Source organism: Arachis stenosperma, chromosome 7 (assembly GCF_014773155.1).
Source record: "Arachis stenosperma cultivar V10309 chromosome 7, arast.V10309.gnm1.PFL2, whole genome shotgun sequence".
Classification (NCBI taxonomy): Eukaryota; Viridiplantae; Streptophyta; class Magnoliopsida; order Fabales; family Fabaceae; genus Arachis; species Arachis stenosperma.
The window spans coordinates 21,298,983-21,371,071 of NC_080383.1; the positions used below are offsets into that span (position 1 = coordinate 21,298,983).

Sequence of the window (72,089 nt, forward strand, 5' to 3'; positions counted from 1 at the left end):
GAAAGGAAGATGTTGCATGCGCCTAAGACCATCAAGCTAATGATGGCAAGAAAACATACCAAAAGAAAGATGAGCTGTGGCTAAGATACTCACCAAATGTGGTTAGATTTGGTGAGGTAATCTTGAGCCTTTCATGCTCAAAAAGGAACGTTGAAGATTCGGCCAAGAGGGAGATTCTTGAAGCATGGCTTGTCTTTGGTTCTGCTCAACCACCACAGGGAGTAGCTAGAGTGGCGAAGTGATGGTTGAAGGCAGAGATTGAAGCAGATGAAGTCATTATCATCATGAGGCATCAAGGGCCAGAAATCCATCTTGGAGAGCAAGCCAAGGATGGAGAGCCCGGATTGATGAAGGGTGATGATCAAGAAAGGACTAGAGGTAATTGCATGTTGGTTAATGCATGGTTATCTCTTCTCTCTCTCTGTGTGGCCGAACCGGTTCTGTGTTTGTTGAAGGAGGAAGAAAGTTGGTTCGGTTTTGGCTTCAAGTGTGGAGGCTTTCCTCTTCTTTAAAAAGGGGGAACAACCACTGTTTGAAGCAAGGAGTAAGATTTGAGAGTGCAAGGCACAGAGTTCTCAGAGCTACCTAAGCTAGCAGTTCTTCTGCTCCTTCAATGTTTTCTGTTTTGTATTTTTCTGTTTAATTTTGTCATGTCTTGAGTCTCATGGTAAAAGGCAAACAGTGAGGTTTGTAAGAAAAAGCCATAGAGCGGAAAAAGGCAGAGAGTGCAAAATTAAAAGAAAAGCCATTGATGTCTTAGAGTTCCTTTGTACATCTTTGTTGTGTATCATGATTCTGTGGGAATCCCCTTGTAAGTTGGGTTAGCACTTTACAAGTTGTAATCAGATTGATTATAGTGAAATTCCATCATGGTTGTGATGGAGACTGGATGTAGGCTGCACTGCACTTAGCAGCCGAACCAGGATACATCTTGGAGCAATCTTCTTCTCTTTCTACTTCATTTCTGTTTTCAACAACACAGGAGCAAAAGCCTGAATTATCTCGTGCCAAGTGACGAGACAAAACAAAAAGTCTCGTGGCAAGGGACGAGACAAAACCGAGTTGCTCGTGTCCAGTGACGAGCAAAAACAGAAAAGTCTCTTCTGAAGGTCAGCAAGTGTTAAGCATTTAAAAAGGGGGCTAAGATTCAACCCCCCTTCTCTTAGCCACTGAAACCATCAATGCCTATATTAAAATGAGCCATTAAATTAATTATTAATATAATATATATTAAAATATAAAATATATATTAAAAATAATTAAATAATATATATATATTTATTCACATATATAATGATTATTTTGATAAATAATTTTAGTATATAAATAATATTTTTGTAACGAAATATAATTAAATAATATTTTATTTAGTGTTAATTGGCATTTTGTTAGAATTGTCTATCTTAAGAGTGTTTACAAGTATGGATAGCTCGATTACTCAGCTAGTATTTATTTTATTTAACATTTATTAATTGATGTAATAATTAATAAATATTAAATAAAATAAATTCTAATTTTTTTTCTCTTTCTAACATTATTAGATTTGAATATTGATTCTAATATCATAAAATTCGAACCAATCCAATCACCTAATTAGGTTAATTTAATTTAAAAAGAAAATAAAATATAATATATATTAGAGTATGATAAATTATGATATTTATTTAAATATAAATTTACTATGTATTGCTCTTTATTTTTTTTACTATTAAATGTTATTTAAAAAAAAACCTTTTCTTTACCTTTTTTAACTTTTTAAATTTTATTTTGAATCAAATACTCGATTATCTGAATCGATCCAAATTAGTTTAATTGGTTCGGACACACTCATAAAAAACTTTAAATTTGAACCAATTAAAATTTCATCCGTTAAGTTCTCTTTTTTTATTCAAATTCAATCCAATCTAATCTATAAACACCTCGTCTATTTGTTTTATATATATATATATATATATATATATATATATATATATATATATATATATATATATATATATATATATATATATATATATATTCACATAAATATTTTGGTACCTATTTATCATTTTCTTGTTATATATGTATTACTCTAGAGATTTTGAATATGAGATAATCTTCTATAATATTATATATATATATATATATATATATATATGAACCAGTGAAAATAAATAAATGATATGCGTTTTGTGTTGCAATGTAACAATGGTTACAGTATGAAAATTGCTTTTCACACTTAAATTATTTGAACAAGTACTCATACGTAGCTCACATCGAATATATCTATAAAAAAATACCCTGTCAAACTTTTCAACATTTTAATCATAATTAATGTTTGTGTTTGAACATGACTAATAATTAACCAATAATCTAATAAACTCTGGTCAAACTTGGCTAAATCCTAATAGAACTTGATTTCAATCCTAAGTTTAAAAAGAAATTTGAGAAAAGGAAAACGGTAAAACAGATCATAGATACTGGTTTGGAGATTCCAGATTCCATCATATTCAAAGAATTAGTCAGTTGCCAAATTTGAATAACCGGAATGCATTTATATTGATGACAACATAAATCTTCCTTTAATTTGTGATAGGTGGGTTTAGAGCCTTATTAATAATTAATTTTTATGTTGTACCATACTGTATGTGTACGGAAATTCTTAGTTATCACATCAAGAAACTTTAGGAATAAGGTTGAGCTTTATCTATTATATATTCTACTATTATATATTATTAATTTTATAACTAAAATATATTAAATATTATTTTTTATTATAATTAAAATTAATTTTTTTAAATTAAAATTTTTTTTATTTATTTTATCTTTTTTATATGTTATTTTAATCACTAATTATAAATTTGACAATTAAAATATATAACGTATATAACCTTTTCTAGTTATAATTAAAATTAAGTTAAAATTAAAATTAAAATATAATTATATTATATATTACTAATTTAATAACCAAAATATATTATATCACATTCTTTCATAAAAATTAAGATAAAATATTTTTTTTTATCAAAATTAATAAACTCTCTTTTCTATCTTCTTATTTATCTCTCTTCCATTCTCTATTTCTCTTTACTCTTTTCACTCTATATATAACTTATAATTTATATTTTATATTTTATATTACTAATTTGACAAACCAAAATATATAATAAAATATTTTTTTATTATAATTAAAATAAATTTTTTCTCCAAAATTTACAAACTCTTTCTTTCCTTCTTCTTTATCTTTTTTCTCTTATTCTCTATCTCTCTCTATATATATTTCTATTCTACAAAAAATAAAATTCATAAAATGATATAATTTAAATAAAATTATAAAAAATATATTAAATTTATAATTAATCCATAATACTAATTACATAATATATTATTATTATTATTATATGCATATTTTTTTAATTTTTTATTTAATTTCAAATTTTTACCGCTTATCTTTTTAATTTATATTTTTACTTCTCTTTTTTCAAATATTTAATATATATAATTTAGAGATAATATAATGTTGTGGTTAATAATTAGAATCAAAATTCAATTATTTCAAAAAAATTAATTTTAAGTTAATTTTATAACTCAATATAAATTTTATTATACTAATATCTAATTATATTTTTATATATAGAAAAAATGTTATTTTTAAATAACAAACATAAAAGTTAATTATTTTTATTTGTGCAACAGAGTTAACATCTAATAAATATTAAAATTAATTATTAATAAAAAATTAAACTCTTTTACATAAAAATAATAACTAAAAAAATTTACTATTTAATTTTGTTTATCTACTAAAATCTTAGTTCTTTAGCTAACAGGAACTTTTATCCCTTATGATTTTTTTAAAAATAGTTTAATTTTATAAATTTTTTTATTATAATTTATAATATTAAGACAAAAATCAACATAATTTTAAAAAATTTATATTTTTATAATATTATTACGGATAATAGTTTAAGACTAAAAAAATAAAATATAAAAGTCATGCGGTGAATATGTCATGAAATGGTTTTAATAGCATGGTTTGTGCGTATATGAAAACATATAATTTAGTGATAGTAAAAAGTATTTTTAAAAAGAACAAAAAACTCTTTTTGTTGGAACAAAAATCCTTTTTAGTAAGATAAAAAAAACTTTGCAAATTGCAAGAAAATTTTAATAAATTTAAACATTTTAATAGGAAGGGTAATCTTTTTGTGAGAAAGAGTTTTTAAAATTATGCTTTTTTTATTGAAATATTTTTTTTCTCCACTAAAATACTTTGGTCCATATTAGAGTATTTATATATTATAACTTATGATTTAAATAAAAAAATTATATTAATTTTTTTGAGTTATATTATATTAAAATTAGTACAACTGAATTATATGTCATTGTAAATCAGAAGTTTAAAACAATTATGATGCGGAGAATATTAAAATTTTTTATGGACATTCATTGAAGAGTCAGAGAGTTCTTTAATCTAATGAATTCTAATTGTAAGGTCATCACCAGTAAATATTAGCTTTAAATCTTCTGAATTTCAAAAAAGAATTCAAGGAGATATATGTGGACCAATTTATCCATCATGTAGATCCTTTAGATATTTTATGGTCTTAATAGATGCATCATTGAGATGGTCACATATGTGCTTATTATCCTCTCGCAACCTCGCGTTTGCGAGATTACTTACTCAAATTATTCAATTAAAAGTATATTTGCCAAAAAATTCAACCAAAGCAATACATCTTGATAATGCTTTTGAATTCACTTCTCATCTTTTGATGTTTATTGTATGGCTAAGAAAATAAATATTGAATGTCCAGTAGCTCATGTGTTCTCTCTATAATGAAGTATCTTGAGATACAAACAAGAGGTGTGTTTAAAGCTTAATTTGCAGATTGCCATTTTGATGAATCAATGTTTCCAACGTCAAGAGAAGAGAATAAATTACTTGAGAAAGAATTTAATTAAAATGCATCATGCATCTAGACCCAAGATTAGGACAATGTGAACTAGAAGTTCAAAAGATTATACATTTGTAAAGAATAACAAATAAATTGTCTGATGTATTTTCTAATACAAATAAGATAACCAAATCCTATACATACCAGCTGAAAATACCTCAATTCGAATTAATATTCCAGTTGGACAAATGGTTAATGAAACAAGTACACGTCAGAAGCGTGGTAGACCAATTGGTTTCAAAAATAAAAATCTTTGAAAAAGAAGAGAGGTATTTGATATTACCAAGACAAATGATACTCCTATTGAAAAAGATAAAGACATAGAAAGGACACCAGCAAGTATCCGAAATTCTGATATAGTTTTGATGCCAAAAGACGTTCAGGTGTCTGAAAATGATGAGATCTCGATAAATTATGTCTTTATAAGAGAAAAATGAAACCGAAATAAAATAACTGTCAATGAAATATTCGTATATAATGTGACATTATACATCATACATGAAAGTGGAGATCAATTTCGTCCTAAAGAAGAAAATAAAGATACTATTGGTCCTGAAATACCATGTCTCAGTGCTATTGGAGCACTAATGTATCTTGCTAATAAGACACGACCTCACATATCATTTGCTATGAATTTACTAGTAAGGTATAGTTCCTCTCCAACCACAAGACATTGGAATAGAATCAAACAAATTTTTCGATATCTTCATGGAACAGTTGATATAGAACTGTTTTATTCATATGAATCAAAGTCACAATTAGTTGACTATGCAGATGTAGGATATTTATCTGATCCACATAAAGGAAAATCTGAAATAAGATACCTATTCACATATGGTAATACAGCTATATCATGGAGGTTCATAAAACAGACAATAGCAGCAACATCCTCTCGTCATGCTGAAATACTAGCAATACATAAAGTAAGTCGCGGGTGTTTTTGACTTAAGAAATTTAATCCAATATAAAATAATACAACATAAAATAATAACACCAACTATTCTGTTTGAAAATAATACAATATACATTACTCAATTTAAAGGTGCATACATCAAATGTGATAGAACACAACATATTTCTCTTAAATTCTTATTCACTCATGATTTTCAAAATCAAAGGACAATTGATGTCCAACAGATTAGCTCAACCAATAATTTGGTAAATTTATTTACAAAGTTACTTCCAAAATCCTCCTTTAAAAAATTGGTACATCAGATTGGGAAGCACCAATTTCGAGATATTAAATAATATCGATAAGAGGGGGAGGCTGCACTCTTTTTTTCTTGGTCGGATTTTTCGTCTCTATTAAATTTTTCTTGACAAATTTTTTTAATGAGACAGTTTTCATCACAAAAGATATTGTACTATTTTTTTTTCACTAAAATTTTTTCATTAATTTTTTTAGTAAAATTTTAATAAAGCATATTCCTAATAAACATTTAAGGAAAAGTATTGCAATGTGGATGTCCATCAATTAAAAATCCATAACTTATTCATTCAATCAATACCATATGATAGGTTCAAACTTTTAATGGTGAACGGTGCAAAATTTTTAAAATTGGACTGAACATTAATGCAGCTAGAAAAAGAGGAGGTTTTTACATGTATAAATTGAGCAACATAACATGAGACACAGAACAAAAAAATATAATAAAAGTCACATACACTTTTACTTACATAAATAATATATGTCCATAGAAGAGTAAATACAATATTAAAAGATTTGTGTATTATCTCAGTTATCTAATAATAATTATATTAGAAAATACTAATACTAAAATTTTTTATTTATACTTCTCTATTTTATATTTATTTTTTTTCTTTAATTATTTATTTTATGATAGAATCAATCTATTAGGTCTTATTTTTCTTCTTAAAATTTTACCTAAAAGTAATTTCAAATAGCAAAAATATATAATAAAGATTTCTATACCAATTTTTACAAATTTATAAAAGATCTTTAATGTGTACCAAGTATGGTTCTGAAAGCTGATTAAACTGGTCGATTTGATTGGATTAATCGAAAATTGGTCATCTGTCCAGTTTAATTGATGTAAAGAACCGTCGAACAAAAAACTCGCTTAAGAACTAGTCGAAACGACGGTTAACTGGTAAACTGTTAGAATAAGTGAATTTTTTTCGGTTCAGTGGTACATATATGTTAAAAAAAATCAAAACCCCTCAGCCCTCTCTCTCTTTCTCTCTCTCTCTCTCTCTCTCTCTCTCTCTCTCTCTTTGTAAACCCAAACCCTAACGACGGTAGGAACCCAGTCCCATCCCATCGCCGAACTCTTCTCTTTCGATAAACGGTGTTGTCACCGCCGACAGAGACAGACTTGGGTGCCGTCATCGCTCGTAGAAGGCCTGCTCACTTATCCTTGATCTTCTTCTCCTTGACGTCGAGTGCTTGCTCGAAATCGTTGGCGTTGCCGCCGCGAAGGGCTTCTCCATCGTCGTCTCTGCTCGATTTGTTGGTGCCCACCTCTCTCTCTCTCTCTCTCTCTCTCTCTCTCACTGCGACATCTTTTTCTGCTCGGCTGTGGAGTATTCGGCGCGTCATCACCTTCCTTTCGCCCTTGCTGCTGTTGGTTATTTTTTTAATTTTATTTATTCTCATTTTTGAGTTGATGTTCATTAATTTTTCTAATTATGAGTTGTTGATAGTGTTATGGTGCAGTGCTTCACTACATTATTAATGCTGTAATTTTTTCTGAATTATTTATGTTTATTCTGAGTTGTTTATGCTAGTTTTTCTAATTCTGAGTTATTAATTTTAGTTGCTGATTTTTTCTTATTTTAAATTGTTGATGGTGCTATTGTAAAATTATTTTTCATCATATCTTATCGTTCAGTAATACAAATTATATTTTTTTGTATATTTTTTGTTTAAATTTATACACTTCTTTAAATTTTGAAGTATACTAGAAAAAAATGTTTCTATTTTTTTGCATTAAAATTTCAAGCAAGTCTCTTTGTACCGATTTGTCAAAGTTTTTTATTTCAATAACTCTTGATTTATATAATTTATGATTATAAATATTTAATTTATTTATTGTTATTCTTTGTTTTTGTACTGATTTTTTCAATTGATATGGTTTAAAAATTTGTAAGAGAACGAAAAGGAGAACATCACCAGCAATGGTATTCAATAATATGATATTGCTACTTTAGAACATTAATTCTTATTGCTAATTTTTTTGATTTTATTGTTATTTTTTTATTTTTATAATTTTTATGAAATTATAATTACTGCTGATGATTGAACATTATTTTTTTGTCATTTAAGTGCATTTTAATTTTTATTAGTTATAAAAATTGATGTTTAAAATTATTTGTAAATTTTTTATCATAAATTATGAATAATTTATAATGTAAAATTATAAAATTTTAAATTTTATCAATTTAAAAATTATTAAATTTTTAATAATTTTATTTTATATTTAATTACACTGATTGAACTCCAATTTAACTATTAAATTAATTATTTTACTAATTTAGTAATCGATTTGGTTTTCACAATTTTATTACTCACAACTTTGTTACTAAGAACTTTAAAAAAAATCTTCTAACGTAAAAATGTTAATAAAATAATAAAATAATATTTTAATTACTTTTAAATTTATAATATTTATTATTTGTAAATTTTACTATTTTAATTTTAAAAATAATTAATATTTTTTTTAAAATGACAATATAATTTTAAAGGGACGGATCCAAAAAACTTTAAAGTACCTCAACATGAAATTTCTCCATTACATTAATTACCAATAAGACTAACTCAAACTCAACGGACACGTGGTTACGTTCCAAAAAGACAAAAGGGACACATGGATCAAGAGCCAAACCACCTAAACATTTCGACCAAATCTACGATAGTTAAATATCTCCTAATAAACGTCACCAAAAAAATAAAAAAATAAAAAATATCTTAAGAATTATTTTTAATTCATTGCCAACAACATTGATCTAAGAATGATATATTCTCTATACTCTATAGAAAATTAGAAATGTTCCCCGTTCATAAGAATGAGTGATTGTCTTACTACTAAATAAGGCAATCAGTTCCTAAAACAAAAACAGTAATTCACTTCTGACTTTATTTTATATACAACTTTTTCTTTTGTCACGCGCAAGTAGTAAAAATTTATATCCTAATTCACTTTGTCTTGGTATGTTTTTATAACCTCACATATTAACTTTTTCATTAATTTACATATGTGGGTACATTTAATTTCGATCCCAACTTATTCTGATCCAAACTCTTAATAGAAATCCATGCATCCCGATCAAAATCTATCTCACTAGATTGAATAATTATTACCTCAATTATCATATGGGCTCTATGTTTTTTATGCTTTTTTTCCATATACAACTCATATTCTCTTTTTAGATGCTTTTGGCTTTCTCAGATTGAGAGAATATAACTAGTTATTAATTTTACTTTGTTTTATTTATTTTGTTTTTTTGTTAGGGTCTTTGACCCCCTTACTCTACAAAAAAAAAAATGATGACAATTTTTTAAACCATTTAAATATCATTTTTAGAGGACATTTAACGGCTGTATACAAATATCTATTTAAGAATAGAATATTTATAGCAAATTCATCATGAATGAATTAAAGTGAATATTTATGACGGTTTATAAATGTAACTAAACCACAACAAAAAATTTATCATTTCATAATTAATAATTCAAAAATATTAAAATATCAAACTTCCATTACTCAAAACCAACAAATTACACAAATATAGGTGAGAAATGTGTTACTACAAGATAAATTTCTAAGACTATTTGCAGATTCAAATTAGAAGAATAGTACTATATATAATTGTGGGATGTGGATCGATTCATTATAGATGTGGACTCTCCAATGACGAAAGAATTTTTTTGAGAGAAAGAGCATAAATAAAAGAGCTAAATAACATTTTAGATAGTGTATTCTTATGTGCAGGTAATAGAGACAATGTCATATGAAAATTTAGCTCGGATGAAAGATATAATGTAAAATTATTCACCAATATAGCCGAAGAAAAGTTATATGAAAAGCCAACTATGAAGCATATTTTTTATGATCTATGAAGATGGATGATCCCACCTAGAATTAAAATGCTCGTGTGGTTTGTAATAACAGATGGTCGAATATAAATGACAAATTAATAAAGAAGGAATCATAAGCCAAGGTGAAGGGACATATTTTTTATGTGAGAAGACGCAGGAGTCGGTCAAGCACCTTTTTTTTCATTGCTTTTTCTGCTCCAATTTGTGGTTATGGCCTTGAATGCGGGTCGTGTGTGTTGGGTAGAAGTAAATAATGTTAAAACTTGGTTTGAGGGTTGGATCAATTGTGATGCGTGCAATATGTCCAAAAAAAAAGGATTATATTATTTTTTTGCTATTTTGTGGACTGTTTGGAATTATAGGAATAGTAAAATTTTTGAGAATAAAGATGTCGTATGGAGAAGTGAGTGAAAAAAATTAAAAATAATAGTAAACTAATGGTATGAGGCAAAACAAGTGAGAAGTTGTGTATACAAGAGAGAGGTACAATTCGAATAAGACAGAAAATGGATGTGGTGGAATTGAAGTTTGTATAAACCGGATAGAAATATATTTTGTGTTGGAGGATATTTACAAGAACCAAATGGAGAAATACACTGTTATACAGGTAATTGCTGAATGGTGAGTCAATGAGAGATGCATTACTAGTTGGGTCGCAAATGTCCTTACAATTTGTTCTTGAAGAAGTAGGAGTAAAAGAAGAAGATTTAAAAATGATGGTTGATAATAAATATATTGTAGTGGCTACATGCTTACATGAAAATATGAACACAAATTGGGAGCTGAAATTTTTAAAAAATAAGACATGCAGCATAAAACATGGATTCTAGAACACAAAAGTGGAGTTCAAAGAAAAAAGTGAATACAAGTAAAAAAATAAAAAAAAAGTGGGAATCAAAGACAATACTTGAAGACTATAGATGGATAAAATGAGTATATTGACTTCTTATGCAATACAGGTGATAGAAGAACACAACAGATAGAAAAGATTCAATTCAATGTATTACATTTGAGGAATGATCTAGTTCTATGTGTATTGTGTACTTCTTTATTAGTTTTGTTTATGATTTAATCTTTACTTTGTGGTTGATTTTGGTCTTTAATGGCAATGTCAAAAGAGATTATGTAACACCCTACCACAAAGAGTCTTATGCTTAAGTCATAAAGTTGAGGTGGCAAGGTATTACGACCTCTAAAAGTAATATATATATATAATAATAATAATAATGAAAAAGATACTCAACTAGGAGTCTTGAAAAACGGGTAAAACAAATTTGCAAAATGAAAAGCGCAACGCTCGAGAAATCGAACTTCTTGCGGGTTAAGAAGCCTAAAAGGAAGTGATAAAGATAAATAAGAGAGAAAGGAAAGCCAAGGAAACAACATAACTAGTGATGAGCGGATAATTTGTACGTTTTTTGGCATTGTTTTTAGTATGTTTTTAGTATCTTTTAGTTAGTTTTTAGTATATTTTCATTAGTTTTTAGTTAAAATTCACTTTTCTGGACTTTACTATGAGTTTGTGTGTTTTTCTGTGATTTCAGGTATTTTCTGACTGAAATTGAAGGTTCTGAGCAAAAATCTGATTCAGAGACTGAAAAGGACTGCAGATGCTGTTGGATTCTGACCTCCCTGCACTCGAAGTGGATTTTCTGGAGCTACAGATACCCAATTGGCGCGCTCTCAATGGCGTTGGAAAGTAGACATCCTGGGCTTTCCAGCAATATATGATAGTCCATACTTTACCCAAGATTTGATGGCCCAAACCGGCGTAGCAATTCGGCCTCAGAAATTCCAGCGTTTAACGCTGGAACTGGCATAAAACTTGGAGTTAAACGCCCAAACTGGCATGAAAGCTGGCGTTTAACTCCAGAAAAGGTCTCTACACATGAAAGTTTCAATGCTCAGCCCAAGCACACACCAAGTGGGCCCGGAAGTGGATTTTTCTGTCATTTACTCATTTCTGTAAAACCTTAGGTTACTAGTTTACTATTAATAGGATCTTTTGACATTGTATCAGTACCTCATGACACTTTACACGTTTCTTTGTGTACCTTCCACAGCATGAGTCTCTAAACCCCATGGTTGGGGGTGAGGAGCTCTGCTGTGTCTTGATGGATTAATGCAATTACTACTGTTTCTTATTCAATCATGCTTGCTTCCATTCTAAGATATCACTTGCTCTTAACCCGGATGAATGTGATGATCCGTGACACTCATCATCATTCTCAACTATGAACGTGTGCCTGACAACCACCTCCGTTCTATTTTAGATTAAGTAGATATCTCTTGGATTCCTTAACCAGAATCTTCGTGGTATAAGCTAGAACTGATGGCGGCATTCAAGAGAATCCGGAAGGTCTAAACCTTGTCTGTGGTATTCTGAGTAGGATTCAATGATTGAATGACTGTGACGTGCTTCAAACTCCTAGCAGGCGGGGCGTTAGTGACAGACGCAAAAGAATCACTGGATTCTATTCCGGCCTGACCGAGAACCGACAGATGATTAGCCATGCTGTGACAGAGCATAGGAACATTTTCACTGAGAGGATGGGAGGTAGCCACTGACAACGGTGAAACCCTACATACAGCTTGCCATGGAAGGAGCCTTGCGTGTTTGATGAAGAAGACAGTAGGAAAGCAGAGATTCAGAAGATGGAGCATCTCCAAAGCCTCAACCTATTCTCCATTACTGCATAACAAGTACTTAATTCATGTTCTTTTGTTTTTCACAATCCATCCTGATAATTTCTGATATCCTGACTAAGATTTACAAGATAACCATAGCTTGCTTCAAGCCGACAATCTCCGTGGGATCGACCCTTGCTCACGCAAGGTATTACTTGGACGACCCAGTGCACTTGCTGGTTAGTTGTGCGGGATTGCAAAAGTGTTATTGCAATTTCGTGCACCAAGTTTTTGGCGCCGTTGCCGGGGATTGTTCGAGTTTGGACAACTGACGGCTTATCTTGTTGCTTAGATTAGGACTGTTTTATTTTTGTTGGTTTAGAGTCTTTTAGTTGAGTCTAATTTCATATTTTAAGTTTGGTGTCAATTGCATGCTTTTGTTTTTCTTTTAATTTTCGATTTTGCATGTCCTTAGTTCCTTTTTGATTCATAAAAGTTCTAAGTTTGGTGTCCTCTTTGTGTTTTTCTCTTTAAAATTTTTGAAAAAAATTAGTATTTGATTTTCTAAAATTTTAAGTTTGGTGTCATTCGTTGTTTTTCTCTTTCCTCTTTTCAAAAATCAAATCTTTTTCATAAAAACTTTTCGATCATATCTTTTTAATTGCTATTATCAAAATCTTTTTAATTAACTAATTGATTCAGTTCTCAATTTGCTTTGATCTTATTTTCTTTTTGATTTTCGAAATTTTATTTTATTTTCCTTTTGCTTTATTTTATTTTTTTCGGTTAATTAAAAAAAAAAAACAAAACAAAATTTATCTCTTTGCAATCATTATCATTTCCCTTTTGTCCATTATGGACTTAAGTGGGATTAATCAGTCCAAAAGGACTCTGGGGTCATATGCTAACCCCATTACAGCTGCATATGGGAGTAGCATCTGTACACCTCCCATCAAAGCAAGCAGCTTTGAGCTAAACCCTCAACTCATTATCATAGTGCAGTAAAATTGCCAGTATTCCGGTTTTCCACAGGAAGAACCTACTGAGTTTCTGGCACAGTTCTTACAAATTGCTGACACAGTACATGATAAGGAGGTAGATCAGGATGTCTACAGACTATTACTATTTCCATTTGCTGTAAAAGATCAAGCTAAAAGGTGGTTGAATAACCAACCTACAGCAAGTATAAAGACATGGAAACAGTTATCAGACAAATTCCTGAATGATTTTTACCCTCCAAAGAGGATGACACAACTAAGGCTGGACAACCAAGGCTTTAAACAAGAGGATAATGAATCCCTTTATAATGCTTGGGAGAGGTATAGAGGTATGCTTAGAAAATGCCCCTCTGAAATGTTTTCAGAGTGGGTACAGTTAGACATCTTCTACTATGGGCTTACAGAAAAAGCTCAGATGTCTTTAGACCACTCAGCTGGTGGATCTATACACATGAGGAAGACAATTGAAGAAGCTCAAGAGCTTATAGACACTGTTGCTAGAAACCAATATTTGTACTCTAGCAATGAGCTCTCTCCAAAAGAGGAAGTCATGACAGTAGTCACTGATCCTAATCCTCAAGAACAGATGAATGAGCTTAATCAACAATTGCTCCTGATGACAGAACAGTTAGTAGAATTTAAAGAAATGCTCCATGATACTAAAGTTGCTAACAAGAACATAGAACTGCAGTTGAATCAAGCAAAACAGCAAATATCTAAACAGATAATAGAGGAATGTCAAGCAGTTCAACTGAGGAGTGGGAAGACACTGAATACCACTGCTCAAAAGAGCAAAAAGCCAAACAAGGAACAATTGACAGAGGATAACCAAACCACTGTTAAGAATCCCTCTGAGGACAATAAGAGCCCAGAGAGGAATGTTATTAGCGTTCAAACGCCAGAAAGGGAAGGAAAGCTGGCGTTAAACGCCCATTCCTTGCCCAGTTCTGGCGTTCAAACGCCAGAAAGGGAAGGAAAGCTGGCGTTAAACGCCCATTCCCTGCCCAGTTCTGGCGTTCAAACGCCAGAAAAGGGGGAAAAGCTGGCGTTAAACGCCCATTTCCCACCCAATCCTGGCGTTCAAACGCCAAGGGAGGATCAGACACCTGAGAGTGCTGATCATTATCCCTCTAACAAGGCTTCTTCAACCACATCTGTAAAGAATAAACCTGCAGCATCTAAGGTTGAAGAATATCAAGCCAAGATGCCTTATCCTCAGAAACTCCGCAAGGCGAAACAGGATAAGCAATTTGCCCGCTTTGCAGACTATCTAAGGACTCTTGAAATAAAGATTCCGTTTGCAGAGGCACTTGAGCAAATACCTTCTTATGCTAAGTTCATGAAAGAGATCTTAAGTCATAAGAAGGATTGGAGAGAAACTGAAAAAGTGTTTCTCACTGAAGAATGCAGTGCAGTCATTTTGAAAAGCTTACCAGAAAAGCTTCAAGACCCTGGGAGCTTTATGATACCATGCACATTAGAAGGTGCTTGCACCAAGACAACCCTATGTGATCTTGGAGCAAGCATCAATCTAATACCTGCATCCACCATCAGAAAGCTTGGATTGGCTGGAGAAGTCAAACCAACCCGGATATGCCTCCAACTTGCTGATGGCTCCATTAAACACCCATCAGGCATAATAGAGGATATGATTGTCAAGGTTGGGCCATTTGCCTTTCCAACTGACTTTGTGGTGCTGGAAATGGAGGAGCACAAGAGTGCAACTCTCATTCTAGGAAGACCTTTCCTAGCAACTGGACGAACTCTCATTGATGTACAAAAAGGGGAAGTAACCCTGAGAGTCAATGAGGATGAGTTCAAGTTGAATGCTTTGAAAGCTATGCAGCATCCAGACACACCAAATGACTGCATGGGCGCTGACATTATTGACTCTCTGGTAGAAGAGATCAATATGACTGAAAGCCTAGAATCAGAGCTTGAGGTCATCTTCAAGGATGCCCAACCTGATCAAGAAGAACCAGAGGAAACAAAGGAATTTTCGAAAATTCCTCAGGAGGAGGATAAACCTCCCAAACCTGAACTCAAACCTCTACCACCATCCCTGAAGTATGCATTTCTGGGAGAGGGTGACACTTTTCCAATGATTATAAGCTCTGCTTTGAATCCACAGGAAGAGGAAGCACTGATTCAAGTGCTTAGGACACACAAGACAGCTCTTGGGTGGTCCATAAGTGATCTTAAGGGCATTAGCCTAGCTAGATGCATGCACAAGATCCTGTTGGAGGATAATGCCAAACCAGTGGTCCAACCACAGAGGAGGCTAAATCCAGCCATGAAGGAGGTGGTGCAGAAAGAGGTCACTAAATTACTAGAGGCTGGAATTATTTATCCTATTTCTGATAGCCCCTGGGTGAGCCCTGTCCAAGTTGTCCCCAAAAAGGGAGGCATGACAGTGGTTCATAATGAAAAAAATGAACTGGTTCCTACAAGAACAGTCACAGGGTGGCGTATGTGTATTGACTACAGAAGGCTCAATACAGCCACCAGAAAGGATCATTTTCCTTTACCATTCATAGACCAAATGCTAGAAAGACTAGCTGGTCATGATTATTACTGCTTTTTGGATGGCTATTCAGGCTACAACCAAATTGCAGTAGATCCTCAGGACCAAGAGAAAACAGCATTTACTTGCCCTTCTGGCGTGTTTGCCTACAGAAGGATGCCTTTTGGTCTGTGCAATGCACCTGCAACCTTTCAGAGGTGCATGCTCTCTATCTTCTCAGATATGGTAGAGAAATTTCTGGAAGTCTTCATGGATGACTTCTCAGTATATGGAGACTCATTCAGCTCCTGTCTTAATCACCTAGCACTTGTCCTGAAAAGGTGCCAAGAGACTAACCTGGTTTTAAACTGGGAGAAATGTCACTTTATGGTGACTGAGGGAATTGTCCTTGGGCACAAAATTTCAAGCAGGGGAATAGAGGTGGATAAGGCAAAGGTAGAGGTAATTGAAAAATTACCACCACCTGCCAATGTTAAGGCAATCAGAAGCTTTCTGGGGCATGCAGGATTCTACAGAAGGTTTATAAAGGATTTTTCGAAAATTGCAAAACCTTTGAGTAACCTGTTAGCTGCTGACACACCATTTGTGTTTGACACACAGTGTCTGCAGGCATTTGAGACCCTGAAAGCTAAGTTGGTCACAGCACCAGTCATCTCTGCACCAGATTGGGCATTACCATTTGAGTTAATGTGTGATGCCAGTGATCATGCCATTGGTGCAGTGTTGGGACAGAGGCATAATAAACTTCTGCACGTCATTTATTATGCTAGCCGTGTTCTAAATGATGCACAGAAGAATTACACAACCACAGAAAAAGAATTACTTGCAGTGGTTTATGCCATTGACAAGTTTAGATCTTATCTAGTAAGATCCAAGGTGGTTGTGTACACTGACCATGCTGCTCTTAAATACTTACTCACAAAGCAGGATTCAAAACCCAGACTTATCAGATGGGTGTTGCTTCTGCAAGAGTTTGATATAGAAATAAGAGACAGAAAAGGGACAGAGAACCAAGTAGCTGATCATCTGTCCCGAATAGAACCAGTAGCTGGGGCGTCCCTCCCTTCTACTGAGATCTCTGAGACTTTCCCAGATGAGCAACTCTTTGCCATTCAGGAAGCTCCATGGTTTGCAGATATTGCAAATTATAAAGCTGTGAGGTTCATACCCAAGTGTAAATCATGTTGCTTGTATGCGAAGTTTGTATTCGTAGGTTTTGATGAATGACAAACCAACAAACGACATGAAAAGACAAACCAACAAACAACTTGAATGAACAAGCATGAAGAGTTGAAAGCAAACACAACAACAACAAGAAACTCAAGTCCACAATAATTGAAGACAAGTATAGAGTCTTAGAACTTAGGTAACTTCTTGTTAAGAACCAATTGCTAAATCTCTCAACACACACTCACAAAATGTTTTGATGCACATCTTGCAATTCGATGCTAGCCAAAAGGTTTAAAAACTTGTTTTCAAAGGTACAAAAGCATAGGAATTGACTCCAACAAGTTTGAGATCAATCCTAAGCATTTTGAAGTGATTTTAAGCCATTCTTTAAGGTTTGCATCGATGCACACTCATCTTGCATCGATGCAAAGCATGCAACGACTTGTTGCATCGATGCAAAGATGTTTGCATCGATGCAACCTAGCTGAAAATTCAAATTTCAGCATCAAAGACACATTTGCATCGATGCAAAGTGTTATGCATCGATGCAAATAATTCAAAAACATAAAAAACGGCTAGTTTTGACATAAATACTCCATCCCATTAATTCCCCAACGTTTCTAAGGTTTGGGGAATCTATAAATGGATGGATTGAAGCCTTATTTCACAATCTTGAGTATTTGGAAACTATCTTGTTCATATTCTTTCATTCTACACATTTTTAAAATGTTGAAAGACCAAAAGCATGTTCATAATAAGGAAGGTTTGGGTTTTGATAAAGGAAAATTTAAAAATGTTAAAACCCCTATTAGGCAACCGCAAGCCCAAAAGGTAAGCATGCCTAAAAGGAATGAAGCCTTTAAACATCCTCCTCAACATGCTTCATTTAGAAATTATAATCACAATGTATATAGATCAAAAGATGTTGCATTTAGGGAACAACCTAGGCAACCATTTAGAAACATGCATAGGATGCATAATCCAAATGTAATATGTCATTATTGTAATAAAGTAGGTCATATAGCACCCGTATGCTTTACTAGAATTAAACATATAAACTTTCGTAGTCAAGATATGAGATGGGCACCATATGGGCATTACGCTCATGCTAACCATCAAGGACCCAAATTCACTTGGGTACCTAAATCCCAATTTTAATTATTTTGTAGGTACGTGTTGGAGCTAAGGATACAAATTGGTATGTTGATAGTGGATGCTCCAAACACATGACCGGCGATGAATCAAAGTTCACCGCAATAGAACCCACAAACGGAGGAAACGTGATCTATGGAGACAACAACACCGGCAAAGTAATCGGCGTTGGAAAAATTTTGACAAAAATGTAGAAAACCTTGGTTCACTAAATTTGAATGGTGAAGACAAAGAAAAGGATTTAAATGAAGCCTCTACAAGCTCAACAAAGGATAGCGCTCAAATTGAAGAAATTGAACCATCACAAGCACAAATAAATGCACTTCCAAAGGACTGGCATACTTCAAAGGATCATCCTCTAGACAACGTCATTGGTAGTGTTTCGAAGGGGCCTTTGTTTTGTAGGTTTATGAGTTGATGAATGAGTAATCAATCTTGAGGTAGATTGAAGAAATTGAAGATTATAAACAATGGAGGATCAACAAATTGAAGCTTATAATGGTTTAAGTGAGTATATACATGTTGGAACTCAAAGGATTGAAGAAAGAACCACCAAAGGATGAAAATTTGGTGATTTTGGGCAAAATGATGCATGCTGCATCGATGCAACCAAGCTTTGCATCGATGCAAAGCACACGACGTGCTATGTGCATCGATGCAAAGACCATTGCATCGATGCAAACACGACCAAATTACACAAAAACAAGTGAATTTGGCATTTTTGAGCAACAAAACCCCATTTTTGAGCAAAGTCACTTTTTATTGCTTTATGCTTATTTGATTATATGAATTGTTAAACTAACTCCTAGTAAGTTAAGGATTTCTATTATGGTTTAAATACTTTGATATTTCCTTCATAATTTTGTTTAATGATTAATGCTTGTATGCTTGTTTGGTGAATAACTCAAAATAGGCTTGGTACCCCTATTTTAAGTTAATATGCATGTCTTGATATATTTTAGGGGGAATTATGCATGCTTATTATATATAAAAAGAGGAAATCAAATTCTTTTTGAAAGGGGGAATATCTCATCCTTGAGATTAATAGAGAAATTAAACTTAAAAAAAAAAATTCATTGTTTTATGCATGCTTCTATGACACATTTTAAACTCCCTTCTTTTTGATAATGTCAAAAGGGGGAAGAAAAGTTTGAGGATATTTGAAGTTTTGAACTTTTGAAAAAGGAAGAGAAGTTTGAGAATTTGAAAAGAAGAAATAAGTTTGCAAAACAATGATTTCAAAAAGACTTCCGCTAAGCAAAAACTTTGATATCTAAATCGTTTTCTTTGATAAACGCCCTTTAAAAGAACAAATGCACATATTTAGGGGGAACTCCTGCAAAAATTTTTTTGTGAAGTCTTCTCCAAAGCTTTCTATAAAACAAAGTGCATTATTGTTACTTTCAAAATCATTTATAAATACATATCCTCAAAATTGGTTTGTCATTATCAAAAAGGGGAAAATTGTAAATCATGTTGCTTGTATGCGAAGTTTGTATTCGTAGGTTTTGATGAATGACAAACCAACAAACGACATGAAAAGACAAACCAACAAACAACTTGAATGAACAAGCATGAAGAGTTGAAAGCAAACACAACAACAACAAGAAACTCAAGTCCACAACAATTGAAGACAAGTATAGAGTCTTAGGACTTAGGTAACTTCTTGTTAAGAACCAATTGCTAAATCTCTCAACACACACTCACAAAATGTTTTGATGCACATCTTGCAATTCGATGCTAGCCAAAAGGTTTAAAAACTTGTTTTCAAAGGTACAAAAGCATAGGAATTGACTCCAACAAGTTTGAGATCAATCCTAAGCATTTTGAAGTGATTTTAAGCCATTCTTTAAGGTTTGCATCGATGCACACTCATCTTGCATCGATGCAAAGCATGCAACGACTTGTTGCATCGATGCAAAGATGTTTGCATCGATGCAACCTAGCTGAAAATTCAAATTTCAGCATCAAAGACACATTTGCATCGATGCAAAGTGTTATGCATCGATGCAAATAATTCAAAAACATAAAAAACGGCTAGTTTTGACATAAATACTCCATCCCATTAATTCCCCAACGTTTCTAAGGTTTGGGGAATCTATAAATGGATGGATTGAAGCCTTATTTCACAATCTTGAGTATTTGGAAACTATCTTGTTCATATTCTTTCATTCTACACATTTTTAAAGTAATATAATACACAATTTGAGAGAGCAATATAAATTGGTTCAATAGTGCTAGACTTGTAATCATACACTCTTCTAGAGAGTACTCATTTCATCTCAACAATTCTCTGAGAATTGTTTTCTTGTACACCTTGTAAATTGGAGTGTGATCTCCAAGGTTGAGTCAAGAGTTATAAACACTATAGTCGGTGAGGATACCAAAGAGGTATACTAAGCACTCAAGGCAAATCTTAGGGAAGGTATCTCTAAGTGGAGTAGGTTAGTATACGAGTGGTGATCATATACCGTGAGGTGTTAGAAACTAAGGACTCGGATTGTAAAAGGTTTTGCGCGAGCACCTTGAAGCTTGGCAATAGTGGAGCTTCTCAATTGCGATTGAGAAAGAAAGTGGACGTAGGACAAGGATTGTGCCGAACCACTCTAAATAGCGTTTGCATCTCTCCAAACTCATCTCTTCAATATTATTGTCTTTTACCTTTAAGCAAATAAATTGTGATCGTAAAGTAGCTTCGTAAGTACTTAAGGAGTGGCTTAAGTCCGATTGGTGAAAAGCTTGATCAATTTATTTGAGTTGGTGTCTATTGGAAAGTAAAAGCTCCTTATAAATGCTTGGCAATTGAGTTAAGCTCTTGGAAAAATACTAGTACAATAACGCTTTTGTATATTGTCTTTAACTTTTGCAAAAAGATTTATTGTTGTTGCATTACTCAATTCACCCCCCTCTTGAGTAATTGTGCATAGGTTCTACAAGTGGCATCAGAGCTTAACCCTTTGAAAGACTTAACCGTTTAAGGGAAAAGATCATGGCAAGCACAGGCTTTAACAACAACAACACTAGCGAAGGTAACTCAACCGCTAGACCTCCTCTTTTTAGCGGAACAAATTACTCTTATTGGAAAAATAAGATGAGAATTTGGATCCGTTCTCAAGATGTGAGAATTTGGAAAGTAATTGAGAATGGAAATCACATTCCAACAAAGACAACAAGCGCTAAAGAAGAAGGAGTCTCCGTCTTAAAGCAAGTACCGAAAGGAGAAGATGAATATAGTGACGATGATTGGAAGAAAGTGGCAATGAATGATAAAGCCATCAACTTCATTCATTGTGCACTTAACGAGCATGATTATATGAAGATCTCTACATGTGAAACCGCTAAAGAGATTTGGGATAAACTCCAAATCACTTACGAAGGAACCGACCACGTTAAAGAATCAAAGGTATTTATGTTGGTTCATGAATGGGAAAATTTTAAAATGAAAGATGAAGAGAGCATTGAAGAAGCTCTTGAAAGACTCTCCAAGATCTTCAACAATCTAAGCATGCTTGGCACAAAATACAATGATAAACAAATTGTGACCAAGGTGCTTACAAGCCTTACACCAAAATGGAACTCCAAAGTGAACGCCATTGTGGAAGGAAGGCTCTATGATCAACTTACATTTGATCAACTGCGAGGAAATCTTCTCACCTATGAAATGACTATGCTAAATAGACAAAAAGGTGAAGAAAGCAAGAAGAAAAGTCTCGCCCTTAAAACAACATCACTGCAAGAAGAGAGTGATGATAATGAAGAAGAAGGAGATGAAGAATTTGTACTCTTATTAAAAAGATTCAATAAGTTTGCAATGAAGAAAAACTTCAAGAGCAAAACAAAGGTACCAAAATGCTATGAGTGTGGAGAAGTTGGACACATCAAACCCAATTGTCCAAAACTTCAAAAGGAGGACAAAAACAAGAAATTTAAGAAGAAGGAGAAAGCATACATATCATGGGAGAACGAGGATGAATCCGACTCCGATGACAACGAGGTTGCAAATCTTTGCTTAATGGCAAGCGAAGAAAAGGTTAGTAATGACAACCCCACTTCTTTTAATTTACAAGACGAATATGATGCCTTACTTGAGGTGTACACAAAACTTACCCAAGATTATTCTCTCCTAAAGAAAAAGAATATGGAACTTTTAAAACAAAATGAGATGTTGAAAAACGAGAATATCAATCTTGGAAAAGATAAGTGTAGTACAAGTAGTGATCCATACAAATCTTGTAAAATGCATGAAAACGAAATTACAAATCTCAAGAACACTTTAGCTAAGTTCAATGAATCTTCAAAGAACTTAGATAAAATGTTGAAAGACCAAAAGCATGTTCATAATAAGGAAGGTTTGGGTTTTGATAAAGGAAAATTTAAAAATGTTAAAACCCCTATTAGGCAACCGCAAGCCCAAAAGGTAAGCATGCCTAAAAGGAATGAAGCCTTTAAACATCCTCCTCAACATGCTTCATTTAGAAATTATAATCACAATGTATATAGATCAAAAGATGTTGCATTTAGGGAACAACCTAGGCAACCATTTAGAAACATGCATAGGATGCATAATCCAAATGTAATATGTCATTATTGTAATAAAGTAGGTCATATAGCACCCGTATGCTTTACTAGAATTAAACATATAAACTTTCGTAGTCAAGATATGAGATGGGCACCATATGGGCATTACGCTCATGCTAACCATCAAGGACCCAAATTCACTTGGGTACCTAAATCCCAATTTTAATTATTTTGTAGGTACGTGTTGGAGCTAAGGATACAAATTGGTATGTTGATAGTGGATGCTCCAAACACATGACCGGCGATGAATCAAAGTTCACCGCAATAGAACCTACAAACGGAGGAAACGTGATCTATGGAGACAACAACACCGGCAAAGTAATCGGCGTTGGAAAAATTTTGACAAAAATGTAGAAAACCTTGGTTCACTAAATTTGAATGGTGAAGACAAAGAAAAGGATTTAAATGAAGCCTCTACAAGCTCAACAAAGGATAGCGCTCAAATTGAAGAAATTGAACCATCACAAGCACAAATAAATGCACTTCCAAAGGACTGGCATACTTCAAAGGATCATCCTCTAGACAACGTCATTGGTAGTGTTTCGAAGGGGCCTTTGTTTTGTAGGTTTATGAGTTGATGAATGAGTAATCAATCTTGAGGTAGATTGAAGAAATTGAAGATTATAAACAATGGAGGATCAACAAATTGAAGCTTATAATGGTTTAAGTGAGTATATACATGTTGGAACTCAAAGGATTGAAGAAAGAACCACCAAAGGATGAAAATTTGGTGATTTTGGGCAAAATGATGCATGCTGCATCGATGCAACCAAGCTTTGCATCGATGCAAAGCACACGACGTGCTATGTGCATCGATGCAAAGACCATTGCATCGATGCAAACACGACCAAATTACACAAAAACAAGTGAATTTGGCATTTTTGAGCAACAAAACCCCATTTTTGAGCAAAGTCACTTTTTATTGCTTTATGCTTATTTGATTATATGAATTGTTAAACTAACTCCTAGTAAGTTAAGGATTTCTATTATGGTTTAAATACTTTGATATTTCCTTCATAATTTTGTTTAATGATTAATGCTTGTATGCTTGTTTGGTGAATAACTCAAAATAGGCTTGGTACCCCTATTTTAAGTTAATATGCATGTCTTGATATATTTTAGGGGGAATTATGCATGCTTATTATATAAAAAGAGGAAATCAAATTCTTTTTGAAAGGGGGAATATCTCATCCTTGAGATTAATAGAGAAATTAAACTTAAAAAAAAAAAATTCATTGTTTTATGCATGCTTCTATGACACATTTTAAACTCCCTTCTTTTTGATAATGTCAAAAGGGGGAAGAAAAGTTTGAGGATATTTGAAGTTTTGAACTTTTGAAAAAGGAAGAGAAGTTTGAGAATTTGAAAAGAAGAAATAAGTTTGCAAAACAATGATTTCAAAAAGACTTCCGCTAAGCAAAAACTTTGATATCTAAATCGTTTTCTTTGATAAACGCCCTTTAAAAGAACAAATGCACATATTTAGGGGGAACTCCTGCAAAAATTTTTTTGTGAAGTCTTCTCCAAAGCTTTCTATAAAACAAAGTGCATTATTGTTACTTTCAAAATCATTTATAAATACATATCCTCAAAATTGGTTTGTCATTATCAAAAAGGGGGAAATTGTAAATCATGTTGCTTGTATGCGAAGTTTGTATTCGTAGGTTTTGATGAATGACAAACCAACAAACGACATGAAAAGACAAACCAACAAACAACTTGAATGAACAAGCATGAAGAGTTGAAAGCAAACACAACAACAACAAGAAACTCAAGTCCACAACAATTGAAGACAAGTATAGAGTCTTAGGACTTAGGTAACTTCTTGTTAAGAACCAATTGCTAAATCTCTCAACACACACTCACAAAATGTTTTGATGCACATCTTGCAATTCGATGCTAGCCAAAAGGTTTAAAAACTTGTTTTCAAAGGTACAAAAGCATAGGAATTGACTCCAACAAGTTTGAGATCAATCCTAAGCATTTTGAAGTGATTTTAAGCCATTCTTTAAGGTTTGCATCGATGCACACTCATCTTGCATCGATGCAAAGCATGCAACGACTTGTTGCATCGATGCAAAGATGTTTGCATCGATGCAACCTAGCTGAAAATTCAAATTTCAGCATCAAAGACACATTTGCATCGATGCAAAGTGTTATGCATCGATGCAAATAATTCAAAAACATAAAAAACGGCTAGTTTTGACATAAATACTCCATCCCATTAATTCCCCAACGTTTCTAAGGTTTGGGGAATCTATAAATGGATGGATTGAAGCCTTATTTCACAATCTTGAGTATTTGGAAACTATCTTGTTCATATTCTTTCATTCTACACATTTTTAAAGTAATATAATACACAATTTGAGAGAGCAATATAAATTGGTTCAATAGTGCTAGACTTGTAATCATACACTCTTCTAGAGAGTACTCATTTCATCTCAACAATTCTCTGAGAATTGTTTTCTTGTACACCTTGTAAATTGGAGTGTGATCTCCAAGGTTGAGTCAAGAGTTATAAACACTATAGTCGGTGAGGATACCAAAGAGGTATACTAAGCACTCAAGGCAAATCTTAGGGAAGGTATCTCTAAGTGGAGTAGGTTAGTATACGAGTGGTGATCATATACCGTGAGGTGTTAGAAACTAAGGACTCGGATTGTAAAAGGTTTTGCGCGAGCACCTTGAAGCTTGGCAATAGTGGAGCTTCTCAATTGCGATTGAGAAAGAAAGTGGACGTAGGACAAGGATTGTGCCGAACCACTCTAAATAGCGTTTGCATCTCTCCAAACTCATCTCTTCAATATTATTGTCTTTTACCTTTAAGCAAATAAATTGTGATCGTAAAGTAGCTTCGTAAGTACTTAAGGAGTGGCTTAAGTCCGATTGGTGAAAAGCTTGATCAATTTATTTGAGTTGGTGTCTATTGGAAAGTAAAAGCTCCTTATAAATGCTTGGCAATTGAGTTAAGCTCTTGGAAAAATACTAGTACAATAACGCTTTTGTATATTGTCTTTAACTTTCGCAAAAAGATTCATTGTTGTTGCATTACTCAATTCACCCCCCCTCTTGAGTAATTGTGCATAGGTTCTACACCAAGGAGTACAGCAGTGTGCAAAGAAAGAAATTAATTTCAGATGCCAAGTACTACCTCTGGGATGAACCATATCTCTTTAAGAGATGTGCTGACGGAGTGATCCGCAGATGTGTACCCAGAGAAGAAGCACAAAGGATCCTATGGCATTGCCATGGATCACAGTATGGAGGACATTTTGGAAGTGAGCGAACAGCCACTAAAGTCCTCCAGTGTGGCTTCTACTGGCCTACTCTCTATAAAGATTCCCGAGAGTTTGTGCGTAACTGTGACAGTTGCCAAAGAGCTGGTAACCTGCCTCACGGATATGCCATGCCTCAACAAGGGATATTAGAGATAGAATTGTTTGATGTATGGGGGATTGACTTCATGGGTCCGTTCCCACCATCATACTCAAACACTTATATTCTGGTGGCAGTGGACTATGTATCTAAGTGGGTAGAAGCAATTGCTACACCCACTAATGATACCAAGACCGTGCTGAAATTCCTCCAGAAACACATCTTCAGCAGGTTTGGTGTTCCCAGAGTGCTAATCAGTGACGGGGGCACTCATTTCTGCAATAGACAGCTACACTCTGCTATGGTTAGATATGGAATTAGCCATAAAGTGGCAACTCCGTATCATCCACAGACAAATGGGCAAGCTGAAGTCTCTAACAGAGAGCTAAAAAGAATCCTAGAACGGACTGTGATAGCCTGAAGAAAGGATTGGGCAAAGAGCTTGGATGATGCTCTGTGGGCATACAGGACAGCATTCAAGACTCCTATAGGAACCTCTCCATACCAACTGGTGTATGGGAAGGCCTGTCATCTGCCCGTGGAACTGGAACATAAAGCCTACTGGGCAACCAGATTCCTAAACATGGATGCACAGTTAGCTGGTGAAAAAAGATTGCTCCAGTTAAATGAGCTAGAGGAGTTCAGACTCAATGCCTTTGAAAATGCAAAAATTTATAAGGAAAAGGCAAAGAAGTGGCATGACAAGAAGTTGTCAACCAGAGTCTTTGAGCCAGGACAAAAAGTTCTGCTCTTCAACTCTAGGCTCAGACTGTTTCCAGGAAAACTCAAATCCCGGTGGAGGGGTCCGTATGTGATTACAGGAGTATCACCATATGGATATGTTGAACTTCAAGATATTGATTCTGAAAAAAATTCATTGTTAATGGACAGAGAATCAAGCATTATCTTGAAGGGAATTTTGAGCAGGAATGCTCAAAATTGAGACTTGAGTGATTCACAGTGAAGGTCCAGCTAAAGACAGTAAAGAAGCGCTTGCTGGGAGGCAACCCAGTCATTAGGAGGTTATATGAATTGTTCTTACAGAGGCAAGTATCAAAAATGAAGGAATTCACAGAGTTACAGAAGGATTCAGCTCAAAAAGCAGAGAAAAAAAGCTTACTGGCGAAAAAATGCCAGTAAGGGGCATTTTGGGCGTTAAACGCCAGAATGGGTATCATTTTGGGCGTTTAACGCCAGGAATGGTGCCATTTTGGGCGTTAAACGCCAGAATGGGCACCATTCTGGGCGTTTAACGTCAGGTGTGCAGCATCCTGGGCGTTTAGAAAAACGCCCAGTGATAAAGACTTTCTGGCGTTTAACACCAGCCAGGGTACCTGGCTGGGCGTTAAACGCCCAAAAAGGGCAACAATTGGGCGTTAAACGCCAGAATGGGTGCCATTCTGGGCGTTTAACGCCAGAAAGGTGGGGGGACCACAATTTTGTTTTCAAATCAAATTTTTTCAAACTTTCCTTTTCTTACCCATATTTTTCTACAAAAACACATTTCAATCTCTCATCATTCATTTTCAAATTTTCAAAAATCTAAAATCAATATTCAAATCTCTCAAATCATTCCCAAATTTTGTTCAAAAACTCACCCTTCTCTCAATTTCTTTCCATATCTTCTCAAATCTCCTTTCAAATTTTTCTTTTTTTTTCGAAAACTCCCCTCCCCACCTTATAAATACACGTTTGGCACCCCTCATTCCACCACACCATTCGAATTCACTCTTCCTCTCTCTCTCTTCTTTCCTTTCTTTTGCTTGAGGACAAGCAAACCTCTAAGTTTGGTGTGCTTTTCCGTGATCACTAAGCCAAGATTCATCAAGATCATGGCTCCTAAAGGAAAACAAACCAATTTAAGAGGAAAGAAAGAGAATAATCCAAAGAATCTTTGGAATCAAGAGAAGTTCTTAACCAAAAGAACATGAAGACCATTATCACAAAATAATGGGTCTGAGGTCAGTGATCCCGGAAGTAAAATTTGATCTAAAAGAAGATGAGTATCCGGGGATCCAAGAGCAAATTCGAAACAGAGGATGGGAAGTTCTAACCAATCCTGAAATAAAGGTTGGAAGGAACATGGTTCAGGAATTCTACTCAAATCTGTGGCTAACAGATAACCAGAGAATGACTGGAACTGCTTACCATACCTACAGAACCATGGTCAGAGGGAAAGTTATGTACTTCCATCTGGACAAAATAAGAGAAATCTTCAAGTTGCCTCAACTGCAAGATGATCCTGACTCCTTTAATAGGAGGATGGTGAGAGCAGATAAAGGGTTGGATCAAGTTCTAGAGGACATATGCCTCCCTGGAACTAAGTGGATAACCAATTCTAAGGGTGTCCCAAACCAACTCAAGAGGGGAGACCTCAAACCAATTGCAAGAGGTTGGCTAGACTTTATTGGGTGCTCCATATTGCCCACTAGCAACCGTTCTGAGGTCACCATCAAGAGAGCAGTGATGATTCATTGCATTATGCTTGGAAGAGAAGTGGAGGTTCATCATGTGATTGCTTGTGAGATCTACACAATTGCAAATAAAAATTCCACTGAAGCCAAACTGGCTTATCCAAGCTTGATCTCCTTGCTCTGTAAAGAGGCTGGGGTGAAGATGGGAGTAGATGAGTTCATACCCATTGAACATCCAATCACCAAGAAGTCAATGGAAGGACAAGTGCAAGACAACTCTATCAAAAAGAGGGCGCATGAATTCCTCCCTGAATTCCCTGAAATTGGCTACTGGGCCAGCCTAGAAGCATCTATTACCAAGTTGCAAGAGACTATGGAGCAACTGAAGGAAGAACAGCAGAATCAGAACTGCATGCTCTGCAAATTGCTGAAGGAACAAGAGAAGCAGGGGCGTGAACTCCAAGAGATGAAACGCCAAAAGCTCTCCTCTCAAGCTGAGGGAGCATCCACTTCTCAAAATCAAGGTTGTTGAGTCCTAACTCTGTGAAAACCTCTATCATTAGGAGCCTAGTTTAAATTTCTTGTTTTCTAATTTTTTTCTTCTTAGTTTCATTTTATATCTATTTTTGAGTCTTGTTCTTAATTCATAATTAATAAAATTTAAAGATTATGCCTTAAAGTTATGAATGTCCTATGAATCCATCACCTCTCTTAAATGAAAAATGCTTTAATCACAAAAGAACAAGAAGTACAGGATTTCGAAATTTATCCTTGAAACTAGTTGAATTAGTTTGATGTGGTGACAATACTTTTTGTTTTCTGAATGAATGCTTGAACAGTGCATATGTCTCTTGAATTTGCTGTTTTAAGAATGTTAAATTGTTGGCTCTTGAAAGAATGAGGAGAAAGAGAACTGTTATTGAGGATCTGAAAAATCATCAAATTGATTCTTGAAGCAAGAAAAAGCAGTGAATACAAAAAAAAATTCGAAAAAAAAAGAAAAGAGAAGGAAAAGAAAAAGAAAGAAATAAAGTTGTGATCCAAGGCAACAAGAGTGTGCTTAAGAACCCTGGACACCTCTAATTGGGGACTCTAGCAAAGCTGAGTCACAATCTAAGAAGGTTCACCCAATTATGTGTCTGTGGCATGTATGTATCCGGTGGTAATACTGGAAGACAGAGTGCTTTGGGCCACAGCCAAGACTCATACACTAGCTATGTTCAAGAATCATTATACTTAACTAAGAGAATCAATAACACTATCTGAGTTCTGAGTTCTTATAGATGTCAATCATTCTGAACTTCAAAGGATAGAGTGAGATGCCAAAACTGTTCGGAGGCAAAAAGCTACTAGTCCCGCTCATCTAATTGGAACTATGTTTCTTTGATATTTTGGGGTCTATAGTATATTCTCTTCTTTTTATTCTATTTTGATTTTCAGTTGCTTGGGGACAAGCAACAATTTAAGTTTGGTGTTGTGATGAGCGGATAATTTGTACGTTTTTTTGCATTGTTTTTAGTATGTTTTTAGTATCTTTTAGTTAGTTTTTAGTATATTTTCATTAGTTTTTAGTTAAAATTCACTTTTCTGGACTTTACTATGAGTTTGTGTATTTTTCTGTGATTTCAGGTATTTTCTGACTGAAATTGAAGGTTCTGAGCAAAAATCTGATTCAGAGACTGAAAAGGACTGCAAATGCTGTTGGATTCTGACCTCCCTGCACTCGAAGTGGATTTTCTGGAGCTACAGAAGCCCAATTGGCGCGCTCTCAACGGCGTTGGAAAGTAGACATCCTGGGCTTTCCAGCAATATATGATAGTTCATACTTTGCCCAAGATTTGATGGCCCAAACCGGCGTAGCAATTCGGCCTCAGAAATTCCAGCGTTTAACGCTGGAACTGGCATAAAACTTGGAGTTAAACGCCCAAACTGGCATGAAAGCTGGCGTTTAACTCCAGAAAAGGTCTCTACACATGAAAGCTTCAATGCTCAGCCCAAGCACACACCAAGTGGGCCCGGAAGTGGATTTTTCTGTCATTTACTCATTTCTGTAAAACCTTAGGTTACTAGTTTACTATTAATAGGATCTTTTGACATTGTATCAGTACCTCATGACACTTTACACGTTTCTTTGTGTACCTTCCATGGCATGAGTCTCTAAATCCCATGGTTGGGGGTGAGGAGCTCTGCTGTGTCTTGATGGATTAATGCAATTACTACTGTTTCTTATTCAATCATGCTTGCTTCCATTCTAAGATATCACTTGCTCTTAACCCGGATGAATGTGATGATCCGTGACACTCATCATCATTCTCAACTATGAACGTGTGCCTGACAACCACCTCCGTTCTATTTTAGATTAAGTAGATATCTCTTGGATTCCTTAACCAGAATCTTCGTGGTATAAGCTAGAACTGATGGCGGCATTCAAGAGAATCCGGAAGGTCTAAACCTTGTCTGTGGTATTCTGAGTAGGATTCAATGATTGAATGACTGTGACGTGCTTCAAACTCCTAGCAGGCGGGGCGTTAGTGACAGACGCAAAAGAATCACTGGATTCTATTCCGGCCTGACCGAGAACCGACAGATGATTAGCCATGCTGTGACAGAGCATAGGAACATTTTCACTGAGAGGATGGGAGGTAGCCACTGACAACGGTGAAACCCTACATACAGCTTGCCATGGAAGGAGCCTTGCGTGTTTGATGAAGAAGACAGTAGGAAAGCAGAGATTCAGAAGATGGAGCATCTCCAAAGCCTCAACCTATTCTCCATTACTGCATAACAAGTACTTAATTCATGTTCTTTTGTTTTTCACAATCCATCCTGATAATTTCTGATATCCTGACTAAGATTTACAAGATAACCATAGCTTGCTTCAAGCCGACAATCTCCGTGGGATCGACCCTTGCTCACGCAAGGTATTACTTGGACGACCCAGTGCACTTGCTGGTTAGTTGTGCGGGATTGCAAAAGTGTTATTGCAATTTCGTGCACCAACTAGCTCCTAACTCAGCCTGCGAAGCTAAGGCTGGTCGGAGGATATATATACATATAAACATACATAAGTATTCTCAAAATACATCAAAATGCCAAAGTAAACTCCTATCTCTCCCTCAACCTCTAAGAGGAGCAGCATACATAAATTACTTGGAGAGTAAGCTAAATACATATATACACAAATATGAATAGAAATCCAAAAAACATTCAGGAACTACTTCGCTTCAAGATCCAGACGCCTAGCGAGGAGCCTCTCGACCTACATCTGAAAAATAACAATACAATATGGAATGAGAACCGGTGATTCTCAGCATGGTAAAAGTGTCACGCATATAATAAATAAGGTCTTGAGAATGCCACAGGCAATCCTAGAACTCCATTATTCAGTTATCCAACTTAATTACTAAACAGAAGCCATAAACATGGGTAGGTATTCTAAATCTACCTAACTTACTCAATTTCAATCCTAATCTAACACCAAACCATTTCTCCATTTCCTCCATCCCTCCATCATCCACAATGCAACAGAAACAAGCAACCAAACAAGTTCACGCACAAGTAATGAGCAGATAGTACAAGTAGCAAGTATAACAGGTAGCAGGTGGTATATATATCAATTAGGCAAACCCAGAAAAAATGCTTAGCAATCAAAACAAACAAATGCATATGATGAATGTCTATCTTACTGGCCGTGAGCTCACGTGTCGGTTACTTTTCCAGAACCCGACACATCTGGTAGCTAACCCAGACATTGGTCTCTAGGTTGTGCATCTCCAAGAGGATCATAAACAAAGGAGAATGCCTTTCCACCTTCTCCTGGAGGTTTCACGAAGGAGAGTGCCTTTCTACATCGAAGTTGTATGCCTTTCCACCTTGCAACCAGAGAAAAATGTGGGGGAAACAATACGAAAGAGAGTGCCTTTCCACCTTCCCCACACCTGCATCACGACAAAAGAGGGAACTTCTGTCCTCAACTTGCCATATCGACCATTTCAGCCACACACAGTCATTCCCAAATCTCATCATTTATCATCATCATTTCCTTACATGCGTTCTTTATAGCCATAGCAACAAGTATTCATTTAGCTTCACATCATTCCCTTATAATTCATCACATTTATCCTTTTCAGGTCCTGACCAAACCATTTATCAAACACATATCAACTTTTTTAATATCAAATAATCTTAAAATCAACCCAACTCTAACATTAAATCAATCACATAATAAGAAGATTAATCTTTGACTTTTCGGACCCATGACTATCACTAAGACATCCTCGACACTCTATTTTTTTCTGTTTTTAATATAACAAATGAACTTGGAATTGGGCAAACTTTATGTCCAGACGTTCATCTTGGAATAAGCTTTTTAACAAATTAAAAATCATAATTTTTTGATTTAACTAGCCTCAAAAACAGAGGAGAAACACTGACTGCTCTATAGTACTTAGAAACCAGAAAACAGTAGCAGCATACGATATCTAAAATTCTATATAAAATTCAAATTAAATCATATTGCCTTAAAAATTAATATGGTTCAACTTAATATATCTAGGTTTCTTTTCCAATTAGTTTCAGGTCAAAATCATTTTTAATGAAGGAGTTATGTAACTTGGAAGTTGAGTAACTTTCTGCAGAATTCTGTTTTAAAAGTCAATGAACATGTCCTCTTCCAAGTCCCATAACTCACTCATTAAAACATGGACAGTCCTAAAATTTAAATCACAACTGCTAAGCATAATTAATTTTCATCTCTAATTAGTTGCACCTGCATATCCATCCATAATCAGAAGTTATAAACTCTCAAAGTTGCTGATCTAAGAAAACAGAATCTGGTTTTTATTGTATAACGCATCGTATTTAAAAAATTCATATCTTTAAAATCACAAGTCCAACCATTCTGAAATTTTACAAAGTTAAAATAATAGGACTAAAGATTTATTTAAAGTTGGTTTTATTTCAAAATTCATTTTGAAACATTCGCAGCAGAGCCAACAAGTTACTGTTGTTCCCAAAATTACGCAGTAAAAATCAGATTCCATGACTACAATTTGAAAATTCACCATAAATCATATATTTAATGAAAAGATTCCAAATTCTCCAGTTCAGTTCTAAATGTTCCGAGGTTTAACCAGGACTTGGTTCCACACAATTCCAATCATCACAGAATTAGTTACAGCATATGCAATACCACCACAACACAACTCTACATCCTTATTAACAAACACCAACCATAATCCATCATAAATAAATACAAGAGCATACCATTAATAACTTTCACACCTCATAGTTCCAATATATATCCACCAACAAATCTATCCCAACAACATTACAAGACTAATTATTAAATACAACAAACAATTCATCTTATCCTATGGTTCCTCTAACCTAAGTTTTCACAACACCGTAAATATTAAACGTGCGAAACTTAAAATCATACCTTGGCCGATCACTTTGTATCATCCAAGGCAGCCTCACAACACAAATCACAGCCCCTCTAATCTCAATCAAAACAGCCCCAAAACAAGCTTTGACCACCAAAAAGCCTCAAAGTATTCTCAATTTAATTTCAATGCATATATACCTACTTAATCTACACCTAATATATATACATGTTCCAATTTCAATTTTTCCATCTTACCATACCTATATGCTCAATAGCTTGAGGCCACAAGTTTCAAAAGCTAACTTGAACCTAGAACACAAAAATTGGACAAGATTCACTATAGGTTTTCAATTTCACCAAAGAAAGATGAGTAGAGATTCTGAACCAAATATGAGACTTACTAGTAAAATTATTTGGATAGAAAGGTAGAGCTCGACACGCTAAGTGCGTGGCCGCGAACGGTGCAGCGATCGAAGCCCGGACGTAGGAGTTATGGTGGATCAAAGGTTGTGAGGGTTGAGAGCTCCTCCTCCCTTCCCCAATTCTGTTTGTGTTCGTTGCATGCAATGGGGAAGAAGGAGAGCTGCTTTTTGTTTAAATGTTTGGGTCCGGTTAGATCCATGGGCCCGGTTTGAGCTCCGGTTCAATCAGTTCGGTCCTTTCGGTCTAACTTTAGACCAAATTATCAAAATTGATATCAAAATTTTTGTTTTGACGAGCTCTATCCTATTTTGATATTAGTTTTGCATTTTTAACTTTCCTACTTAAAATTCAAATTATTGACTAATTATTTACCGATTTTAGCGGAATTTACAGATTAAATTTAATCGTTTGACATTAGAATTCTGTACTCTCTAAAAAGATCGAGTTTTTTACTAAAAAAATACTAACATTGCATATCAAAATATAATATTAAAAAATTTTATATAATCATAATCATGCAAAGTTAATCCAAAGTAATAAGTCTTGCTATTTTTATTAACATGTAAATTCAAATACTATAATCCTAAAATTGAACTAGAAAAGAGGTTTGGATCTAGGATTGAACTAAATTTAAATACTAATATTAACAATAATTTTAACAATAAAACTAACTGTTGTATGCTCTTCCAATGTCCTGAAATTCAACTATTCAAACTAATAAAAGATGTAGGTCATGCTTGCATTTAGGGACGGATAGATGTGTTTGTTACATTGTAGAGGCAAACGCCTCTCTTAGAATTTGAAACTTATTGAGTAGTATATGATATGATATTTATTTTTTTTATTTGTGTTATTAAATTTGACTGTTGTATTAAATTATTATAAATTTTATTTTATTGTCATATTATATATATTTTATCTTTGTTGTTAAAATTTTTTAGATTTATCATTACTTGCATTAGTAACTTCTATAATCTATTCTGTCATCTAAAATGGAACATGAATGAGATTTTTTCGTGGGATTAGAAGAATAGAAAAACAATAATACTAGGGAATCAAGATGTTCTAGTAAAAAATCAGTCAAATATTTTTGAGTGAATCTAAAATTTTTATGTGGATGATGCTTATATTAGGCATTAGGATGTTTTTTTTTCTTTATATATTGGATGATTCTAAATTTGTTTTTTTTATTTATCATGTTTTAGGCATTTGGAGAGAGAATGAGGGTGAAGAAATGGAAGCTAATTGAATCAGTTTCCGTGATTCACGCGTTGCAATGATACTGAACGTATCTTCTCCTAATTTGAATGTGGTGAAACATTTAATAACCAATATTTTAAATCATAAATAAATAAAATTAATTATTATATTTATAATTAATTAAATTGTTTCATTCTTGACTGATTTAAAGTTGGTTCATAAACATTTCCATAAAAAATAGTATAAAACAAGAGAAAAGCTTGTGTTGAAAATAGTTAAGAGTTAGAACAAGAATACATACACAAATATTTTTCCAATGAACTTTTCCTTATGATGCAGTTCATTTATCTGGCAACTGAAGCTGAACAATAGAAGCAACACGTTGCTCTATTAGTAAATCATTTGCAAAATCAATACTGTTACATATATAATTGTTGGATTTAGATCCTCTAAAGTTTGAATTTCACTTCAGAGAGTAAAGTGTGATCTTCTACCCTTGGATAGTTTCTCTTTCGTATTTATTCTTGGTCCCATCTATAAAATCAATAGTGAGAGATCACACTTTACTCTCTAAAGTGAAATTCAAACTTTAGAGGATCCAAATCCATAATTGTTAGGTATATAAGAGAAATAACATGTTTCTCTACTAGGAATAAGAAAAAAGTAAAAAAGTAAAACTGCACATTATAATTTATTTAGACAATAATAAAAATAACATAAAAAATAAAAAAATTATTACAAATTTATAACCATTCAAATACAAAAAAAAAAAGAAAATTATTATAACACTCTTTTAATATACATACAAAATTACGATCACGAATACATGTGTTTAAAAGTTAAAACTCTCTTGTCATTAAGACCTCTTACATGTTAGGAAGAGTAGATATGCAGCTCTAGCATGCAAAACTTAATAATAAAACAATGAACAAAGTAATTTCAAAATCTTTAAGAAACAAAGCTTCTTCACATTATCCATTCTAACAATAAGTTTTTACATAAACTAACTTCAACAGAAAACATCAGGAGTTCAGCAGAAAAAGCTGAAGTCAAGAGCAATATAGCATCTAATAATAGAATAAAACCTACAAAAATATCAGCTTAATTTGATAAAATTTTTATTTTTTAAAAATAATTTATAAAAATTAATTTTAAAAAATAATTTTTTAAAAGTTGTGCTATCTATATTTAGTGAATTAAATTAAAAGTATTTTTTAATAAACACAAATAACAACAAGTGTATTTAGTAAAATAACTTTTAAAATTTAAAAATATTATAATAAAATACTATAATAGATATTAATAAAAAATTAAATTTAAATATTAATTAATATATAATATTATATTAAAATTTTTAATTTTAATAAACACAAGCCAACTTTATTTAAAAAATTATTTCTTACATATTTTCAAAAGTTAAAAAATACAATTACTTTTTCTAAAATATTTACCAAACTAAGTCATAGTATCCAATAAAAAACCAACAGAAAAAATAGATAATACAACAGAAAATTAAACCATAAGATCAGCATTGCAGAAAAATAACAACATATATAAAACCGACCAAAGAAACAAAATACAATTAGCAGATAACACATCTTATCTCTTAATTAGTGCCTCACTTATTATTTTGCTTAATTCACTTATTGCATGTTGCTCTCTTCCTAAACCCCAATGGTAAAAAGAATGTGCATGTATTTTCTTAGGTAGCGTTTGTTTTGCAGTACTGGGATAGAGACTGAGAGACTGAGACACAGTATCATGTTTGTTGACTCAGAGATTGGTACTAAAATTTCTGTTTCTGTCTCTAAAATTTCAGTATTTCAGTGCCTCCAAAATGTAGGGACACAGGGGACTGATATTTTTAGAAACAAAGACTGAAACTTTAATAATATTTTATACCTAAAATACTCTCATTTTAATTAATTAATTCTAATTTTATCATTTGTGCAAATTAAATTAGAGTTTTGTTCTTATTTCAATTTTTGTCTCTTACTTGGCACCAAACAGAATACTAAAACTTATTTCAGTTTCTGTCTCTTAGTTCCTGTCTTTCAGTCTCAGTCTTTTAGTATCTGTCTCTCCACCAAACACTACCTTAAAAAAAAACAGAGACATTCACACAATATACTAATTAAGGAACAATTGGATTAACAAGGAACAAGATGTTGGAGAAAATATAAGTAGAATGTGACAAGAACTTGAATATCATTGTTTTAAGGTACGAATGAATCATTTTCTTTAAAGAGATATTCGCCCATTACTAATGAATTGATAACGATATTTTTTGAAAATGAAATGAAATTCTACGAATTTTCTTATTAGGCTCAAGAAATTTTTTACTCTAGTTTAAACTTACCAAAAATATTGCGTGTTGCTTGTAATGTTTGAAAACCCTTAAATATACTTAGAACACTAGTATTTTAGTAATTTTAACCGTTAATTTTAATAATTAATATATATTATATATATTTTTAATAAGTGAGATCAACAATTAAAATTACTAAAATATTATTATTCTATGTATACTTAAAATTCTTCTTATACTATATGCTAAGAAATTGTATCCTTGCACTGCGGATATATAATACTTATTTATATATATTGGAGTTTAATGTATATAAATAAAATAAAATTCAAGTAGATGATCAACTCTTACGTATGCACGAGTCAGACTTCCACTCTTGACGCATATATAAGCACACAGTTTAACAAGTTTTGCTTAGCGACAATTTTCTTTAATTAGAAAAAAAAAATAAAGTTGTGCTGCTCCAAGCATTCGAAGAATATTAAGGTAGATCATATTTTTGCTGAGCCATATCTAATTCTAAAAGATATCTATTGAATCCATTCTACTTACATATAGTAGAGTAATAATTCTTCAAAGGTAGTTTATTACACGATTTATGATAAACTCGTTTTAATACTTTTCTAGTTATTTTGTCTACAAATTTTATTTGTATCTAAATTAAAGTAGCTAAAAATTTATTTTTAAAAACCTGATCTCCAATCATTTTAAGAATTTATTATTACTTTATTTTATTATTAATTATAATATTTTAGCTGCTACACACATTATTCTCGATGCTTCAAAAATTGACCGATTTGATGAAATTAATTTTAAATAGAGAAAAAATAAGATTATAGAAATATATCCTTAAAGGAGATTAAGATGAGGGGATATATAAGTTATACAAGCCATGAGCTCATGAAGCAAAGGACATGTGATGGACCAAAATAATTGGGTATGTCTAAAACGAGCTCAACCATTATGTGCTTATTGAATGAGCCACATTTATATAGGTCATTAGATTTTATTAGATGAAAATCAAAGGCTAATATAAAACAAAAACATTGATAGACTTTAATAACTATAGAATATCCTAGTACATAAATAAATGCTTTAAATAGCAATACTTTAATACACAATACTTTAAACGGAAACAAAATCTTTTATTCTTAAATAAACTAAATATAAAATATATAAATATAAAATAAATGAGTATTTTTTATTTAATAAAATTAATTATTATGTAAAATTTTTTTATAATATTAAAAAATTATATTAAGATAATATTTTAAATAGTAACATAAAACTATAAAATCATTAAAATTTATTTTATATTACTTGATAAATAATTAGATTATTATATTCAAAATTTATTAACTAACTACTTTTATTAAAGATATTATTATATAATATAATTTTTTATAAAAATATTTTTAAAAAATAATTTATTTAAAATATTATATATAATACATGAAAATATTATTTTTTTACTTTTTAATTTTTTTTAGAAAAACAAAATAAATAATATAATTTAAAAACATACCTAAATAAAAAAGTTAATATTTTCATGTATTATATATAACGTTATAAATAAAATTTACTTTTACAAATATTTTGATAAAAAATTATATTATATAATAATATATTTAACAAAGTAATTAGTTAATAAATTTTAAATATAATAAACTAATTATTTGTCAAGTAATATAAAATAAATTTTATTTATTTTATATTTTTATGTTGTAGTTTAAAATATCATTTTAATATTATAAAAAATTTGTATATAATAATTAATCTTAATGAATAAAAAAATTTATATTTTTTGTATTTATATTTTATATTTTTTAAAATAATTTTTTTTTATCTTTATATAATAAAATATGTGATAATCTTTTTTTATATATATTAGAGGTGGTAAAACGGGTCGAATTCGTCAAGCCGACCCACCGAACTCGCTAAAAAATGTGGGTTGGGTTAGAATTTGAAACCTGTCAAATTAAAAAAATTCGCTAAATTATGTATATATGTTCTAACTTCTAATTATGTTACTTTATTTATTTTATTTTATAATTTCGTATATATGTCCAAATTATGTGACTTATTTTTTAAAATAAATATAGTTCTATTGATAAATATTATTTTAAACAAATTTATTGAAGTTAAAAATTTTAAAAATAATAATAAAAGTTATATTATAATTTGACTATTTTTTATTTGTAATTAATTGTTTAATTATTATTTTTTAGTTAATTTTAATTAATTTTATTTTTCAAAAAAAAACAAAGTCAAACGACTAGCATTTTGTACCCACTTTAGTTGGCGAGGCGGGCTGGCCCGTCCCGCTTAAGGTGCGGGCCTAGGTGAGGCAGGGCGGGTTGGGGCGAGCCGGCCCGCATTGCCACCCCTAATATATATATAGGGGTGGCAAGCGGGGAAGCCCGCCCCGCCTCGCCTAGTGAGGCGGTCCCAAAATCCTAGCCCTCCCCGCCTAACGGCAGGCATAGCCCGCCAAATATCCTCTTTTTTTTTTTTACTTTTAACTATTAAATAATATATATAAAGGCATAAAAAAATCTCTCCTATTTTTTACTTTTAACTATTATAATTTCTAAAAGTATAAACAAATTATAATTTTTATATTCACAAATATTAAAGTCTTTGTAATTATAAATATCTAATAAATATAAATATAAACCAAGTTTTCATCCAAAACATAATTATAAATATTGTTCCCAAAGCAAAATAAACATAATCTAAAACATAATTATAAATATTGTCTCTAAAACAAAATAAATATAATCCAAAACACTCAATTTTCATCTTCATTCTCTTGTAAGTTAGGTTGGGGGAAGTTGGATTTTGGCAAAAAAATTGTAAAAATACCCCTTGCTAAAAATAATAAGCCCCGGCGGGGAAACCCACCCGCCCTGCCAAAGCCCGTGGTTTAAGCAGTGCGAGTTAGGCGGACTTTTGCTATTTGGCGGTCCCAATTTTCTAGCCATGTCCGCCTTTTTTGGCGGGTTACGCGGACCGACCCGGCGAGTTTAAGCCCGTTTGCCACCCCTATATATATACTATTTAGTGATTTTTTATATATTAAATAATTATAATCATATAATAACATTGAAATCAGAAAACATATTAAATCTATTATAGTATAACTATTTAAAATATCATTTTTATATAATCTTTTAATATTATAAAATAATTTTGCGTAAAAATTTTGTGAGTTTGGCAAATTTTTTTAATTTGACCGATTTTAAATCCTAGTCCGACCCACCTTTTTTAGCGAGTTCGGCGGGTCGGCCTGACAGACTCAACCCGTTTTGCCACCCCTAATATATATTAAGAAGATTATCACATATTTTACTATATAAAGGTAGAAACTTTTTGTTCTAAAAAAATATAAATTAAATAAATACAAAAAATATAAATTTTTTTATTCATTAAGATTAATTATTATGCAAATCTTTTTATAATATTAAAATAATATTTTAAGCTATAATATAAAATATAAAATAATTAAAATTTATTTTATATTATTTGACAAATAATTAGATTATTATATTTAAAATTTATTAACTAACTAAGTTTATTAAATATATTATTATATAATATAATTTTTTATCAAAATATTTGTAAAAATAAAATTTATTTAAAAAGTTATATAAAATACATGAAAATATTAACTTTTTTATTTAGGTATGTATTTAAAATTATATTATTTATTATGTTTTTCTAAAAAAAATTGAAAAAAATAAAAAAATTAATATTTTCATGTATTATATATAATATTTTAAATAAATTATATTTTTAAAATATTTTTATAAAAAATTATATTATATAATAATATATTTAATAAACTTAGTTAGTTAATAAATTTTAAATATAATAATTTAATTATTTGTCAAGTAATATAAAATAAAATTTTAATTATTTTATATTTTTATGTTAGTTATAGTTTAAAATATTATTTTAATATAATTTTTTAATATTATAAAATTTTTTTGCAATAATTAATTTTAATAAATAAAAAATACTCATATATTTTATATTTAATTATTTAAAAATAAAAAATTTTGTTGCCATTTAAAGTATTGTGTATTAAAGTATTGCCATTTAAAGTATTTATTTATGTACTAGGATATTCTATATTTATTAGAGTCCATCAATGCTCTTGTTTTATATTAGCCTTTGATTTTTATCTAATAAAATCTAATAGTCTATATAAGTGTGACTCATTTAATAAGCACATAATGGTTGAACTCGTTTTAGACATACCCAAAGTAATTTAGGTTTCAGCCACATATAGTAGAACAAGATCTTATTTAGGAGTTCGGAAAATGATCGAGACTAGTGTATATAATTAGAAGAGATTTTGCTACTGTACTATATTTTGAAAAAATAGACGTTCGAGAATCAAACTAGTATTTTTCATCATTTAATTATTAAATATCAAATATGAAAGCTATTGGTCAATAGGGACATATATGTTATTACTTTAATCTATTTGGTTGAGGAAGTGTCACACATACACAACTCTTATAAAAAGCATATATAGGTTTATCTTAATAGTCTTGAATTTAAGAATATCTTTAATTTGTAAAGACGAATAAAGTCATTTTTTAAACATTTCTTCTAAATGCATTTTGTGAAAGTAAAACATATAAAAATGTTGATTAAACATATTACAAAAGAAAATATATTATAAATTACACATAAAAAACTTGAAACACATATCAATTTTGCTTTTGGTTATAAACTTATAATCGTTAAAATCAGTTGTTAAAAAATGGTTTAGTTTCTTGTTACCTTATTAGGTCAAGCGTAGATAAGGTGGATATATGTTTAGGAAATTTGACCCGAATTTTTGGTATTTCTTTGGGTAATTGTAATTGTAATTGATATGAAATTTGGGCTAGGAAAACAAGAGGGCCCGTTAACAAATATGCATTCTGAATAAGTGGCTCAACTAGCTTGACCAAAAAAAAAAAAAAAAGTGGCTCAACTAGGAAACCATGAACAAATCTAACCCAAACAGCCACAAAGCAATGACCAGTCCACCACCTTAAAGAGAGAAGGAGCGATGCCAATGAGTCCTAGCTCACACAGCATTCTGCTCCGTCCCCATTTCAAAAGTCTCGAGTTCAATTCCTATCAACTACAATAAAAAAAAAAAAATAGTAAATATGTCAGGAGTGTATGAATGTCTGTTATACCTAAAATTTGGGGTCAATCCACCTAACTAAAAAAAAAGGGAGCGATGAACAAGCACAACAGGAAAATAATCTGGTTGCCAACAGACTTAAAAAGGAAACAAGGATAAAAAGAAAAAAGAAATTGAAATACCCACATGTAGCATGAAACCAGTATTATGTGGAGCTAGCCCAAGAAGTAGAAGGAGGAAACAGAGGAATCAAGCACCAATAAACACGTGGCATGGGAGATCGATCTAACACACAAAATAAAGGATAGAAATGAAGTTAGACCATGCACAGGGAAATTAAATGAGAAGATAATTTGAATCACGGATGAAATTCAAGCCATGGAGGAAGATCAGGAAGGAGCACTCTTAAAGAAATATGCAGAAGCTAAAGAACACCAAGACTTGGCCGAGGAGACGGGCTTTATCAAACTCCTAACTTCACCATGATTGTCTTAAATTGGAACTATCACAGTGTGGCGGTTGTCGCGACAGTAGTAGAATTGAGGAACTTATGTAAAAAAATATCAGCATGCCATTATATTTCTTATTAAAACTAGAGCTAAAGTAGATAGGATTAGGAGATTAGCTAGTAAGTTGTGTTTTGAAGATTACTTTTGTGTTAGAATCCTGAAACTTGAGAAAAGTCTAGAGTCAGCAACTTTTTAAATTTTGGTCAACATATAACCAACAAAAGAAAAGTGAGTAATCTCACATTATTGGATGAAATCCCACACTATTAAAATCATTATTAATAACTATTTGATAGTTACAAATCACAAAAGTTATTACCCTTGTTACTCTTCTTGTCCGGTGGTTTAAGTTTAATTTGGAAATACAATCTATATATATTGATATTTACTCTTGAACTCAAAATTTTATAATGACTCGTATATCTGAAAATAATAGTAACAGGTGGAATTGAACATTCATATATGGAAATCCAACCTTTAAACAAAGGAGGCGCCTATAAAAGGAGCTTATGTCAAGCACTTTAGACCTGGACATACCGAAATGTATTATTTGGGACTTTAATGAAATCCTTTACCATAAGAAAAAGATAGGAAAACAAAAATAAATGGAATACTCAATTTTAGAAATTCAAGAAATTTGCAACCAGAAAGGCATTAATGGATCTAGAGCTGAAAGAAAATAAATTCACATGGTTCAGCAATTCAAGAGAGGGCTTTGTTATAAGAGAAAAACTTGACAGAGATTTTTTGGGGATAAAGATTTAGAATAACAATAAAAATCAACTAATAACCAACCAACATAGATTTTTAATGTATAAATTTTCATTTTTTAAAGGGTAAAAAACCATATTAAGCCAAATGAGTGAAAAAATAACGTAAATACGCCAAAGCAAAAATCGTTTCAGCAATAAGCCAGACCGCATTTTTATATAATTCGAACCAGCTTGGTTCGAACTCAAAATGGTAGTAAATCGAACCAGGGTGGTTCGAATTAGAGGTTGATATTTCAACGTAATTCGAACCAAAGTGGTTCGAACTCCAATCCCACGTAATTCGAACTAGGCTAGTTCGAACTACGGCCAAGTTTGCAAAGCATATAATTCGAACCAAGCTGGTTCGAATTACCCTTGGAGAGATCCTTCATAAATCGAACCAAGGTGGTTCGAATTACCCTTGATTCGGCTATATAAGGAGTTCGAATCACCCTCATTCGAACTCTTATTCCTCCCCCTACCCCACAAAATCTCAGAGAAAACGACCGAGATTCTCTCCGAATAATAGCTGAACGGAATACTCTGCTCATGGGGGACGATCCGGCACGGTTATATCGCTTGGACGGAGTCGCTCATATAGCCGGGGTCATCGACGAGGAGGTTAGTACGGAAATATTTTTTATTCTAGCGGTATTTGTGCCTTAGTGGTTTTGCATGTGGGTTAGATGGTGGTTTATGTTAGTGGTTTATGTTAGTGGTTTATGTAGGTGGTTTATGTTAGTGGTTTTTGTTAGTGGTTTAAGTTAGTGGTTTATGCTAGTGGTTTAAGTTAGTGGTTTCTGTTGGTGGTTTATGTTAGTGGTTTATGTTAGTGGTTTATGTTAGTGGTTTATGTTAGTGGTTTATGCTAGTGGTTTAAGTTAGTGGTTTCTGTTGGTGGTTTATGTTGGTGGTTTGTGTTAGCGGTTTTTGCGAGTGGTTTATGCAAACGGTTTTTGTTAGTGGTTTAGGGTAGGTGATTTTCGTTAGTGGTTTTATATTGGTGATTTGTTTGACTTTTTTTATGCTACTTGTTTTACCGTAGCTCTTTTACGTAAACCGGTTTAGTTAAGCTGTTTCTCGTTAGGCTGGTTTATTTATGCGGTTTAGTTGTGCGGTCTATGGATTTGTTTTCTAGTTGGTTATCTTTCATGTAATGTTATGCGGTCTTATTTAGCAGAATGGTATGTTGATGATTTATCGTGCTGCTTATGGTTGTGGTTGCATTTCAAGCCGGTTCTAACTGAGCGTTTCATTTTGTGAGCAGCCCCAGCGATGCATTAGGAGCATGCGGCGGCAGCAGGGCATGCGACTTGATGACAGATACGTTCCGTACTTGCAGATGGCAGGTCTATACCATCTTGCAAGGCTGAACGACCGATGGTTCCGGCTAGACGAGGCCCTTGTCAGTGCTTTCGTAGAGCGATGGCGTCCAGAGACGCACACGTTCCATATGCCGTTCGGAGAGTGCACCATCACACTCTAGGACGTGGCATACCAGCTGGGTTTGCCAGTGGACGGCCGTTACGTGAGCGGGTGCTTGTCCGAGTTCCATATATACATGGAGGGTGGCCGTCCAGCCTGGGTCTGGTTCCAGGAGTTGCTCGGAGTTATACCTCCTCCCAGCCAGGTTCAGAAGTACGCAGTGAACTGCAGCTGGTTTCAGGAGACCTTCGGGGAGTGCCCTGAGGATGCTGATGATGAGACTGTGCGCCGTTATGCCCGTGCGTACATCATGATGTTGTTGGGCACGCAGCTGTTTGCGGACAAGTCCGGGAACCGGATTCACATCAGATGGCTCCCGTACGTAGCTAGGCTGGAGGAGATGGGTACCTACAGCTGGGGTTCTGCCGCACTGGCTTGGTTGTACCGGTGCATGTGCCGAGTGGTGAACAGACATGTTGTCAAGTTAGCGGGCCCGCTTCAGCTGCTCCAGTCTTGGATCTTTTGGCGCTTTCCTCGATTTAGGCCTGCAGGATATGAGGAGTCGAGCTGGCCATTGGCATCCAGGTACTATACTATGCCTTCTCTATTTCAATTTGACATACATAACTGCGTAGTCATTAATATTTCTGTTCATGTAACAAATGTGTATGGTGCAGATGGTCAGGTTACAACCCTTCCGGGAGCGAGAAGGGTCCTAGAGTGCAGATGTGGAGGCTCAGGATAGACCGGTTACAAGATGGGGAGGTGAGTATGCTACTTAACAAGTCTCCTTTTAGAATCTAGCATTTCTAGTTGTGTGATAAAGTTGCCCTGACAAGGGTGAGTTCCTTTTGCAGTTTCTATGGATGCCGTATACTACTCCGGACGTACTTCAGGTTGTGCATCCAGAGGTTTTGGAGCCTCGGCATATGGCGTTGTGGCGCTCTGTGACGGCGCTGATCTACTTTGCTGTGATAGAGTGGCATCAGATAGATCGTGTTCTTCCGCAGTTTGGTGGGGTTCAGCCCATTCCGCATCCCGCACTGAACATTGACTTTTTGATGTCCAAGGACGGTAGAGGCGGCGATCGATGGTTCCCGTCTACTTTGCAGAGGTGGCATCTCCTTTGGGACTCTCGTCAGGACTGTGTGCTGAGGTTCGACGTTGTAGGCGACCCCGGTCCTTCGCATGCGTTCCTTGACTGGTGGCGTCAGTATGGGAAGAGGTTCTTGTCTCCGGAGTCGCAGTTGGGGGATCCTAGAGCAGTTCCTATTCCATTACAGGCCTCACAGCGGGGTCCGGGGCGAGTTCCTGACATGGATCGTCCTGAGGACGTGCCGGACAGGCGTAGGGTTGAGAGGAGGATGGGTGTGGGGACACGGAGGAGCCAGCGTGAGTGGAGGTGGCCTGACCTTGGTGTGCACGATGATTACGACGCCGGTCCCGCTAGAGGCGGAGGACGAGGCCGGCGAGGTAGGGCGAGGGGTCGTCCTGACCATGGGGACGACACCGACGATCAGCATCGGCCCGTTGGTGGGGGTGGTTTAGGGGCTGCTGCATCTGCTGGTACTACCACACACGATCATGGTCATGCAGGTGAGTGGTGTGGTACAGGGATGGGTGCCGGGGCTGACACAGGTGATGCTGTACTTGGATCAGGCCCTCTTGGAGATTACTTCGTTGGTGTGCCAGCCGATGACCAGCCTGAGCAGGGGGGGACACCTTGGCGCATCTCCGGATCACAGTGGTCAGACTTCATTGGGTCAGACACGCTTGTTGGGGACTTTGGGAGTCCACTTTTCCTTGAGGAGATCACCGCCATCATGCAGGGGGACGCGACTCCGCGCAGTGGTGGTCAGACCTCAGGCACACAGGCCCCGTTAGATGTTGATCTGAATGAGCCTCCATCCTCATCCGCTGGTCACCAGTTCTGTCTCGGAGGTACTCCTCCATCCGCCTTCACCGCTGCATCAGAGTCTGTCGCAGGGATTTCGGCGACACCCCTGCATGTTGCGCCACCATCACAGCCTGCCCCACCGGATGACGAGGATGACATCGAGGATGAGGAGCCGTTGATCCGCCGAGGTCAGAGGGCACGGGTACCCCGTCGCTGTGGCACTGGGTCGCATCTGTTTAGATGATACCTCTTTCATGTATTTTTTTCTTTAAAGTTCAATCATGTATGATAGTGGTTTGTACTTTTTTTTCCATAGTTTGGACAGTTTCCAATATTTAATTTTTATTACTGAATAATATTTCATTTTAATTATTGTCTTTAAATAATACTTCTCCGCTAAGTTAACCCCAAAGAAGAGCATTTCAAACAAAGACGCATGTTAGAGTCTTTTCCGTCATCATATTTGAAACTCGGTGACAGTGTTATGTCTTGTCACCCATTTTTTCACTCCACCAATTTTGTTCATTTACTTTATTATGTTGTAGTCTGTTCACCTATGTTTTTTTTTATTTCTCTTGTGGGACATTCACTTCGTAGGATCAACGAATCTTGAAACAGTTTAGTGATTATTTTTTTCTTATTAAATTGTGCATCCACGGAAAGTGTTGCATTATTCATAAACAATCAAACCGGTCTGGTTCGAACTATGATTGGTGACATAGGCCGGGTTGGCGACATAGGCCGCACCTCTTTGGCCGATTCGGATCTGTCTCGTCCATAGATAAACAGCTCAGTCAGTCTCACACTAATTCAAACCGGTCTGGTTCGACCTATGATTGGTGTAATTCGAACCAGCCCGGTTCGATTTACACGGAAACCCTTTCTCTCTATAATTCGAACCACCTTGGTTCGAATTACATTCATTCATAATTCGAACCAGGTTGGTTCGATTTATTAACAAATAAAATAACCTAATTCGAACTAGGCAGGTTCGAATTACTACCATTTTGAGTTCGAACCAAGCTGGTTCGAATTATATAAAAATGCGGTCTGGCTTATTGCTGAAACGATTTTTGCTTTGGCGTATTTACGTTATTTTTTCACTCATTTGGCTTAATATGGTTTTTTACCCTTTTTTAAATGTGTTAATGTATCCAAGGACTAGCAACAAGGGTGACAAGCTAAATCAAAGAAGATGAAATTTCTATTGTCATTGAATTCTCTTGGAGTCAAAATTATTGCAGAGGTCTAGAATCCATGAGCTAAGCCTTATATATCCTTAGCACTAGAAGCTACCTCATTCTAATTAGCCAAAATATGAATCGTTTTTTAAGCTGTATTTGGTTTTGAGAATAGAATAAGACAATATACTAAAAATAAGATATAAAAATTAATATTTTTGTATTTTATTTAATAATAAATTAGAATAAATTATGAAAGTCTAATTTATTTTATTTTTTTATTCAAAAAATTTAAAATATATATATAATAATAAAAAATATAATTATAAAAAATTAATAAAAAAATAAAATTATATCTTTTATTAATATTTTTATATCTTTTGTTTGAATAAATATAAAATATATTATAATTTAATATCTTTAGATATAATATTTTTATCTATTTTATCTATTAAATATAATTTTATGTTTATATATTTTTATCTTAATTAATGTCTCATATCTATAAACATAGACACTATTATAGTCTTGTGATAGAGTCATAACAACTAATTGCATTAGTTTTTTAGTAGGTTTTAATCCTTATTTTTGTTTTGGAGTACGTATCACTAATAATATATGTAATTCTTGTTGTAGAATAAATAAATAAGGAAGATATAATATAAAATAAAATGTAAATAAAAGATTCTAGTTTTGATATTCATTAATATAATTATCTCACTATAATAATAGAAGTAATTTATATATTCACTACTATTATATATTAGCAACGTATGAAAAAGAAAAGAAGACAATATAGAGAAAGAGAGAATATTGTTGTTATTGATGTGTATTACTTCATATTTGGTTCTCTATTTATAGGCATACATGGACATCATTTTTAAACTTCATTAAAGTTCAGTTTGGCTTGGAAAAATCAGCCGCCCATATGTGATCAATGGTTATCCACTTCAGCTCTTATGACAACACTCCTCCTTGGATGACCATTTAAGATTATTGTCTCGTTAAAATCTTACTAAAGAAAAACCCAGTGAGAAAAAATCTTAGTGAAGAAAAAAAAGTACAATACCCTTTATGATAGAGACGGCCTCATTAAAAACCATGTCAAGAAAAATCCAATAGGAAAAAAAACCTGACCAAGGAAAAAAGAGTACAGTATCCCCCTCTTGTCGACATCATTTAATGTCTTGAAATCGGCGCATCCCAATCTCATGTACCAATCTTTTAAAAGACGATTTTGGGAGTGACTTTGTGAATAAATTTGCCAGATTGTGACTTGAGCGGATCTGTTGGACAGCAATTGTCCCTTGATTTTTGAAGATCATGAGTGAAGAAGAATTTGGGAGAAATATGCTTTGTTCTATCACCTTTGATGTATTTGCCTTTAAGTTGAGCAATGCATGCTGTATTATCTTCAAACAGGATGGTTGGAGCTATCATATGATCAATCAGTCCACACGATGACATGATATATTGGATCACACTTCTGAGCCAAAAACACTCGCGACTTGCTTCATGTATCGCTAGTATTTCAGCATGATTAAAGGAGGTTGCTGCTATCGTCTGTTTCGTGGACCTCCATGATATAGCTGTACCACTATATGTGAACAGGTATCCTGTTTGAGATCTCCCTTTGTGTGGATCAGACAAATATCCAGCATCTGCATAGCCAACTAGTTGTGACTTGGAGCCATAGGGATAAAACAATCCCATATCAACCGTTCCATGAAGATATCGAAAGATTTGTTTGATTCCACTCCAATGTCTTCTGGTTGGAAACGAACTATATCTTACTAGTAAATTCACATAAAATGATATATCAGGTTGTGTATTATTAGCAAGATACATTAGTGCTCCAATAGCACTAAGATATGGTACTTCAGGACTAAGGATATCTTCATTCTCTTCTTTAGGATGGTATTGATCCTTTTCTACATCCAAAAATCTTACGATCATTGGGGTATTAAAGGGATGTGACTTATCCATATAAAATCTCTTCAAGATCTTCTCTGTGTATGTTGTTTGATGAATAAATATCCCATTTTTTGTATGCTCGATCTGCAGGCCGAGACAAAATTTAGTCCTTCCAAGATCTTTCATCTCAAACTCTTGTTTTAGAGTTTTTATAATTGTTGGAATCTCTTCAGGAGTCCCAATGATATTTAAATCATCAACGTACACAGCAATTATAATGAATCCAGATGCAGATTTCTTTATGAAAACACATGGACAGATATCATCATTCTTGAATCCATTTTTCGCCAGATACTTAGTAAGGCGATTATACCACATTCGTTCATATTGCTTCAGACCATATAAAGATCTTTGCAATTTGACTGAGTATAACCCTTGCGAGAATTCATTGGATGGTTTAGATATCTTTTGTCCTTCAGGGACTTTCATATAGATATCCCGATCTAATGAGCCGTATAAATAGGCTGTTAACACATCCATTAAAAGCATATGCAGTCTATGATATGCGGATAAACTGACCAAATAACGTAATGTTATTGCATCCACTACAGGGGAATATGTTTCCTCATAATCTATACCGGGTCTTTGTGAAAAACCTTGTGCCACAAGTCAGGCTTTGTAGCGCACAACTTTATTTTCTCATTTTGTTTTCTTTCAAATACCCATCAGTATCCAACAGGTTTTACATCTTCAGGTGTACGAACTACAGGTCCAAAGACATCACGTTTTGTAAGTGAGTCTAACTTAGCCTTCATGAATTCTTTCCATTTTGGCCAATCATTCCTTTGTCGACATTCTTCGACTGATCTTGGCTCAAGATTTTTACTTCCATGCATGATATTTAATGCCACATTATATGCAAATATTTTATTGATAATTGTCTTATTTTGGTTCCATTTCTCTCCTGTAAAGACATAATTTATCGAGATCTCGTCATTTTCACAATTTTCAGGTACCTGAACGTCTTCTAGCGTTAAAGTTATATAAGAATTTTGGACAACTGCAAGTGTCTTTACTATGTCTTTTTCAACAGGAATAGTATTTACCTCTTTTGCTCTTTCAAGAATTTTTGTCTTTGGAACCGACAGGCCTGCCACGCTTCTGGCGTGTATTTGCTTCGGTGGCAATTTGTCCAATTGGGACATCAATTCGAATTAGGGCATTTTCAACTGGTATATAAGACTTGGTTATCCTCTTTGTATCGGAAAATGCGTCAGGCAATTCATTTGCTATTCTTTGCAAATGTATAATCTTTTGAACTTCTAGTTTACATTGCCCTGATCGAGGATATAAATACATCAATGATAATGCATTCCAATTAAGTTCCTTTTCAGGAAGCTTATTCTCTCCCCTAATGTTGAAAATTTTGATTCATCAAAATGACAATCCGCAAACCGGGTTTTAAATACATCTCCAGTTTGTATCTCAAAATATCTCACTATAGAGGGAGAATCATATCCAACATATATCTCCAATTTTCTTTGGGATCCCATTTTTGGTGCAATTAGGTGGTACAATGGAACATATATTGCACATCTGAATATTCTTAAATAGAAAATATTTGGCTGCTGGCCAAATACTAATTGCATAGGAGAGAACTAATGGTAACTCGTTGGCCTCAAACGAATAAGTGCTGCGGCATGTAAAATAGCATGCCCCCAAATCGAGGTTGGGAGATTTGTTCTCATAAGTAAGGGTCTAGCAATTAATTGGAAGCGTTTAATAAGTGATTCTGCTAACCCATTTTGTGTGTGAACATAAGCTACTAGATGTTCAACACTTATTCCATTAGCCATATAATAAGCATCAAAAGCTTGGGAAGTAAATTCACCAGCATTATCAAGACGAATTGCTCTGATTGGATTTTCTGAAAATTGTGCTTTTAATCGAATAATTTGAACCAGTAACCTCGTAAACGCCAGGTTGCGAGAAGACAATAAGCACACATGTGACCATCTCTAAGATGCATCTATTAGGACCATAAAATATCTAAAAGATCCAAATGGTGGATGAATAGGTCCACATATATCACCTTAAATCCTTTCTAGGAATTCAGGGGACTCAAATTCAATCTTTACTGGTGATAGCCTTAAAATTAACTTCCCTTGAGAACATGCAGCACAACAAAATTCACTAGATTTAAGAATCTTCTGGTTCTTTAGTGAATGTCCATGGGAGTTTTCAATAATTCTCCGCATCATGGTTATTCCCAGATGACCTAATCGGTCGTGCCAAGTTATGAATTCATTTGGGCTAGTAAACTTCTAGTTTACAATGGCATGTGATTCAATTGCACTAATCTTAGTATAATACAACCCAGATGAAAGTGAGAGTAACATTTCTAATATAACCTTTTTATTTAAATCATGAGTTGTGATATACAAGTACTCATGATTTTCTTCATTCATTGTTTCAATATGATATTCATTTCAGCGAATATCTTTGAAACTCAATAAGTTTCTCAGAGACTTGGTAGATAATAGTGTATTATTTATTATAAATTTTATTTTATTATAACTCTTCTGGAGCCTTCTATCACATTGCTCGAGCCAGTAATAGTATTAACATATTCTTCTTTTGGCACAAGATAGGTAAAATATATATTACTTTTAAGAATAGTGTGCGAACTTGCACTATCCGTAAGGCAAATATCTTCACAATATATCCTTACCATTTTTCTTCAAAGACAAATAATAATAATAATAATAATAATAATAATAATAATAATAATAATAATAATAATAATAATAATAATAATAATAATAAAATGAGTAAAAGTACATGAACAGTAAAATTATTCACATGAATACTTAACAAACACACATATTAAACTATTTCATTATTGATCAAATAGCCAATATTTCCTTCAGGATCCTCAAAGAAATTAGATACATCATAATGAGTGGTGGAATTTCATCATTTAAAACAAAATTTCTTTCCTTTCCTTTGTCATCCTTTTTCAAGGATTCTTGATAAAGATCAACTAGGTGCTTTGGAGTACGACATGAACGTTACCAATGGCCCTTTCCACCACAACGGAAACATTTATCCTCAATTGATTTACTTTGCCCATTGTTCCTTTCTTTATCCCACTTCTGCTGAGATCCTCTTTTGTGAACATAATTTCTTTTCCTTCCATACTTTTCTTGTTACCCAAACCTTGCTATTTACCTCTTCTGGGGTAATGATTTACCTCATTTACTTCAGAAAATGGGGTGGCGCTAGCTGAGCGTGCTTCATGATCCCTTAAGAGTAACTCATTGTTGCGTTCAGCACAAGAAGGCAAGAAATTAACTCAGAATATTTTTTAAATCCTTTCTCTCGATACTGCTGTTGCAGGAGCACATTCGAGGCATGGAAGATCGAGAAAGTTTTCTCTAACATATCGGGTTTGAGGAAGTATCACCATCTTTTGATGATTATACCTTTCTTCAAGGTCTTTCCACAGATCTACAGGATCTTTTAATGTGAGATATTCATTTTCAATCCTTCGTCAAGACGACGATGAAGGAAAATCATGGCCTTGGCTTTATCCTTCTGGGATGCATTATTTTCAGTCTTAATGGTATCTCTAAGATCTATTGAATTAAGATAGATTTTAACATCTAATATCGATGATAAATAATTATTCGAGATATATCAAGAGCATTAAATTCAAGATGAGAGAGCTTCGACGTAATAAAAATTTGTTACCTGGAGTCTTCCTAAAATTTCGTTAGAGTTTCGTGCTGATAACGTGTTGTAGAATAAATAAATAAGGAAGATATAATATAAAATAAATGTAAATAAAAGACTCTAGTTTTGATATTCACTAATATAATTATCTCACTATAATAATAGAAGTAATTTATATATTCACTACTATTATATATTAGCAACGTATGAAAAAGAGAAGAAGACAATATAAAGAAAGAGGGAAGATTGTTATTATTGATGTGTATTACTTCATATTTGGTTCTCTATTTATAGGCATACATGGGCATCATTTTCAAATTTCATTAAAGTTCAGTTTGGCTTGAAAAAATTAGCCGCTCATGTAATTAATGATCATCCACATCAGCTCTTATCACAACAATTCTTAAATTTTTAGATATACATTTATTTTGTTGATTAATTTTTATCTCCATCATCCAATTAAATTATCAGTATAGTTATAGTCAACGACAATCTAAAAAAGTCATAAAGGAGTGCAGACATCGAGAGTATATGCATAAACATAATATATAAAAATAAAGATTAACACTTATAAAGCTATACTATCAAATAAGCATAAAAATATGATATATTTTATTTAATTCTTTTAAAAATAAAAAATAAATTATTTTTTTATATATTTAATAATTATCTAACCTGCACCATATTTCGTGCGAGAAGATACAACTGACTATTCTTATCGTTAACCGCTTGCTCATCGACGTTAGTAACCAAGTCTTCAACAACGCATCCTACTTCTTTCACTTCGCATATGTTGGATTTACCACATCGATAGCTTCATTTTCATTGGAGAGCATCTCGTATCCTTCGATCATAGATTCTACTTGATCCTTCCATAATAGATAGTTATCCTTATCCAATTTCATAGCTATTGAACTAGAGAAGGCTTGCGCCACTTGCGCCAGAAATATTGTTGCAGAAGTCATGGGAGAGAGAAAGCTCTGATACCATATAGATATCTGACCAGAGAGAGAGAGAGAATAAAAAAAGAGTAAAATTCTGTGAGTGTATAAAGAATGAATTGATAACAATTTAAACTAAGTAATTACATGTGTATCTAGGGGTGGCAGGTGGGAAAGCCCGTCCCGCCTAGTGAGGCGGTCCCAGAATCCTACCCCATCCCGCCTAATGGCGCGCTGGCGGGCTAAGCCCGCATAATCTCTTTTCTTTTTTTTTAATAATATTTATAAGGGCATAAAACAATCTCTTCTGTTTAAATCAATATAAAAGCAAATGTTAAATATAAATAGTCTCCAAAATAAATAATCATAATTCAAAATACAAAAACATAATTATAAATAGTATCAAAAGTAAAATAAATATAATCCAAAATCCAAAAACATAATTATAAATAGTCTACCAAACAAAATAAACATAATTCGAAACACTTAATTTTCATCTTCATCTTCATGTATGAAGGATTACCATGTGTTCATAGCACGCAGCGGAAGAAAAGAAAGTAATCCTTAAAGATCTATTTTGTGCTTAAACTTTATTCCAATAATATATAGATCAGATTTAAATACCTTTAGACGCTTTAGTAAAAACTTTATTCTTCGATTGTACGAAGATTCTATGCGTATCCACACCGAGACCAACCTTTGCTGTCAACTCTTTGACCAATGGATATCTGATCTAAATTGAGAATCTCTTTGCAACTCTTTGCACACCATAAAATTCTTCTCCAAGAATGAGGCTCACATACATTTGTGTGTAGAGGTAAAGGAATAAAACCCAGCCCTTGGTTTTATTCTCTTTTCCGTCACATTGCTCTACTCTTAACATACATATATATAGTATGAGATTTGTTACTAATTTTAAATTTCATTCTCAATTAAAATTTAAATCATATCTTGAAATTCTAAATCTGAATCCTTCAAATTTTATGAATCATATCATAACAATTTAAAACATAATCGATTTGGATCTCATCCAAATTTATAATACAAATTCAGAAATAAAATAACTAATTATTCTCAAATCTCATTTAATATTCTCAATTATCATATTATTATTATATTCTTGGTGCTAGCAAAGAATATAATAATATTCCATTTGAATTAATATAATTATTTATTTGATCAAATCAAAATAATAATTAAATAATTCTACAGCAAAGATTAGAACACTCGTTAGTGTGTGACCCCATAGGTTCAATACTAAGTGGGTAGTAAATTAGTCATACTAAATTTACTAATCAAGGTTGGCGTCTAACAACACTCCTCAACGACCCGATAGTATGAAGTAATGTATTTTTACTAAGAACCTTAGAAGAACAAAGTATAATTCATTCCATCTTTCAGCTCTTGGTTAACCCTTAGAGTATGGTTTAATTGTCAAACTCTAATTTGTTACCATTATTATAATGAACTGTGAACGACCTAAGAAACTCATTTCTTTATTCATTCAATCTCCTTGGCCAAGGTTTTATTCATCTTAGTCATTATAATCATAGAGCTCAAACTCTTTACCGAGAGTTGACGGATTTCTTATTGACTAATCATTAATTCTACAAGTATTTAAATCATACCCAATATCCATTCAACTAGCACCTTAAGGTATTAGGTGTCCGGAATCAAAGTATAATAAATACGTTGTTAATTACTATGATAGTCGCAGGTCAAAAGAAACTCTATTACTATGTTCATCTTGAGAATATCCTATTGACAAATATGCGGTAATTATAACCATTAGAAATTCTCAGAGTGAGCCAGTTCAATGGTCATATCCATATATATATATATATATATATATATATATATTGATCTTCCCGGATTATTAATGTCTTTTTTAATAATCTTATGACCAAGAACAATTTAGATTAAATTATAAAAGATTTATCTCTCAATATTATGATCACTATCATAATGATAAATCTCTAAATTTAATCAAGGACATTGTTATATTAACATTTTAATATAATAATAATAACAAATTAATTGACACATGATTGATTGGATTGTGGTCATACTCCTTATTCCCAACAATGTAAGTCAATAACATCATTGAAACCAACTCCTGAAGAATAGCCTTCTCCTTTTGCAATATCTTCCTCATCTAAATCTTCCTCTAGAAAAAAGTAAATAAATATATTAAAAAAATAATACATAATAATGAACAAAATCACTCAAGTATGTATGTTATAAATATAATTATATCATAATCATCATATCTACGTATCCAATTTTGAGTGCAAATCACAGCTTCAACATTATCTGACAATAAACGACTTCTATACTTATTCAAAACATGAGAACCCATGCTAAATGCAGTTTCTGAAGTCACGGTGGTAATAGGAATGCTCAACAAATCTCGTGCCATTAGTGATAGTGTTGGAAAACGATGATGGTTGTCTTTCCACTATTGCAAAATAATGTTGCCTCACTCAAATAAATATGAAGTTGATTTTTTCCACTTTTCACTTCAGCTTCTTGATTATAGGACATCAAATCCTTTGCATTGCAAACAATATATGACTCAAAAAACATGAACAATGAAAAATACATATAACCAAGTAGAGTAAATATAAGATAAAAATACTTACACCAACAATTTTAATAAGCTGAGTTCCAATTGCAGAAGATGTCGCTTGAGAAATCATACTTGAAATATGGGAAGCACTCTCTACAGTTGTAGAGGACTTGTGGTCATAAAGCTTAAAGAGCCTCATTGAGTTTAAATTTAGGATCAAGAACTGCCCCAAATGCAAGAACAACACTGTATTTCTCCTAATATTTCTTGAACTTAATCATCATTTGTTCTCCTATATTCCTTATAAGCACTTCATCATTTTTCAAATTATTCATCAAAATAAGATGAATTTGCCAAACTTGTAAAAAATACAAGTTGGATGTTAGGTAAGAAGTTCCAGACATCAACTTAGTAGTTTCGTAAAATGGTAACAAGAAATCACATATCTTTTCAGTTCTTTTCCACTCATCTGATAAAGGACAATACTCCCTAAATCGAGCTTCTTTTATTTTATACATTTCAAAAGCTTTCTTATATGGAATAGTACTTGCAAGCATTGCATAAAGTGAATTCTAGCTAGTAGGAACATCTAAACATAATGCAATTGTATACTTAAGTCCCTCAATATCTTGCAAACATTCTTTAAACTTAACCATTCGATTTTCAGATTTTCTCAGATACTTAATAATCTCTAATCTTATGCACTGCATCACCGCATATTTTCATTCCATCGTGGACAATAAGATTTAAAATATGAGCAGAGCAATAAATATGAAATAATTCACCACCACACAACAATGAACCATGCACATCCAAAGTACTTTTCAAGTGATCAACACAAGTATCATTAGAAGAAGCATTATCTAAAATAATGGAAAAAATCTTTTTATCAATTTTTCACTCATTCAAAAGCCTAAAGATTTTAGAAGACAACTCAAATCCCGTGTGAGGAGGAGGCATATGACAAAAATTGAGAATTTTATTCTGTAATTTTCAGTTCTCATCAATAAAATGTGCAGTCAAATATATATACCCCTCATTAATACTGGACATCCAAAGATCAGATGTTAAGCAAATTCTATTTGGAATGAAAACTAAATTTTTTTTAAGTTTCGCAGCTTCTCTCTTGTGAACTTTCATTATGTCAGACTTAACTGTATTCCTAGTAGAAAGTTTCAAAGTTGGACTTATATATTTCACCCAATTTCTAAATTTTCTACTATCATCAACCATATTGAATGGCTTATCTCCAGCAACTACATAAGAAGCAAACATATCTCTAGCCACTCTTGAATCAATCTTAAGTGAACCCATTTTAAGTTGCAATTCTGCTATAGTCTGACTAATATCTTCATGCTTAATTTGAGTACAACTATCAAGATGTCATTTTAAAGTAGAAGTGTTATATCTCTTACCTCCAGGTTTAAACACCTTCTTGCGTTCTTTACACTCAAAACGTTCTACTCCATCCTTATCTGAACCTAGTTTTCTGAAAAATTCTAAATATCAGATGTTGTTGGTCTGGCCCTTTTTGAACTAGGTTTATTAACCTCGACCGGAGCAGCCTCAGAACCAGCTCCAACAGTAACAAAGTTACTCACAGTTTCAGAATTCGTATTTCCTGAAATAAAAGCAAATGTTAATTGTTAAACCAGGTATCAACCATTCTGATTTATTCAACACTCAAAATCATTTAGTCAACACATCAAATCTGCATCAGATTTAATCAACACTCAAAACCATTTTAAAACAAGCATCAACAATTCTAATTTAATCAAAACTCAACCATTATCAAACAAAACGAAAAACAACAAATAATATATGAATCTGCATCAGATTTAATCAAAACTCAAAATCATTTTAAAATAAGTATCAACAATACTGATTTAATTAAAACTCAACCATTATCAAACAACACAAAACACAGCAAACAAACCTAAATCTCTTATCTAAAACCTAAGCCAGAAAACTAACATACCAGACAAGCAGTGACGAGCCGACGACCAGGACAGAAGAGGCGAGGAGCAGCAGCGATGAGGACAGACGAGCAAATCTAGAGAGCGAGAGGACGGACGAGCATACCCAGAGAGCGATAGGACAGGACCCAAGAGCCCAAGACCGAGACCAGTGGCGACGACGACTAGACGGAACATCAATGGCGGCTATAACCTAGGAGGACCAAAGAGCGACGGTGACGAGGAGCGCCGCGACTGCTGGGTGCAACTTTAATTTGCTGTCTGTGCGAGACTGCGAGCGTGAGGACGGAAGTGCGAGCGTGAGGAGTGAGGACGTACTGCGACGGCGCCAGACGTAGTACGATTGGGAGCGGTCAGTGGCAGGAGACTGGAGAAGCTGAAGCTCTGTGTTGTTTGAGAGTGGGAGGAAGTGAGAGTGGCAGTAGCCGAGTGGTGAGGACTGAGGAGGCTGCAATTAGGATATAGGGCGAGTAAGGTTTCATTGGGCGTAGGTTGGGTTGTATGGAAGTTGGGTTCTGGGCTTTTGGCCAAAAATATGCTCAACCTTTTATAAAAAAAAAGGGTTGCTCAGTCCGCTAGGAAAGCTCGCCCCGCCCCGCCAAAACCCACGGTTTAAGTGGTGCGGGTTAGGCGAACTTTTGTTATTCGGCAGTCCCAATTTTTTAGTCCGACCCGCCTTTTTTGGCGGGTTACGCGGGCCGGCCCAGCGAGTTTAGACCCGTTTACCACCCTTATGTATATCTCACTATATATAGTTACAATGAATGCTGACTAGGACAATAACAAACTCACTAACAAACTATTAGTAATTCTAACAATAAGTTAACTTCTTTTATCTCTTTTATTTAATTAATTTCATCTAATAATTATTAGACATATAAAAAAATAATTTATCTTTTATTTAAAAAAAAATTAAATAAAATTCACCTAAAAATATACCATTAATAAAATAGTGCACAACATTATTTTAAATATTAAAATTCGTCATTAATTAATAAAATATGCATGTGCCAAAGTTTAACAGAATTTTATTTTAGACTTTATTTGTGAAACCTTTAACTTGTGGGTCCTTTTTTTGGTGGAGTGACTTGTGGGTTATTGATATTAAAAGTTTTAATATATTATCATATTAAAATGAATAAATTAAGATAATATATTAATATGTATTTGTGAATTTTCTTTATTTTGGAGTGTTTAAGTATTATAAAAGTACTAAAATTTACTATCATAAATTATATAATAGACTACTAAACATTATATATATACACACAAATAATTGAATATAGATTATTATTCAATGTATTCAGTTTGGTTATTTAGTTTTCTTTTTATTATTGAATGTATTATGTATATCTTCTAAAAGAAAAAGGCATAAAAAGCATTCAAATTGAACAGTAACCCATCTATGATATGAGCCATGTCATTCAGTCTAAAAGCTCAAAAGACTACGTAGCTTGTTCTCTGTCCTCATGAAAAACATTTAAAGTATTAAACAGTATCCTCTAAGCTAGAATTGCGGGTTTTGCCTCTTCACATATAAGCGTATATATAGCCATGATATTGTTTTAATGTTCACTAAATTTCAAAGCATTGGTCACTATCAGTACAAGTGGCATAGGAAGAATAATAATTAATATGATGTATTGAAGTATTGAATTATAGTAAAGCGATTATTATTGTCCACATAAAAATCCAGTTCAGATGTTGAGATCAGATATGCTTAGAATTTGATTGGGAGAAGATCTCACAGCTAATAAGGACTAGAAAGGACCATTTCTTTCTTTTTATAGGCACCCCACACGTGAAATATAGGCCACATTTTTTGCTTTCACATCCTTTTCATCATCAACCCATTGAATGGATACACCAAAAAACAAAAACAGAAAGTCATTGAATGGATTATGAAAATGGAGTGTTGAGATGATTACTATATTTTTTTTAAGGGCAGGCAATCATTTCACAGTGTTCAAGCAGTTTCTTTTACGTGTTTTTTTTTATCTGTTTGAAAAACTTGAATATATCTATATATACACACGATAAATTTAGTCATTTACACTTTTTTAAACTGAATCTTCAACTAAATTGTAATACGTTTATTCAAACATATGTACATAAGCACTGTTGCTACTACTATTTTTTCAACGTTGTCATCTCTATATTGCCACCCTTTTTTTTTAATTTTTTTCTCTTTATCCTCTTTCATTGTTATCATCATCGCTGTCCCTTTTTTTTTCTGCATATATGTTCAGTAAAATACTGAATACAAAAATTGTATTATACAATATACAAGTTTTAATATATAACACAAATAAATTATTAGTATATAGAATAAAAAATGTTTGTACTGTATTAAATTATTAATAAATTTTTGTATTATATACAAAATTTTTTGTGCTATATTTATAAATTTTTATATAATATATGCAAAATTTTTTATTTTATATATAAAAATTATGTACTTTGTAACAAAATTTATTTAGACTTAATTATTAAAAATACTTGTACATATAATATGAACGAATATATATAGACACACTGAATAATTTGCTCATAAACATGATCGAGCAAATAACATCAAATTATTTATATGCGGCCTATTCACACAAATACGAAGTTAATGTAGTAAACAAATAGTTAAGTCAGAGTTTGTAGTACAAAACTTTACACAACTTAATTATTTAGATTATCTTAGTAACAAGAGTAGGAAGGCCTTATGGTGATTTTTTTTTCATATGATAATTACGATAATTATATCATTTTAGTACAATAAATTATGTTATGTGTAAATATAGAAAATAGTTAATTAAATTAATTATTAATATAAAATACATATTAAAATATAAAATATATATTAAAATGAATTAAATATTATATATATATATATTTATACACAAATATATTATGACTAATTTAATAATTTTTTTATGTGTGTATAATATTTTTTAATAATAATTTTAAAATTAAAGTAATACGTTTTAAAGTTAAAAATATTTTTATATAAAAAATAAAATATAAAAATATCATTTTAATTTTAATAATATCTTTTCTAAGTATTATCAATTTTAAATAGGTGAATTCTACCAAATTCTCTCCAAATTAGAGAGTAAGCTACTCTTTATGATACGTATTCTTATTATTAAATGAAATGAAATGTGTGGCTAATTTTAACTTTTAATCTAACCTAAATGTTGTTAATTTAATTAATTCATCATGATGTAACTTTTTTTGCAAATTATAAAAATTATTTAAAAAGTTTTATTTTATAATTTTTTTTAAATTATACATTTATTAATCAATTTCAATCACAAAATATAACAAATCTTGAAAGATAAAGAATAAATAAAAAAAATTCAAGAGGCACACAATTTAAATTTTTCAAAATTTTTTCTCCTTTAATTTTTTAAATTTTTTTAAAAAAATAATAAAATATAAAATAAAATTAATAATTTTCTCTCTTTTGCTTTCTTAAATTATTAAATTTTTTTAATAATTTTTATAATTTACAAAAAAATTTACATCATGATTAATTAATTAAATTAATAAAATTTAGGTTAGATTAAAATTAAAATTAATCATAATAAGTTAATTAATTTTATTTCAGTTAATAATAAAAAGATATATCACAAAAAATAACTTATCTTCTAATTTAAAAAAAATTAGATAATATTCATCTTTTATATAACTATCATAATCACCATAATAACCGTTATAGACTCTACCATAAGGAAAAATAGACGAAGATGATTCAGTTTATAAAAGAGGAAATAAACAATAAAAGTGAAAACAACTTTTTTTTTTCTTTTTGCATTCGTATTTGTCACTCAATTCCCTTCTGATCTGTTTCTTTCTGTCTCTTTTTTCTAATATACGTGCATGCTAATATTCATTTGGGTTTACCCATCGTAGATTGTATTCTTTACTTTTTAGTTTCATACTGTGCTATTTTAATTACTTATAGATTTGGATTTGAATAAAATAGTTGCCGTGCGGCCGATTGATGATATGTCATGAAAATAAAACAATTCCCATGTAAAAAGGGTACAAAAAGTAGTTGCATGAAAACTACAATAGATATTTTTTGAGATTATTCTCTTCATGCTCGAAATATATCTTTACAAGATATTTTTTGGAGGTGTTATTTGAGATGACGTGATCCGTGGAATAATGGAAGATAATATTTTGTGATAATTTATTTTATGCGAATCATTTCTCAAATTTTTTGTCGTCAAATTATAATTTTTAGGTTAAATTATACAATTAATTCCCAAGGTTGTGAGAACCGGACCGGTCATTGAACCGGTCGAGTAACTGATTTAATAGTTCAATGGTTTAACCGTGGTCGAACCGATTTAGTTAAATATAAAATAAAATTATTAAAAATACAATATACTACAACCATAAATTTAAGAATACATCATATTTAGTTTCACAATGTGAATTCTATATTCGGTAATTTCTTCTAAATTTTTTCAATCATTCATATAATAATAAAATTTAAAATTTCATAACCCACCTACTAACTGAACTATATCTCATCTCATCATTAAAATTCTACATTCAAATTCAAAGATTACAATTTATAACTAAAAGAAATCATGGCATAAAATACTATATCCATATTCAATCAACAATCATCAACAATCAATAATAGACAAAATTCACTCAATTAATGCCAAATTACTAATTAGAAATAGCTATGGACCAATCTCAACAGCAACATTTTCTCAAGATGTGCAAAACAAACTATCCCCTGCCCCCTTAAAACCCAACTTCATGTTTCAGCCATTACAGCAAAATAAAAACCTCAGCCATTATAGCAAAATTCAGAATTACAACAATTCAAAATCCAAAATTATATCAATTATGTTCAGCATTATAAAATTAAACATACAACAAATTGAAAAGAGAGAGATGGCTCGAAGACTGTAACACCCTAACTACCAAAGCTCACGCTTCCGGCTGCGCGACTCTGATAGCTCGGACATTACAATGACTCTTATACTATTTATTATTAAAATATGAGCCTGTTTGAAACTTTAAACCGCAAATACCGTTCCCAAAAATACTTTCGTTCGATAACGTACATCCAAAGAAACCATACAACTTACAAAACCTCGTAAAGAGTACATCCATATATATACATACATATACAAATATTATTACAGACATTAACCAATACAATTCCTATCCCTCTTACAGAATATATCAAGATAAAGGCGAGGGTACAATAATTAATAATCTAAGGCAATACAGAACATCACAACAATAACTAAATAAATTCTTCGTAACTTCTGCGCCCATATCCTGAAAGGGGAAAATTGTAAGGGGTGAGAACATCATCCTCGAAAGGGTTCTCAGTAGAGGGTTTTTAGGAATTACTGTAATAGGATACATGAAGATAAACCGTACCAGTGATTATTAACCATCTTATGCCTCTTTTCAAAAACAACAGTTTACAATAAACGTAAAGTCAGAAATCTTTTCTGAAAGAGGAACCGTTCAATTCTCAAAAAATCAAAGCATTTCAAAAAGGTTTATCTATACTGAACCAAAATAACCTTTCATATCTTATTCCAAACCAGAACCACAAAACCGAAATCAACCATCGGTCCATCTCATTCAACCACGGCCCTAGGCCCAAACAATCCAACCACAACCAATCCACCACAATCCAACATAGTTCCAGAAGCAAACACAAGTAGGAAGATGCAAACACAAACAAACAGTTATTGCAAGTAGAACAATTAGCAGTTAATCACATAGGCAAACCAAGTACAATATGCATACCCAAACAATGTCACATAGATGCATATGATGCATGCCTGTCCCTAGTGGCTGATGATATCATCTGTCGGTTACCAAGCCAACCCGACGTGTCCGGTAGCTAACCCGGACACAGTCTCTCTGTTGCGCATCATTATCATTAGAGGGTATCTGCGCCCTGTCGCCATTAGAGGGTATATGCGCCCTGTCGCCATTAGAGGGTATATGCGCCCTATCGCCATTAGAGGGTATCGGTGCCCTGTCACCCTTACAACCAGAGAGAAAACACCAGCATACTCGCTTACAACTTTCATCTCAGCCATTCGGCTTAAATTCACAAATCGTTCAATTGCATACATGCACATATATTCAACCATGGATCACCATCCATCTCAGCCATCCGGCTCACGGTTCAATCCAGAACCAATCAACTTATCAATAAATACAGTTCTTCGGCTTAAATTCATAATTCATAATCGACCTTACGGCTTATAGCTCATTCGATAATCAGCCATAAATCAATATCACACACAGCCATTCCGGCTCACGGTTCAATCCAAAACCAGCCAATATTTATAATCATACATAGCCATTCTGGCCCATAACAAAAACAGTACTTCCATCATTCAATATCATCAAATTCATAAAACCGGCATTTAAGCCATAACTCACTTTTCTCAAGCCATTTCACTTTGAAATCAACTTTTTAACTCTTTTCAACCTTGGCTTTAAAGATCTCATTTCTCAAATCATCTCAGGCTCATAAGCCAAATTTACTCAAAGTGAGTTCTCTTTTTAAAACAAAGCCACTCTCGGCATTCTCTTTCCAAACTTCCAAACCATGGCAAGTTAAGGATTTATTTCAAAGCATTCAAAATCACCCATCCAACAATGGGATTTTATAACAAAAGTTTCTCGGCAGAGTCCCAAGTCTTTAGGGAAGGTCAACTTATATAAATTCCTTAAAAATTCATTGAAACTCTTAAAATCATAGATTCTCGGTTCAAGTAAATAAAACTGAATTTACTATAAAATCGGCCATACAAAATCACAAGTTCCAACCCGGTCCAAAAATCAACTCATTTGAAACAGAACCGGTTCATTTGAATCAAACCACTTTCAGGTTTCTTTTTGGAACCCATTTTTCCAACTCTTCCAAAATGCCTCAAACTTGATTACTCAATCAAAAGTCTAGGTTCCTTTAAAAATCACTAAAAACTCCTTTTTATATTGAAATCAATATTAAAGCATCATTCTTTCCTTCAGTGATTCAAACGGTAAAAATAGTTCAGTTCTAAATAAGCCGAACTCAACGCATAAAGTTCCGTAAATAAATTAAGCTTGAAAACATAAATATTCTCTTAATAAATCAAATAATACAATTTCTCAAATCCAACCCTTTTTAAATAACTTTACAAACAAGTGTAGGATTTTGTAGAAATTTCGGCAGCACCTCCCCTAAAACTTGGACTTTTGCCACCCGGTTCGAGTCCCAACTAAACCGTTCCTCATTCCTTTCCAGCAACACAATACCAAAAAATCAATTCAAAATAAGCTAAATCCAACAATCGCCTCAGTGGCGTACCTCAAGGATACCATTTCAAAATCAACTCAATATCAATCGATTTAACTCATCTCCACAGTTTTAAAGAATCGGTTCAGCAATAAATCATTTATCAAAACCAAAATTAATTAAAGCAACCCAGGCTGAATTTCAAGAGTATTCTACCTTTCACATCATCAAAATAATTGACTCAATTCAAACCAATCCTCAACGGATTAAACTCATATTTCAAATCTTTAAAGAATCAACTTGGACGGCATTATGTTTCACAAAACCACACAACAATTCGTTCATCATAACCAAATAATAATCCATTCAAACATATAATTACATCCATCCAGGATAATCAACATCACATAAGACTTATACAATCACCAAATACATTATCTCACATCAGTACCCATATGTAATAATTCCGATATATAAAATATAGTTTTTGGAAAGCGCCCCTACCTCAAAACGCAAACCATAATCCCAAACGCGTTAATTGACTCCTTTTCGCTCAGCCCAAAATCACCGATCAACCAAAATCTCGGCTCTGCCCGCTTTCTCAAAAGCAGAAACAGTCCCAAACGGCACAAGTAAACCGGATTCTAGCTCCTAAAGCCATTAACATTACGGTTACTTTATTACCCGGAGCAAAATACTAACGCAGGGCTTTCGAAACATAATTTACTTACTGAAATAACAAAACAGAACAGCTGCGATTTCGAACCGGTCCGACAACAGCTCCAACGGCGGCCAGAAACTCCGGTGGGTCATCTATAAAAACCGCGCAGCATCAAAACCTTCTCGAAACTCAAAATGACCGAAATCACAATTTTAAAACCCTTACCGGCAAACTTTCCGGCGATGGCAGAAGTAACCAGTAGCTCCGACGGTGGTTCCGGCGGCCACATCAACTTCTTCTGCAGCCATACACGACAGGAGACAACCCCAGTTGCAGCTGGTTGGGCGGCAGCAGCTTCCGGTGGCCATAGAAGCTCCGGCGACAGTAGCAGAAGCTCTAACTAAGCACCGCAGAGTTGCAGATCAACAGAGACGGAGGTAGACGACGGTGACGGGACGGCGGCTACCAGGCACGGCGCCTCCTCTGCTTCGGCCTTGGCTTACATCTTCTTCTCCCGCTCCTGCTTGCGACTTCAACGACACGGAAAGGACGGGTTCGACGGCCCGATCCGACGAAGCTGGCGGCGAGGATTCGGCGGTGGCAGTGCGGCCTCTCTGCAGCGACGGTGGTCACCCCTGCGCCTGACGCGACGGCGTCTAGGGACGGCGACCAAGCCGCGCCTCTTCTTCTCCTTGGCGCGTTCCCTCGCCCTCGGTCTCCTCTCTCTGCCTGATCACTCTCTCTCTCCCTTCAGTGCGCCATGGCGGCGGCAAGGCGGCAGCTAAACGAGGCGACGGCGGCGCGGTGAGCCTCCTTCCCCCTCCACGCCAGCGAACCTTCTTCCTTCTCCCTCAATTTCACTTTCTGCTTCTGTTTCCTTCCTTTCATGGAAAAGGAGAAAGGAAACCGTGCGTATTGTGGCTGCTGAGTAAGGGAAACACTATGGTGCTACGGTTGGATCTTGGAGGAAAATGGGTCGGGTTAGGGTTTTTCTGGGTTAGGGTTTCATTTTCAAAAATTAGGGTTAGGGGCATTTTAGTAATTTCACTTAAAATAGGGATAATATAGAAATTAGAAATAAATTCTAATCCAACAAAATTAATGTATGGAAATACTAGTTGCTCCTCCGTTTTACAAATTATTTTCAATAAAATGCCCAAATCTAAAAATTAGAAATAATATACTTAATTTCTTCATTTTCCAAAATAGCAGTATTAATATTTAAAATATTGCTTATCTAATCCAAATCATATAAAATCCTTATTATTCCATAACTGGCAACTTTATAATTTAAATATAGAAAATAATCCAATAGTTATAAAATTGGATAATAACCATAACTTATCTCAAATTTAATAAATCAAAACTTGCCTTAATTATCCTTAATAAAATAATCTCTGAAATTAAGGCTATAAATAACTATATGATTTGAGACTTGATCATAAAAAGACTTTTCAAAGATTCTGGGTCTTACAAAGACAGAGTGCCATCTAAATTCAGAATGCCACCAACCCAAAATCCAGACCAAATATCAATTCATAGTTCATAGTTCATACAATTCATATATCATTCAGGCATTCAACAGAGCATAATTGAAAAAATAAAAAATTGAACATAGCAGAATTGAACATACAAATTCAACATACAACAAATTTATTCTTCAGGCATTCAACAGAGCATAATTGAAAAAATAAAAAAATTGAACATAGCAGAATTGAACATACAAATTCAACATACAATAAATTTATTCCTCTGGCATTCAACAGAGCATAATTGAAAAAATCAAAAAATTGAACATAGCAGAATTGAACAGACAAATTCAACATACAACAAATTTATTAAAAACAAAATTAAAAAATATAAAAAAAAGACGAACAGAGAAATTGAACTGAAGTCTGAAGAACAGAAGGCCAGAAAAAAAAATGAAAAGTTGAAAACAATCCAGAGAAAAAAATGAAAAGTTGAAAACAATGCTAGAAACCCAGAACTTACCATCTTACCCGTGACGGTGAGTGACCCGCGACGATGAGTGACCCGCGACGGTGAGTGGCCCTAGCTCCGGCGTCGGTTTCGATTCAGGTCCCTCCTTCGTATGCAGGCATGCAGCAGCTCCAGGGGAAGAGGAAGACGACGGACACTCGAGGAAGAAACAGCGTGCCTGCGACTGGTGAGTCTGAGAGCGAACAGGGGTCGGTGCGACGGACGGCGCGGCGGCAATAGAGGCACAAGGCGGTGGTGGAGGCTAGGCTTGGGGGCAGGCTTCCTGGATTAACAGATTAGGGATTACTGATTAGGGTATGCTAAAGTGGCTGGCTCATTTTCTTCATCACGTGTTCTTATTTTTTTTAAAAAAAAGCAAAACGGCGCCGTTTCATTATAAGGAGAGAAAACCGGTACCTGCAGAAACCGGCCCGGTTCGTTTGGTTCGCCGGTTAACCACCGATTCGACCGATTTTTCAACCGGTTTTTTGCAGAACGGTTTTGTTGAAGGACCGGACCGGCTAGGTGACCGGTTTCCGATTAACCCGGTTGAACTGGTCGGTCCGGTCCGATTTTCAGAACATTGTTAATTCCTATACTTTTAGTGAAATTATAAATTAGTCTTTATATTTTAAAAAATTTATAATTGAATTCTTAAAAAAATTAAAATTTATAATTGAATCCCCACTAACATTTAACGTAAAAAGAAACGCTAAATCTTATTATTTTACCAGAATGCCCTTATGAATCAATATTTGAAGGAGTCAATTTGAACGAATATGAAAATAAAGATCTCTCATAACGTATCTCCAATATCTTTTTTCAGTATCTTTGTTAGGGTTCAAGGATTTTTTTCAAGCTGTAATGGATCTAAACTAATTATCTGAAAGGAAGCTCAACATCTAAGAATATGAACAAGAAAAGACATCGATGTTTCTGTGGGGAAGAGGTGGTGGTGGTGCTCTCCTCGTTGTCTATGAACAGCTCAAGTAGGAGATTTGTGACTTGTTGTAAATTACCAAAGTGTAATTTTTTTTAGTGGATTTACGAAGACAAAGAGGTGAAGGGTAAAGGGAGAAGGACTCACTGCTTTTGTGGAGATTCGCTGACACTTTAAATCTTCAGTACTGTAATGAACCCAAATAGCATATTTATATCCTATCCTAGTAGAAGATGCAAGGTTTTTGAATGGATTGATGAAGAAGACAAGGCTGGGTCTCGATCTGAATGTACCCAACAAAAAAAATAAAATGCCGGGGAGCTCAAAACATGCTGGAGATTTTGTAAGGTTGGATGAAAATATGAATTCTGCAATAATAAAGGCACAAGAAAGAAAAATGGATAGATTAAATATAGAGATAGGACGCATGGAAACAAGTATTGGAAGATTGTATTATGATTTTACATAGTTCCAACAACAAATTGGAAGACATGAAGAAGCAAAAAAAAATTGCAAAAGATGATATTGACTTGTGTTGTGGTGCTAATATTTGCAGTGTATTGATTTAATTGAGTTTCATAAATTAGGAGAAAAGTGTATCTGCAGTGTATTTGTGTAGTGTTTAGTGCTGAATGTAATCATCTTTTTTTATCAATAACAAGTGATAATAAAAAGTAGTTAACATTCATATCATCCCTTTGCACAAAGATTTAGTAGACAAAATGCAGAATAAAGTAGTTAACATTTATATTAAATATTTGTCAAAGTAGTCCCTCCAAGACAGCAAGCCACATGCCAGACAGAACAAAAGCCATAAAAGAAAACAAGCATCTCAAATAGTGTTCAACAAAAGTGGTCCAATCCTACTGAAAGCACATGGACATAGGATTTAATAAAGTTCACAACAAAAAACTAATCTTATTTTCATTCATTATAACTTGAGGCTACAACAAAGGTATCTTCTATAATTATTTATCTAATTTTAAAAAGTATTGTTGATTAAAATTTAATCTTTAGTTTAGTTATTACATAACT

At 33.3% G+C, this 72,089-nt stretch overlaps 1 long non-coding RNA gene across 1 annotated transcript; it reads right to left on the reverse strand.

Moving 5' to 3' along the window:
• Positions 1-32,041: 32,041 nt before the first annotated feature.
• LOC130940229 (uncharacterized) lies at positions 32,042-34,765 on the reverse strand. Its single transcript, XR_009070255.1, has 3 exons — positions 34,620-34,765; positions 34,479-34,527; positions 32,042-32,097 (listed from the first exon to the last, which is right to left on the reverse strand). It is a non-coding gene; the product is annotated as an uncharacterized LOC130940229 (long non-coding RNA).
• Between the last annotated feature and the right edge of the window lie 37,324 nt (positions 34,766-72,089).